General features: G+C 30.1%; 2 protein-coding genes, 1 long non-coding RNA gene and 1 pseudogene across 3 annotated transcripts; 3 read left to right on the plus strand and 1 right to left on the minus strand.

Moving 5' to 3' along the window:
* Positions 1–6,669: 6,669 nt before the first annotated feature.
* On the plus strand, positions 6,670–11,688 carry LOC130672911 (guanine nucleotide-binding protein G(i) subunit alpha-like; annotated as a pseudogene).
* Positions 11,689–20,253: 8,565 nt separating this feature from the next.
* On the plus strand, positions 20,254–34,892 carry LOC130673337 (aminopeptidase N-like). Its single transcript, XM_057478313.1, has 12 exons — positions 20,254–20,469; positions 26,556–27,007; positions 27,107–27,571; positions 27,652–27,835; positions 31,188–31,263; positions 31,344–31,425; positions 31,501–31,859; positions 33,118–33,401; positions 33,483–33,673; positions 34,056–34,409; positions 34,485–34,566; positions 34,652–34,892. Exons 2-12 carry the CDS (start codon positions 26,580–26,582, stop codon positions 34,784–34,786), a joined length of 2,640 nt encoding a protein of 879 aa, XP_057334296.1. The 5' UTR covers positions 20,254–20,469; positions 26,556–26,579; the 3' UTR covers positions 34,787–34,892.
* LOC130673338 (uncharacterized) lies at positions 34,810–37,223 on the minus strand. Its single transcript, XR_008990872.1, has 3 exons — positions 37,159–37,223; positions 36,847–36,997; positions 34,810–35,002 (listed from the first exon to the last, which is right to left on the minus strand). It is a non-coding gene; the product is annotated as an uncharacterized LOC130673338 (long non-coding RNA).
* Positions 37,224–52,443: 15,220 nt separating this feature from the next.
* Positions 52,444–53,670, plus strand: LOC130673931 (putative ankyrin repeat protein RF_0381). The gene has a single exon (XM_057479146.1). It carries the CDS (start codon positions 52,444–52,446, stop codon positions 53,668–53,670), a length of 1,227 nt encoding a protein of 408 aa, XP_057335129.1.
* The last annotated feature ends 4,846 nt before the right edge of the window (positions 53,671–58,516 follow it).

Here is a 58,516-nt window from a genome sequence, read left to right on the forward strand (position 1 = left end):
GAGAATTTCTGAATTCTCATTAGTTGACATGTTATCAAATTTTAAACAAGCAAAAACAAGTTTCTTGAGTTGTATAATACTTTAACGTTGGATATCTTATGAATATTTTAATTTATGCAAAAATCATATGAGACCTTTTTTGTAGATCAGTAAATTTGCTACAAAATCTTCCAAAAACAATTTTCTGTATCTTCTGCCTTTTCAGATAATAAAACTTCATAAATTCGAGGAAAGCTTCATAATTTGATTAAAAAAGATTTCTTTCAAATGAACAATAGAAGTACCCTGAGTTAGAAGCTACAATAATTTAATGCAATAACGAAAAACTAAAATTAAAAATTTTCGGGTGTGTTTTAAATGGGAAAGGGGACCCCCCTTTGTGATAGTTCAATTTTAAAGGTATCTGGCTGAAATTTTGTGAGGATTCTTTTTATAATATGATGTAACTTTTGAGCCCATAAGATGTTAAAAAAAAATTATTTTTAACTTCCCGCGAAGAATATTGTAAATTTTCAAAAATTCGGGAAGTTATTAGTTTCGGTCCGATTTACGAAAATCGAATTTTCATCAGATGTCGACGTTTTGAGGTCCTAGGAAGCTATTCTGACTAATTTCACAATGATGTCCGAGTGTATGTATGTAAATACCTGTATCTTTTGAACGGATGAATAGATTTTGAACTTTAAGATGTCATTCGACGCGGCTTGTCAATATCTTAAAGCTGTGAGGAAATTGAGCTTGATCGGTAGGGCTCGTTCAGAGATATTCTAAAAATAAAATTTTTTCAAAAGTGTTTTTTTCGGATAACTTTTATTGTGCTTGATGGATTGATACCAAAATGAACTGGGCTCTAGAGCTTTATAAGCCGCGTCGAATGCTACCTCAACCATCAAAATCGGCTCATTTGTTCAAGAGAAACCGCCCGGGTCGAAAAAAAATCTTAATTATGACTTAAAATTTAAGTCAAAATCCTTCAAATTTCACCTACGTTAATTTTTTTAGTCAGTGTAAAATTTCCATAACACTTGACTTAGATTTGACTTTTTCTGGCTTAGTTAGGATCGATTTAAGACAAAATAAGTCACGTTTAAGTCAAAACTGGTTCAGTTTGACTCTGTTTCTTTTAGATTTAAGACATAAAAAGTCACATTCAAGTCAGAATTGCGTCGATTTTAATACATTTTACTTAGATTTAAGTTAAAAAAAGTTACATTAAAGTCAGAATAAAACAAAATTAGACAGTTACAACGCAATTTTAAAAAATACTTACAATTAGTAACATATAATTAATGATAGTTATAATTATTTGAGGTGTTTATGGTTTAGAATATTTTCGATTATTATTAAATGGTATATTGTTTATATCAAAAAATTATAAAGAAACATTAAAAAATAATTCTTCTTATGTAGCATTTAAATACTTGAATGAAAAACATTTTGGTCTTCTTCATTCTTTTATAAAAATTATTGATAAAATATGGGATTGTCAAAAAATTAGTAATTGTAAGTGCCTTGGCCATCATTTTGCAACAATAACTCTTCTGCAAGCAAAATCTTTCAAAGAGCCTGTCAGACTTCTCCAACTATCACACTTATATGAATTCATTGTAACTGAAAATGTATTTACGATTCCTGTCGAAAATTTACTATCGGTATGTTTTTATATTAATACAGGTAATAAAACGTTTATTGCAGAATTGGTTAATCAATATGAAAATGAATGATATTGTAAACAAGAGAGCTTATACAAATTCTTCAGGAACAAAATAAAAAAAAATCATTGCAATGAAAATTTTTTTAATAGTAATTTTAATTTAATCAGAAATAATTTTTAAAAAATTTGCTATAATTAAAATTGAGTTTTAATTTTAGATTAGTTTAATTAATAAATAATTATAAAAACCACATTCGATTTGACTTAATTTTTAAGTTAAAATTAAGTCAAAAATAGAACTAGATTTCGAATCGATAACCAGTTGTTTTTTTAAGACAAAATAAGTCAAATTTAAGGCAATGAAACAATTTAAGTCAAAAAAAAGTCTAATCTAAGGCAAAAAAGTCAATATCAAGTCAAAAAAAGTTTGAAATGTGGAATACAGTTGTCGGCATATCGACCATTTCAAAGGAAATTAAGTTAAATCAAGTCAAATTTAAGATTTTTTTTTTTTTGATCCGGGTGTACATAAATGAATCATTTATAAATACTAATTCGGGTATATACTGTCATCGAATGGTTTTACTACTTGCCTTGTACTTAGAGATCCTAAGAAATTGTGTATCCCTGCACTTACTTAGGTAGTTGTCGTGAATCCATTATATTGAATGGGCATTATTCATGGTCATCTCGAAGACAACAATGAATTGATTACATTGCTCCGACATCCCAAATATTTTATTTCATTTGACGTCAGTAAATTCCGAAAAGTAATTAAGACAAAAGAACATTAGATCTATTGTTTAATGGATTACGCAGAGCAAAATATCTACAAGAAAATGTTAAGTTTAGTATACAAATAATAATTTCTGTTCACAATTTTGCTTACACTGTTAAAAATTTCTAGTGGAATTTTACCAAACAATTAGAGGAAGTTAAAACTCAGAACTGTATGATATTTTTGAAATACCAATATAGTAATTTTACAATATATTTTGTAGTCTACAAGTTGGAGATATTACAACGAATTTTTTGTAATTTTACTAAACTGTTTCCGGTGATCGACTTAGTACATTTACAATATGTGTAATGTAATTTCACTGAACATCTCTGGGATATTAGTTTAGTAAAATTACATAGAGCGTATTGTAACTTTACTAAACATTTGTTTTAAATAAGTTTGGGAATATTTCGTAATTATATTGTAATTTTACTAAGGATTTTTTTTATAATAGTTGAGTAATATTACAGTAATCGTATTGTAATTACACTGAACTTTTGTGAACTACAATATGCGTATTGTAATTTTACTACACTAGTTACCAATAAAAATTTGGTAAAATTACAATTTCTATCTTGTAAAATTGTCAAGATTATGTGTAAAAATTCTTTAGTACAGTTACATTAAATTCAACAGATATTAGTAAAATTGTATTGAGGGAAAGTTTAGTGAAATTACAATACGCATATAGTAATTTCACTAAGCTGAGAGCTGAGTAAAGTTTAGCAAAATTAGTAATTAATTGTAATTTCTTTATCAAATTTTTGTCTGAATACGTTTTATTTTTTTTTATATTTTCTAATTATATTTTTTATAAAAGGTTTTAATTTTTATTAATTATTTATATAATAATTTATTTCTGTTATAAATAAAGCTACTTTCGGATCAATGACAGTAATGAAGTTCTGAATCAGATTTGAGCGTCACTATATATAAAACGATTTGAAGTGGTTAATCCGTTCAAAGGATGTAGAATATTTGCATGCATACGTACTTAAGCTGATTCATAAAAATCAACAATTTTTTTTTTTTTTTTCAAAGCCCGCATTTGAACATCTTCGTCAAATTTTCCTCATGTTACAATATATATTAGGGTGTCTCAAAAAAAACAAATATTTTTTTTTTTAACGTCTTATGGGCTCAAAAGTTACTTTATATTATAAAGAAATCCTTACTGAATTTCAGCCGGATATCTTTAAAATTGAGCTATCAAAAAGAGGGGACCTCTTTCCCATTTACAATACACGTGAAAATTGTATCATTTTGGTTTTTCTTTATTAAGAGTATGAAAAAATTTTTTTAATTCCGCTTAATACAATTTTGTAGGAAATTAAATTCTCTACAAAAAAGTGCTGGTGCATTATGTACGTCAAATGAACTAGGAAAAAGTTACGGGGCTTAAAAGATCAACAAAAATTTAGTTTCCTCAGTATTAAATTTTTAACTTCCCGCTAAGAAAATTGTAAATTTTCGAAAAATTCGGAAAGTTATTGTTTTCCCGCCGATTTTCGAAAATCGAGTTTTTATCAGATGTCGACGTTTTGAGGTCATAGGAAGCTATTCTGACTATTTTCAGAATGATGTCCGAGTGGCTGTATGTATGTGTGTGTGTATGTGTGCGTGTGTGTGTGTAAACCTTTCATAACTTTTAAACTAATAAACTGATTCAAATGGTTTTTGTGGCAATTGACAGAGGTTGTTGGCCGTCAACTTTTCTGAAAATTTCAGATCATTTGGTCTAGTACGCCCAAAGATAATTGAGAATTACGAGAAAATAAAATTTTTCAACTTCCCGCTAAGAAAATTGTAAATTATAAAAAATTCAGGAAGTTATTGTTTTCACCCCAATATTCGAAAACTTAAAAGTAACTGCTTGCTCTCCAACACTTTCCTTTCAGTTAACTTTAGAATACCGCAGTAACTTGTAGTCAACTTACGGTTAACCCTAATTAGGGTGGCTATCAGGGAAGATGCACTTTTTTTACCATTCACAACAATAATTTACCGGTAACTGTTGGATAATATATCAACAAATTATGTCGTTAAAAGAGAGTCCGTAGTTATTGACTCTAAATATCAAATTTTTTTACCAGATATAGCTTAATTTTTTTTTGAAAGTTCTTTTTTTTGTACTAGATAGGTTTAATATTTTTTAGAAAATTCTCTCCAAAAATCAGCTCGATAAAAAGTTTTTGAAAGATTGATGAAGAATTTTGAATATCATAAGAATGATTGAAATGCGGATTTTTTTTTGTTTTTTCTTTCTCGTGGCAGAAATATTTTCTATTTGTGAAGTTGATACCTGGAAATTTTCGGTGAAAATACAAATTTTTAAACGTCGCTTAAGGGGGGGGGTATGGTTTTAAAGGCGAAAAAAAAGCATATTTTTGTGATTTTTTCCCGGCGAGATGAGTAATATAATTTCATTAAACTTAATCACATATTATTATTCAACTTTTAAAGAATATCAGAAAAAATTTTCAACAAAAAATATTGATTAATAAGCCGGTGACGTCGAATCTCCGGAGGCGCCTCGAAAAAAAGTCGTTTTGCGGTGAACATCATAACTCGTTACCGGATCATCGGAAAAAAAAAATTGATATACATTTTAAAGTTGATGTATTTCTCGAGGTAACCACGAAGAGTTTTTTTTTTTTTTTTTTTTTCGATTTTTTGCAGCACTTGGAAATGAAAAACGCGATTTTAGCTCAAAAAATCGCGGTTAATTTGTTATTAAAAAATAGAAAAAAATTAAAAACAAAAAAAACTCTTTGTAGATACCTGTTGATTTATGTGAAGAAGTAATGTTCAAATTTTCAAAAGGATCGGTTCAGTACATTTTGAGTTATGATGTTCACGGACTTTAAAAATAACGATTTCGGGAAAATCCATTTAAAGTTTTTTATTCGTGAAAATTTGAAATAAACTATCAATAAAATAATATTAACTTTTATACTTATATTGAGTTATCAGTTTACATCCTTTGGAAGACACACAGCCGGAGAAAGGGATTCGGAAGAACAAAGAAAATTGCAGCTGATGTCTACTAGGGGTATGTAGGTGCAGGTCGGGCAGGTGTAAAAATCAGGTATCACGGCCGGTTATTTGAAACGCTGTAACTCCGTTAGTTTTACTCGGATTGATTTAAAATTTGTACACAATATTCTCGACATATTGTTCATTCAGAAAAAAAATTTTAAAAAAATAATTTTAAAACCCTACCCCCCCCCCCCCTTAAACATTTCGAATATCAACTCATAATACATAATACAATGCTTTATTATTGTTGAAAAAAAATGTGACCGTAATGAAGAAGAAATAGTAATGTTTTGTCTGAAAATTTGAACATATTCTTTTATTAATTCTCTTCCAAATATTATTTTAAAATTATTTTAAACGAACATATTTGTTTGCCAGTCGGTTAAAAGTACTTCAAAAGCAATTAAAAGGGATAGTTAAAACCTGTTCAAGGTTGGAGTGCAGCCGACACGCTATGAGGCTGCATGCAACCGGGCCTTAACAAATAGTAATAGAAATTTGCACGACTCATGATGCGAAGCATCAGAGTGTGCTTTACGATCGAAAAATTTGTTTTATCTCACTTCGGCAACTATTTTAAGTATATTAAGCGTGAGTCACTCTTTGGCGATAGAAGTTTCTTTCGGAAAATAAAACCAAACCAGATATTTCCAACTTTTACTGAACGCCATATGAAAAATAAAATTTACTTACTATAATTTGGAATATTCAGTTCAAGTAACAAATACAAAAATTATAAAACTAAAATTTTAACATGACCATTTTAAATGTTAAAATAACAAATTTAAATGGCAAAAGAAACATAAAAAGTACAGAGTTTAAATCTGAACTTGCATATATATCCATTACTAGAATCATAATGATACCAAAATATTTAAATCAAATTTTAAACCAAGTATAACAGATTTGAACATGTAGGTAAAAATATTATTTTTGAGGATTGTTAAAATAGAATATATTGTAAGCAGTGACAATCCTCATATCCCAGGCTCGTAGTTTCAGGTACTTGGGACTCATACCTCTGACGTCAGAGTGACGTCAATCGCACCCCCATAGACCAGCTGGAATAGTGGGGCTAGAGGACAACGAAGATATATGTACGCAGTTACGGCACGACCCCCACTACTCTCATCAGGTAGAGTCACATCTTATACACCCGCAGACTTATACCTAAGTTAGATTATTGTTAGTATGTGGAAGATTCTCGAGTAAGTGGTCACAATTTTAAAATAAAGTTAAAACTTAGCGTAGGCTGTTAGCCACCTAATAATAATGTTTTAATCAGCTTCAAATTAGTGTAGGCTGGTAGCCACCTAATAATAATAAGTTAAAATGAGGTTCAAATTAGTGTAGGCTAGTAGCCACTTAATAATAATAATCATTCTAAATAAAATTAAAATTAGTGTAGGCTGTTAGCCAGCTCATAATAATAAATTAAAATCAGGTTCAAATTAGTGTAGGCTGGTAGCCACCTAATAATAATAAGTTAAAATCAGGTTCAAATTAGTGTAGGCTGGTAGCCACTTAATACGTGTAAAATAAAATAAAAAAAATTCATTTAAGTTGAAAAAATGCGGTAGTTAATGTACAAGTTGAATCTAAAGAAAAAAACAAAATAACATCGAGAAAGCAACAAAGCTCATGCAAGACACAAGTAAGTCAATCTCTCTCTATATATATAGGGTAACTAGTCCGGTCTGTGACCACCCACCAGTGAATGACCGGTATGCAGAAGAATTATCATAATAATTTTAAAATTAAATTAAAAGTTATTATTTACTTGTAAATGTAATCTAACGTGTCTTCATTATTATTAAATCACAACGAATTGAAGTGATCTATAAAATTATCATTAAAAATAACTAAAATTATATAGAGGATTGAAGAGTTATTAAAGAAATATTGAATTTGAACATAAACGTTTGAAAAAAAACATTTTTAAAAACGAAGTTTCAATAGTGGTGATTGATTTTTTTATAAAACAGTAAATTTATAATCATTTATATAAGTAAATTAATTAATAAAATTGACTTTGGATACGTGAAGTCAACGTAAATATTTTATTCTTATTAATTTTATGTTGGTCATTCACTGATGTACTTTATTATTGTACTAAGCCAGTAAATGACCGACAAGTCATTTATTGGTAAGTCCGAAATTTGTCAAGCCCAGTGAATGACCGTGTGTTTGCTTTTATTCGTTATTTGATTTTATGAAATAAAAGCGGCTTTTGAATTTAGGTCAACTTTTTGTATCGTATTTTTTGAGAATTTAAAAAAAAAATTTTCAAAATCGGTTCATATCCACCGAAAATATAATCTTACACCTTGTTTTCGTGCGCATCGACTAGACTATTCAGGATCAAAAAGTATTCAGAATGATTAAAAATTTTTAATACTAGCCAAATCATTTCACATCATAATCGGTGGCAGAAATTCAAGTATAATTTCAGTGTAAAAAATTATTCGGAATGAGCAAAAATTTTATATTCTGACGCTTTTACAGTAGTAAGAATAATTTGATATGATTAGTCGTGAAATTTCAAAAATGATTTACATGATTTCGAAGGATTAAAATTGATTAAAAAATAAATCCTTCTTAATCCTTTCAAATGATTTTTTTCAATCAAGGTACTGAGTGTCAAAAAAAAAAAATAATACTGTAAAAGAATAAGATTCAATTTATAAAATCAAAAATTTTTTTGTTAATTTTATCATTCTATTTATTAAACATTGTTTGTTCTTCGAATTTAAAAGATTGTATATCTTTAACCAATTCAAAGATTAGTAATAATGATTTAAAAGTGTTAAATAATTAAATTAATAATTTACGTTAATCGAAATTTGTTAACTATATAAATATGATAATTAAACAACGTACTTATTTTATGCAGTTGAAGTTGTTAATGTGATATTAACATAGCTTACGAGTTTTTTACCGCATTTAAAATGATTATTTTTATGGAAACACAACAGGCATTTTCATCCATTGGTACTGTGATTATAAGGATTCGTTAAATGAAATAATAAAATTTTAACAAAATACTAAAATCGGTGTTTTTTCCTACTTAAAATTGTTAATTTATCGGTCAGATAACATTAAAGTGTCTACGAAAATTAACTTCAAGTCAGAACTGAATTCGTTGGTCATTTACTGGATTATGCCCGGTCATTCAATGGACGAAAGCAGTCATTCACTGGGTCTTTACTTTTTACGTTGATTATATGTAATTTTATAATAACTATGATGGAATAAATAAAAAATTATGATTATTATCAAAAGATAGAGTATGTCGCAATGCAATTATAATAGCTTGACAGAGTTTCAAAGTTAATTATTGATTTTATTAGTCGAAATATCTGCCACTACAGCAAATCGGTCATTCATTGGGCAGTTTAACTTACTTGTAATTTTTGTACGGAGATACTTCTGTAATCAAAGAGACTTTACAAAAACACTTTCGTGTAAAATCTGTTGATAATGGTTTCTCTGTTGAAGGTGATTTAATTAACGATAAAAATGTATCGTTTATGAATTATAATTTTAATTTAAAATTTTATGATCCTGAAGTGAGCAGACAATTCAAATTTTTTTAATTTCTTTTTCAACAAATCAAATACAAAAAAAAAGAAAAAACTAAAAAATGCACATGTAGAAAATCGAAAAATCTATAGGTGCAATTTTGTTGAATATTTATTTTTTTATAATTTATCGGTTTGAAGAAAATCCGAAAATTATTAGACTTCGGCTAACTTCAGAGTCATTATACTTTTACGTAATTAATATATAAATTTATTGAGTAAATAAAATTAAAATTCCAGCGGTTCCGACAACTATAATTAACTTTGCCGCAAAATGTGGATATCGAGTCGAAGAGGCAACTGTAATCGAGCATTCTAATTTTTTTTAAACTCTCAAGTCACTATAATTGAATAATTAAATTAAGTATTAATTTCTTAAGAAAATTATATGCCGATAACGAGTCAATGACTGCAAGTGTAAGGACGAAAAATTTATTTAGATGTCCAATAACGGAAACAGCTGCAGTATCGATTTGATATGGATCTAAGGAAATATACGCGGGAGAACTTGTAATTTGTACGGAGATACTACGGGAATCAGAGAGACTTTATAAACACACTTTCGTGTAAAATCTGTTGATAATGGATTCTCTGTTGAAGGTGAATTTATTAACGATAAATATGTATCGTTTTAATTAGTATATAAATTATAATTTTTATTTATAATTAATTTTAAGCAACAAAATTTAGATTATTTAAGAAAATTTTCAGTTAATTGCAAGTAACTTAAGACTTGCGAGAAATATCGAAAATTTTCTATAAGATAAGTTATAGGATATAAAATGCTCTACAAAAAATGTCCCATAAAATTTTCCGATAAAGTTGATCGTTGCGTCAAAAAATTCACAAAATGTAAAAATTTATCGTCAATCTAACTTTAACTTCGAATCACTTTTGAAGAAATAAAAATATCGAAAAATAATAAGAGACCTTTTTTGTAGAACGTCAAATTTCCCACAAAAATAAGTTTTGAACATTTGAAAGTATTGGTCCCACCGTGAGCTATAAAATTCCATAATTAAAAATTAAATTTTCTTATGTTATTTAAACGGGAAATATAAAATTGCGATGCGGCAGTTGTTAATATTAATATTAAGAGCTTAAACTTTCACAGGATTTTTTTTTCGTCATTTCCAAAAATATTTTCGATATAATGAAGAAAAAAAAAATTAGTCGATTTTTTTGAATCAGTCTAATATATATATATATATATTTATAGATATGTCATAATGTCATAAAAAATGTTGTGCAACAGTTGTTAAAAAAAATGATACGAAGCTTGATGCAGTTTGATTATTTAATGTATGAATAATGGTATATGATGATATATATATTTTTTTTTATAGGTGCGGGAGAGTCAGGTAAATCGACGATAGTCAAGCAAATGAAAATAATCCATGAGACTGGACACAGTAGAGAAGAATGCAAGCAATACAAGCCAGTGGTCTACAGCAACACCATCCAAAGTTTGATGGCGATTATTCGGGCTATGGGATAGCTGAGAATAAATTTCGCTATCCCAAATAAAGCTGTAAGTTTTAGTAATTATGGGGACTAGATTAGATAAATTTATTATTATTATTGTTATATTGAATAATATTTATTAATGTATGTCATATTACAGGAAACAGCGCGGCAATTTTTTACCCAAGCTTCCGCGGCAGAGGGCGAACTCACTGGGGAACTTGTTCTATTAATGACGAAATTATAGCAAGATGCAGGAGTGCAGCTTTGTTTCACACGTAGCCGAGAGTATCAATTAAATGAATCGGCGGCGTACTATTTGAATGCTTTGGATCGTATATCCCAACCTGATTATGTACCAACCTAACTGAGGACGCGAGTGAAAACAACGGGAATTGTTGAAACTTACTTTTCATTTAAGGGATTACATCTCAAGTAAACACATTAATTTACTTTATATTGATTAAATTAATTTACCAATAATAATAATAATAATAATAATTAATAATTTTTATTTAGAATGTATGATGTTGGTGGTCAAAGATCGGAGAGGAACAAATGGATCCACTGTTTCGAAGGAGTGACGGCGATAATATTCTGCGTTACATTGAGTGGATACGACCTTGTTCTTGCCGAAGATGAAGAAATGAACCGTATGATAGAGTCGATGAATTTTTTTGATTCGATTTGTAACAGTAAGTGGTTCGTAGACACATCAATAATTCTATTTTAAAATAAGACAGATCTTTCTGAAGGAAAAATAGCGAAAAGTCCACTATCGATTTGTTTTTCGGAGTACAAAGGCGGCAATACGTTTGAAGAGTGCGCTGATTATATACGAATGAAGTTTGAAAATTTGAATAAACGTAAAGATCAGAAACAAATTTACACGCACTTTATCACATTTGTATATAACACTTGTTCGTATTTGACGCAGTAACTGATGTTATTATTAAAACTAATTTAAGTAACTGTGGATTGTTAAGTTGAACTTTTATTGAATCGGCTATCAATTGTCAGAGCTTAATAAATATAATTAATATTAATATTGATATTATTTTTGCACACCTCAAGCGCGAAATTTGATTGTACATCGTAATTGATAATTTGAAATTTTATAAAAGACAATATGTAGTATAATAACAATGAACACATTTTTAATGTAGATGACTGAGATTAAATGATTCTTACTGATTAAATTAACCCGCTTTATTTATTTATTATTTATTATTTAGAATAGATCAATATTGAATTTTTATTCATTCAAGTAATTCATAAGATACTATTAATTTACTATTAAGGCCATTCTCAAATAGTGCCCCCCACTTTTTTAAAATATTCAATGACTTCCAATTGTAATGACTGTATTAAAATTTTGATAATTAATTAAAAAAAAGTTAAAAAAAAACTATTAATTGAAAAAAAGTCAACGCAGTAACAATTTCGCCGAGATATAGATTTAAAAAAAAATTATTTATAATTGATGTCAATTAGGAATTAAACAAAACTAATTAAATAAATTTCAGTAAAATCTTCATGTCAATATTATAATTTGGAATGCCAAATTTTTCAGACTAAAAGGCCTTCGCCAGATAAGCCGGGGTAAAATGCCCCCATTGCAATTGGGCTAATTTTTAACTTCCCGCTAAGAAAATCGACGAATTTCGAAAAACTAGGAAGTTATTGTTTTCACCCCGATTTTCGAAAGTCGAGTTATCATCAGATGTCGACGTTTTGAGGTCCTAGGAAGCTATTCTGACTATTTTCAGAATGATGTCCGAGTGTATATATTAGGGTGGTCCGTTTGGAACGACAATTTTTTTTTTTTTCGCTCCCACTGAAAAATATTGTTGTAGACATTGAAAAAAAAATTCTCTGAAAGTTTTAGCTCTTAATTTTAATTCTAAGTACTTTACATTTGATTTTGAAGTTTTCCCATTTAAAATACATAGGAAAGTTGGGATTTATTTTTTAATTCTCTATAACTCCGCATTTTAAGTTATCGGGTCGCCGTTTGCGGCATTTTTTAGGTAATTTGATACTCTTCAAAAGTTTTTTTAATAGTTTTACTCGGACTCTAATTGTTTTTTCTGTATTGGTTCTGAAAATAATTTTTTTAATAATAATTTGGGTTTTTAGTTGATATTAACTAAATAACGAAATTTACAGAAAAAGTGCAGATAACGATTTTTTAGGAAATTTTATTCGCTACAAAAAAGGTCCTTTTAGTTAAGTTGCTCAAGTTCTTCGTTCACGTGATATAGGGATTTCAGTAATTTTGTAAATAAAATATTTTTCAAAAAATTCCACCAAATGCTATTTCATTTCAATTTTAAATCAGTAAATTATTTTCCTTTCATTAATTTAATCCAGTCATTAAAATCAAAAGGGGTCTAATTGATGAACTTCGGAAAAATTTTTGACAAATATTTTATTTACAAAATTACTAAAATCCCTATATCACGTCAACGAAGAACTTAAGCTACTTAACTAAAAGGACCTTTTTTGTAGCGAATCAAATTTCCTAAAAAATCGTTATCTGCACTTTTTCTGTAAATTTCGTTATTTAGTTAATATCAACTAAAAACCCAAATTATTATTGAAAAAATTATTTTCAGAACTGATACAGAAAAAACAATTAAAGTCAGAATAAAACTATTAAGGAAACTTTTGAAGAGTATCAAATTACCTAAAAAATGCCGCAAACGGCGACCCGATAACTTAAAATGCGGCTGAGTTATAGAGAATTAAAAAAAAAATCCCAACTTTCCCATGTATTTTAAATGGGAAAATTTCAAAATCAAATGTTAAGTACTTAGAATTAAAATTAAGAGCTAAAACTTTCAGAGAATTTTTTTTTCAATGTCTACAACAATATTTTTCAGTGGGAGCGAAAAAAAAAAAAAAAATAGTCGTTCCAAGCGGACCACCCTAGTATATATATATATATATATATATATATGTGTGTGTGTGTGTGTGTGTGTGTGTGTGTGTGTGTGTGTGTGTGTGTGTGTGTGTGTGTGTGTGTGTGTGTGTGTGTGTGTGTGTGTGTGTGTGTGTGTGTGTGTGTGTGTGTGTGTGTGTGTGTGTGTGTGTGTGTGTGTGTGTGTGTGTGTGTGTGTGTGTGTGTGTGTGTGTGTGTAAACTCTTTGTAACTTTTTAACTAATGAATCGATTTGGATGGTTGAGGTAGCAATCGAAAGAGCTTGTTGGCCCTCAACTTTCCTGAAAATTTCAGATCATTTGATAAAGTAGACTTGAAAATATTGGCGAATTACAAAAAAAAAAATTTTTCTATTCTTAACTTTTCAAACTCTAGCATAAAACGTAACTTGTTAGAGCTTGAAAAGCTCATAAAAAATATATTCACAGTAATGTTTTCAAGCTCCTTGAGCTCGAAAACAGCGGGAAGTTTTGGGGCTGGCCCGCAGGATCAACCGACGCCCAGATTTATTTTCCGTGTAGTCGCAACAAGGCATTTTTTATTACTTTGACATAAACATTCCTAGCTGTAGCAAAATATGTTCAATGTAGCAACAAGACTAGCCTTATCATTGTAGCCGGGTTAACCGTATAGCAATCATATGAATGTTTTATTGCAACAACAAGCTTACATAAGTAGACTGTTCTGTTTCAATACTCGTTGTTTCTGTATACGTGGCCCAAAGATAGTTATAATATTTACCTATAAAGCAGTTTGGATGACTATGCTTGGCTAACGCGGCATTCAAATCCCGATGGAATGATTCCATATGATTGTTTGTCCGGTTACCAAGCATGCCATTAACAGAAAATCCACTTGGTTTCCGCTATTGTACATCCTATAATTATAAGTAATGATTACCATAACGGTATGGGATGATATTTCATAAACATACTAGGAACAGTTACCATAAATTTCTCTTCGTGTACTTAGTTTTATTTTTTTTACCAAATAAAATATTTTAAGAAATCGGAACCTTTTACAATGAAATGGTGAAGAACTTTTTAATTACTAAGGTTAGTCTAATGTGGTTCTGGTAAGAAACTCATCAAGTTTGCTCTATCAAAACAAACCTTATGTTAACCTGAAAAATTTCTAATTGTATCTCAGGCAACCTAGTAACTAAATTCTAGTCGGGTATCTACTAAAAAATCTATCAAAACTTACTTGGGCGTAATGAAAATAACAATACCTAGCATCAATGCCAGGGTATGTTGACTCCAATGAATTATGCAAGCCTTTCTTATGATCTGACATGTATGACGTCGGTATAAACTGCGGAAAAGTATTTTTCATGAAGCTCCATACTTTATAATAGCAAATTTCTCCCTTATGATTCATTAATACAGTCATGCATGGGACAGGCTATGGAAAAAGTTATATTCATTTTGAGAGCTATTGAGTGAATATGCGAGTTAGATAAATAATTAGCAAATAAATTTATTAGTGAATGAGTGGCGAAACGAATGAGTGAGTAAATAAGTGAGGGTGTGAATGATTTCCTGAGCAAGTGAAAAGATTTACAGTTACGATAAAAAATAGTGTAGAGGTACAGTTTTCGACCAGTTTGGATCACTTTTGTAAACTTCAAATATTTCAACATAATTTGGAAAGAACGTAATGACATAATTAATTTTCAAAATGCGTTTAAAGATACTTTTATCTAACTATTACAATGAAAGTTTCTTTTTAATATTTATTAATAGATTAAAATAAACAATGAAATGTCAAAAAATAGAGCAGAGTGACTATAAATGGTACTTGTCATCTAATATACCTTTTCACATTTCGTGGTCATATTCTTAATTTTCACCATAAGTAATTGAACTGAACCATCCAAAAACTGTGGTGGGCATCGAAAAGTGGCATCAACATAAATATCAACGCCGTTATTAGCAACTGAATCCATGAATTCTGGATCATATATGAACAAATTGACAGCTGCTTCATTTTTTTTGTTTTGAAACTTTCAAAAGTGCAAGTCAACTCATGATCTAGCTCACTACCGTACGTCAGCTGTCCACTATTTTTTCCATCAATTAAAGCTTGCCAAAAACCCTCAACGGTATTTTCGGCAATCTTTAAATTGACACGCTCAGGTTGGTTTTTTGTACGAAGGAGTTTAATCAGCGGTTTTACTCTGGAGTACGGAAATAGTTCTCCACCTTTATTGTCACTGGTGGGTAATTAATATTGATTAGAATATTAAGATACTTGATTAACGTAAGTACAGAATAAGGGAAAGTTCACAATCAACTATGGAATAACTTTTTAACTTACACTTTTAAAGCGCTCTTATAAATTTGATTAGGCGTCAAATACGGAATGGCAGAATATTTTTCTAAGTTGTCACGGAAACCTTTAATCGCCATTAAATTTTCGTTTGGCCCCCCTATCCAAAAATCCCCATAGAATCCACTCAACTGCGACAAAAACCGCATAGAAACCAATACAGTCTATAGGATTCTAAGCGGTTTTTGTCGCAGTTGAGTGGATTCTATGGGAATTTTTGGATAGGGCCATGATTGTGGTTCGCCCCTTCGGACTGGTTGAAAACATTGCCAATAAAATATCTTCGAACGATGCAATTAATGTCATGTCGTATACATTTAACATAACTGAAAATTTAATCGTTATAATTTATAATACTAAACAAAAAGTAATAAAATATCTATATTAGTTTTACCGGATGAAAACGTAAAAAAAATTTTTTTACGTGTTATTTAAATGGGAAAATATAAATTTACTGAGTTTCTGGAAGAATTGAGATATCAAGCTGCGTTTGGGAGGAAATTTTTTTTATACTTAAGAAAAGCTTTTAAGACAATAGCACTTAAAATAAAAAGCGAAAATGTTTTTTGCCTTATACCTCGGCCGAAAGTACGTACGTTCGGCCTCGGATTCACGACAGAAAATCTAACATTCGTGCCGTGCTGGGATTACTCGCGCGCCATCTATAACAGCAGGCCGAAAGAAAGCAGTAGCGGGACGAAAGAGTTTTTTTGCGCGCACTGGCGCAACTGTTACCGGTTATACGTATACTACCGTCACTTTGACAAGATTTGCTGACACTCTTGCTCGTATTCATAACCTCAAAACTTTGTTACGTTCCCGTAATATTTTATTGATTAAATTAAATTAATTATTTTTATTCAACTCATGCGCGCTATTCACGTTTTATCATGCCTAAAATGCGAACCCTAAATGGCCGTTTACCGACTGGTGAAAAATTATTTGTCAAAACGCAATAAAGATGTCTACTATCCCGGCCATTGTGACGTAATGAAAATAAACGTAACTATCTTTCAAGCTCTTACCGAATATGGGGTAATTACAATTCCCTGTTGTTACCCATTGAGTAGCCAAGGTTGTGATGCCGAATGTTTTTTTTCACCATGTCACTAAACAGCTATTGAGACTTCGCTTTTTAGGCGATTAATAAAACGTGAATAGCGCATATGAGTTGAATAAAACTATGGGCGCAACATGTAGGGTAAGTCATAATACGTCACCCGCGATGTGTTTAGCACTCGTTTCCAGTGCGCAGTATGCACTCGCTTCGCTCGTGCCTGCGCACCTGCGACTCGTGCTAAACGCATCGCGCTGACACATTATGAATCACTTACCCTACTAGTTACGCCAATAACTATTAATAGATTAATTTTTTTGCATTGTAACGGAAATCGGCTACGATAAGGGAGTCGCCGTGGCTCGTGGGTAGTCAAAACAGATGACGATGCATGAGACTCGGGCCACGACGATTCTCTCACAGGGAACCTGAGATGCGGCGTCAACAATTTGTCAACTCTTTTGCTTTATTATATTTTTATAACGACTAAATAGTTAGTCTTACGAGGGAGCTCATAGAGCTCATACCTCTGCTCTTCATAAAATTAATAGACTCCACAATTAATTATAAATTAATTCAACCTTATTTTGGGGTGCCAATTGGCACCCCAATATTTTCACCTACACCATGACCTGCCGATTTTCCTATACCATTCACCTGCTACTATTATAAAAATAAATATTTTCGAATTGGAATCGGCAACGAAAATATTTTTAAATCGTGAAGATTAAATAAATAAATAAATAATTAAAATCAAATAATCGACGACCAGGGCCCACCGTGGGTCTATAGACACTCTAACGACGCCAAACCTGAATAAAATCATATAATTAAAAATTATTTTTATTTTTAATTAATTTGGGGTAATTCCCAAAACGTAACAAATTGTTTACAATTAATTCAAAATTTTATATGTCTGTGTTTTTGAAAAAGTAAAATTTACTAAAGATTAATAAAGACTATAAAATTATTTTTAATAAATTTAATAACTTTAAAAAAATTAGAAACTATTTATGATACTGAAGTTAGCCGACGTCTAGTAATTTTTTTCTTTTTTTTTTTAAACGATAAATTATAAAAATCAAAAATTATTTAAAAATTGCACTTACAGTTTTTTCAATTTTCTTCAAGTACATGTTTTTAGGTTTTATTTTTTTGTAATCGGTTTTAAAAAAAAAATCCGAAAATTGTTAATTGACTGTTAACTTTAGGATAATTATTTCTTTTAAAAATGTGTAATGATGATTTTTTGTATCGATGTATTTGATGCCTGCCCCCCCCCCCCGACCAGTAGCACTCGCTTCGCTCGTGCCGCAAATGTCGGGGCAGGCATCAATACCTGCTAAAACGACATTATGTAATTTATACATCTTTGATTTGTCAACGTACTTTCGTCCAGGCATAAAGAAAAATAGTATACACTACACGGACAGAAAGTTGGAGAGCCCTGAACTGCGCGTCTGACGCGCAGTGCAGGAATCTCCAACTTTCTGCCCTTGTAGTGTAATATACTATTTTTGACCACTCTAATATATATAGTGTTTTCAGACAGTAAGTTGAGATAGTTGGATATTATTCCCAAGAATTGGTGAAAAGTCCAGCTTTGCACCCGTTCTGGGCAAATGGGTGCGAGAAAAGTACGCAAGACTTTACTACACCGAAAAAAAAATCCAAAAATTATTTGAGCAGCCGTGCAGTTGTATGTATTTATTCATCAGCTGAGATAGAGGGATTTTTTTTCGATGGAGTATGTCAACAGTTTAGCGTCGCACCCGTTTCAGACAGACGGGTGAGAATAGTATACGCATCACGATTTCATCCAGTAGGACCTCCTTATACGTCTATTAATATCGCTTTGAAAGTATTGCGATACCTGGTTTACAAATAAGACAGGAACATAGTCTTATAACGAGGTCCGATTGTACCACACCAAAAAAAAAAAAAAATAATAAATAATAATCTCTTAGTAATTTCAAAGTTGTGCCCATTTATTTATTAGCCTAGATAGGTAACTTTTGTTCATAAGAAATTATTATAATTCAGAAATTTTATCCGTTTCGAACAAACGGACTAACGAGTTACGCAAACGTTCAGTACATCTTTGTTTTAATTTCAAATTTTTATTTCTACGCTTTTTCAATCTTCCCTTGTTTAATATCGTTTTTCGTTCTGTTCTGGCCATCTATTATTTTTTTTCTGAACTTGCAATTTGAATTTTTGATTATCATTTGTAATTTTACAGAAATTCTTATTATCTACTTTACCGTCATTTATGTAGCTCTGCCTTATCTGAGATTTTTCTTTCCGCCATCAGCTCTTTTTTACCATAGCTCTTAGCATCATTTTATTTTCCTAGGTTTTTCGGCAAAACTATCCCGACCCGTAAATATAACATTAAACAACTCTAACATGTATAAATTCACCGGTTGTGCTCACGTTAGTGTTGCCGAAATCGAAGCAACTATTCGATTGTTCACAATCGAATAGAATCGACTGAAGACAATCGATTATGGTAATTAATCGTTTCTGAACAATCGATTATTGACATAATCGATTTAAAAAAACCGATTTCTTTTTTTCCAACTTTATAGTTGCAGAATCGATAGCTTAACAATCGATTGTGTAAAATCGATTTTATAAATTTTTGTTCATAATCAAAAAACGAATATGGGTCCAAAATCACAAACTCAAAATTATTAATATCTACTTTATTTGTCAGTCGATTTGCTCACAACTTTAAAGTTGCGCAATCGACCATCTAACAATTTATTTTGGAAAATTGATTTCGAAATTTTATTTTAACGTTAAATATCACCGCGTATAAATATAAGTTTGTATTTCGAAATATGAAATTTTCATATGGTCATTTATATTTAAAATAATATCAAATAAAATACTTTGTTTATGATTAATAATTTTTTATTTAAACTTTTCAGTAAAAAACAGTTCAGAAAAAAAAATATTTTCTCAATAAGTGAAGTATTGTATTTAATTAATAATTTTTTATTGTTAAAAATCGATTATTTTATCGCAACTTTAGAGTTGTAGAATTGTTTGAATAAAAATCGATTGTTAAAATCGATTATTTTATAATTTTTCAAATAGCGTAAAATTTTGATCTATAAAATTATAAATAGGTATCTACCTTTAATCATTACGCTTAAGTTGTTTATCATTTGTTTGCCTGTATTAGTGAAACAATTTTTATAATGTTTGAGTAAATGACTTTGAAAAAAAAATTTTTTTTCTTAATTAATTTTACAAAAAATCGATGTTTAAAAATCGTTTTAAAAAAAAAGAATCGATTTTTTTCAATTAATCGAAAGGCCTACAATCGATTTAAAAAAATCGACAATCGAAACGAAAACATCGATTGTTCGATTAATCGATTTCGATTGCGCATCACTAGCTCACGTGCGCAGTTGTGCGTTCTCCTGTATATTAATTTTTAACCTGTTTCGAAAAATAAATTTAATTGTTGATATTTAATATTTATTATTAAATTATAAAACAATTTGCTGTTATAATTCAGATAGAAACCGGTGTTAGTTTATAAATTATTTAAGAAATTATAAATAAAACAAGACAAGTGGTAATTTTTATAGTAAAAACATTCCTGTAAGTACAAAAATTATCCATTTTTTTATTTACTAATTCACATACGAAAGAAAAAAATATGTTTGGAAAGTCCAAAAGTGCACGCCTCAAATGCTCATGTTGTAATATGGAAGCTGTCGTCTAAAAAAAAAAAAAATTTCCCGAGTGGCCAAATGTTAACTTTTTTGTATCGAAAAAGTTAACAAAAAAATGTTAGCATTTATTTTGCGATGTCAAAAGGCAGATTTTTTCCAATACATATCACCACTAACGTCTAGCAAAATGTTAACTTTTTTCTGTCTCAAAAAGATAACTTTTTGGTGACAAATTGTTAGCTATTTATTGACATTTTCATAACTTAGTGTTGACATTTTCTAACTTTTTGTTAACAAATCACAATGTGTTTTATGTTACCAAAAACATAACAAATTGTTAACTTTTCATTGGAAACAAATTGATGGAAAAAAGTTGACTTTAATTTGACAAATTAGTCTTATTTAAGTTGATTTAATGTTAACAATTTTAAGGATCATTAGAGGTTAGGGGTAGTATAAACCGCGGGAAATTTGAAAATTTACAAATAAACAAACATAAATTCTAAAAATATTCGATCATGAAATGAAATATTTATTTTTTCTTGTTTAATATATTGAATCAACTAAACAATAACAAACAAATATTTATTTTATGATCGAATATTTTTAAAATTGTCTTTATATTTATTTGTAAATTGTAATCACTCGCAGTTTATTGTGACAAATATACAATTTTTTATAATTGGAATAATGCTTAAATTTATTAAAAATTTTTTACAACACAAAGTGGCGTATTTTATGACAGGCACTATTTTTTTGTACTATAATTGTAAAATTATTAAATTATTTTTTACTTTAATTAGGTCTAGTTACAAACTCATAGGTTTTATAATAATAACGATAATAGTAATAATAATTGTGAGCTTAATATCAAGACTAGTTTTTTGTGACTAGCACTGGTGACACTAACTTATAGTTTTATTTTTATCTGATAAGCTTACTTTTATATTTTGAGTTCATTAATTTTGAGATTGAATAACCCAAAGCATGAAAAGAAACATGCTGAGATTTTAATCTCACTGTGTAATCCGGACCATGACACTTGTTTAGCTAACTCATCAGAAATGCATGATTCCAATGCGAAACGAATAGCTTTTTGTACATTACGACTACCAGCTTTCCGCTCGTTCGGCATCCATGTCAGAAAGGCATCATTATGTTCTCTGAAAAAAGATATCTTTTAGAGGTCAGACAAATGATATATTTTTGACAACTTTTTACGGATATCTGCTTATCGAGATCTAAAAGATAACTTTATGATAACTTCTGTAGATGTCCTTATACGGTTATATATGAGGTTAAAAATATATCTTTTTGTTAACATTTGATCATAACCTAAATTTATCAGCTGACGTTTGGTTTTCATATATTTTATGTTTAGTTCAGTCTAACCTACAAAATAGATATACGTGCAAAAAGTGTTTGATAAAAAATGTCCTACAGAAAAATATATAAAGAATTATCTATTAACCAAAAAAATATACGTTTACGAAAATTCTTAAATAATTTAATAAACAATTCTAATGTCTAGGAATCTAGATTATTGAGCCTCAATCATTACCCTGAATAAGAAAAGTGATTACTCCATGCTAAGTGTATCTATATATTAGTCGATAAAAATTGTTTTAAATTATTTCAAATCATTGTTCTAAATTAGAATATCAAAATTTGAAGTTAATGGTAAATGTCAATTGATTAATACTAAAAATGATAGTATGAATAATAACAGCGATAATATATAGTGGTGACAATAATGATGATCATGGTGATAAACAAGTTGAAGTGAATTTGAAGATTATTATTATTGTTATTATTATTATCGATATTATTATAATGAGTGTTATTATCAAAACTAAATTATTATTATGATTTATCATTAAATTATTATATAATTTTGAATGAATTACTTTCATATAAATAATAAACAGTAAAAACCAAAAAATTTTCAAATATTAATTATTATTAAGTAACCTCAAAATCATATCTAATTAGAGATAACTTTATTGTATCATTGATCCGCTATCTTTTAGACATCAGAAAAATGTTATCTTTCTGATACCTTTTCGAAGAGATCTAAAAGATGTCAGTAGGTGGCGCATTAGATATCTTTCTGATATCTTTATGTTATCTTTAAGATGAGTCTTAAAGTTATCAGATCCAAAAAATGTTATCTTTATGAGATCTTTATGATAACTTTTTGCCGACCGGGCGTATCATGTCTTTCTGTAATATTTTAATGATAGTCATTCAAAAATTATTAAATATCTATCAATAAAAAATATTAAATAAATAAATGTTGCGTACGGCGTCTCGGTTGTCGTGGTCCAAGCAAATCAAGCGGTATGCCGATCGTCGGCCGATGCTTCAAAATTGGCAGCCATTCACAACCCAGTAATGGGCCGATTCTTTTTTTTAACTTCCCGCTGAGAAAATTGTAAATTTTCAAAAATTCGAGAAGTTATTGTTTTCACCCCGATTTTCAAAATTGAGTTTTCATCAGATGTCGACGTTTTGAGGTCTTAGAAAGCTATTCTGACTATTTTCAGAATGATGTCCGAGTGTATGTATGTATGTATATATGTGTGTGTGTGTGTGTGTGTGTTTGTAAACTCTTTGTAACTTTTTAACTAATGAACCGATTTGGATGTTTAAGGTGGCAATCGAAAGAGCTTGTTGGCCGCCAACTTTCCTGAAAATTTCTGGTCATTTGATCAAGTAGACTCGAAAATGTTGGCGAATTACGAAAAAAAAAAAATTTTTTTAGTTTTTTAGTGATTTCTCAGAAACGACTTGAACGATCGACTTCAAAATCTAATCAGCTCTAGAATTAGATAAAACGCGTCGATCGCTGCCTTAAAAATCTCAATCGGTTAATTCGTTCAAGAGATACCGTTGGAGAAAGAAACAGTGAAAAACATAAAATGTTATTTTTTCCGGATAAATCAAAATAAAATGTACTAAATGTGTCTGAAATCATACCAACTCATTCTCTTTGTAGTCTCCCCGCGCAAATTTGAATCACGGTGGAAACACCGTAGAAGTGTAAACACCGTGGATTCACCGTGGTTACACGGTGGGTTTGTTCCATTTCACCACCGAGTATACACAGTGCATCCACTGTGATTACGCGGTGTATCCACCGTGATTCCACGGTGACTTGACCACTGTGTATACACGGTGTTTCCACTATGATTACGCGATGGATACACCGTGGAACCACGGTGGTGAAATAGCACAAAGCCACCGTGAAATCACGGTGTATCCATCGCGTAATCATAGTGGAAACACCGTGTATACACAGTGGTCAAGCCACCGTGGAATCACGGTGGATACACCGCGTAATCACAGCAGTAAAATGGAACAAAACCACCGTGTTTCCACCGTGATTCAAATCTGCGAGGATCTGTCGATCATCATATAATGACATCTAACTCGTTCTTTAGTTTAAATCATATTATCAGCAAGAAATTGAGAAAACCCAGTTTTTAATATTTTTCTCGGATATTTCATATATAATTGCTCTGACCTAAGTCAAAACTTACTTAAATCTTGATTTTGATCACTGACATTGATTTCTGCCTCGATTCGTTCATTTCATTGAACACAACTGAGAATACAAATTTTAAAACCGCTTCTTCATTAATAATTTTCGATTCTTAACTTGTCAAACTTTAGCAAAAAACGTAACTTGGTTGAGCTTGAAAAGCTCATAAAAAATCATCGCAGGTAATAGCATTATCGAGCTCGAAAATATATTCACTAGGGTGGTCCGTTTGGAACGACTATTTTTTTTTTTTTCGCTCCCACTGAAAAATATTGTTGTAGACATTGAAAAAAAAATTCTCTGAAAGTTTTAGCTCTTAATTTTAATTCTAAGTACTTTACATTTGATTTTGAAGTTTTCCCATTTAAAATACATGGGAAAGTTGGGATCTTTATTTTAATTCTCTATAACTCAGCCGCATTTTAAGTTATCGGGTCACCGTTTGCGGCATTTTTTAGGTAATTTGATACTCTTCAAAAGTCTCCGTAATAGTTTTACTCGGACTCTAATTGTTTTTTCTGTATTGGTTCTGAAAATAATTTTTTTAATAATAATTTGGGTTTTTAGTTGATATTAACTAAATAACGAAATTTGAAGAAAAAGTGCAGCTAACGATTTTTTAGGAAATTTTATTCGCTACAAAAAAGGTCCTTTTAGTTACGTGGCTCAAGTTCTTCGTTCACGTGATATAGGGATTTCAGTAATTTTGCAAATAAAATATTTGTCAAAAAATTCCACCAAATGCTATTTCATTTCAATTTTAAATCAGTAAATAATTTTCCTTTCATTAATTTAATCCAGTCGTTAAAATCGGAAGGGTTCAAATTGATGAACTTCGGAAAAATTTTTGACAAATATTTTATTTACAAAATTACTAAAATCCCTATATCACGTGAACGGAGATCTTAAGCTACTTAACTAAGAGGACCTTTTTGTAGCGAATAAAATTTCCTAAAAAATCGTTATCTGCACTTTTTCTTCAAATTTCGTTATTTAGTTAATATCAACTAAAAACCCAAATTATTATTAAAAAAATTATTTTCAGAACCAATACAGAAAAAACAATCAGAGTCCGAGTAAAACTATTAAGGAGACTTTTGAAGAGTATCAAATTACCTAAAAAATGCCGCAAACGGCGACCCGATAACTTAAAATGCGGCTGAGTTATAGAGAATTAAAAAAAAAATCCCAACTTTCCCATGTATTTTAAATGGGAAAACTTCAAAATCAAATGTAAAGTACTTAGAATTAAAATTAAGGTAGTACTACCGTTACCACAGGTGTCAAATTAGTGCTATGTGTAATTTGGCTAGAGTAGTATTTTCATTTGGCAACGCCGCATAAAAACTAAAGAGACAGAAATACATTCTGTTTCACTCAACATATGAGTTTATGCGCGGAAATCTATTGCGCATACATTTGTTTATTTTTACACTAATTATCAGTTGCGTACGTTTATTATCAAAAATGTCGGAGTTAAATTTAATAAACTGCACAAAAAAAGTATTTCGTTGGAAAGGTAAAAGAGTTACCGAAAAGGTATATAAAAAAAATCTGAAACAAGTCACACTCATATTCTCACATACCGCATTGGTGCATGTTTGAATTTCGCGCGCGTCCTAACCTTTTCTGCGGCGTTGCCACATTTAAGTCGACTAGTACTTTTTTCTCAATCATTTATTAATTGTTCTTATCACAGGCTCTGAGTTTATGGTTTTATTTGCACATAATATTCAATAAATTTTTCTCTTTCTATTGATACCAAAATTATAGAAATCTCAACGTCCAGTTTTGTGAAATAAAATAAAGTCTGTGATTTCACATAAGGATCAATGTTAAACGCAAAAATTTATAAATATTAATATCTTTTTTTCAGTGCTCTGTAAGCCTCCAAAAATTTAACTGCTTAATTATGATATTATAAAGTACCAATATGCCAAGTTTCATTAAATTCTGAACGTCAATTCTAAAACCGGTAGTACTACCTTAAGAGCTAAAACTTTCAGAGAATTTTTTTTTCAATGTCTACAACAATATTTTTCAGTGGGAGCGAAAAAAAAAAAATAGTCGTTCCAAACGGACCACCCTAATATTCACAGTACTGTTTTCAAGCTCCTTGCGCTCGAAAACAGCGGGATGTTGTGGGGCTGGCCCGCAGGGTTAACCGACACCCAGATTTTTTTTGTATGGGTAATAGAAATTGCGGCGCTGCGCTCATAGTGCAACGGACGAAGGGTTAACATAAAAATCACTCACCGCATTAATGAGACTTTAAGAATCCGAAAAATCATTAATCGGTACACAATCGATTAATCCTTTCAGTTATTGAAATTACTTTATGCGAGCATTTTGCAAAACGGTGGCTATTCGAGAGTAAAGCTCACCTTAATGCTTCGCATTTGAGGCGTGCAATATTTAGTTATTCTCGATTAATATTTTAAAAAAATGTCTATTTTTTCCATAATAAGTTTTTTGTGTTTACACAAACCATAATGATGGAAACGATGTCAAAACCAAATTATAAACTTCTGTTTAAATCGGAAAATTTTACCAGTAACTATCATGTAGAACCACATCATTACAAAATCAAATTTGTACCGCATATCCGAGAAAATGAGCTCACTTTTGATGGAGAAGTTTCCATAGATTTCAAAAATTTGAAAACAAGAAGTTCCTTTCAATTGAACGCTAAAAATTTGGCAACTGTTGAAAATGTTATTTTGAAAAAAGATAATAAAATTTACGAGTCATGTGATTTTACGGTCACTATTGATAAGACCGAAAATATATTGAGTATAAATTTCGATACAGTACTTGATCTTGGTATTTATAATTTATATATCCAGTATAAAGGTCAAGTTCTCGACAGTACTGAAGTTTTAAAACATGTTTATTATTTTGATAAATTTGGAAAATGGCAGTAAGTAACTGAAATTCATTTTTTCTATCTGACATCTGAATAAAACAAGTGATGATATTAAAACTGTTCATATATTTTTAAAATTTTATAATTTAAAAGATGGATACTACTGAGTGATTTTCAAACTGAAGGTGTTGAAGAATTGTTTCCATCCTGGAACAATGATTCGCGTCAGACAACTTTTGAATTTTCCGTCAAGCACAATAAAGAATATACAGTATTATTTAATGCGCCGCTAAAAGAAATAATAACTGCAGACGATCTAAATTCGGTCTGGTCAATTTTTGAAAAAACTCGAAATTTGTATCCACGAAATTTTGCTTTCATTGTTGGAAATTTAGAATATTTGACTGCGTATGATGACGATCTGTTCAAACTGTGGCTCCCTAAAAATACAATTGACTGTGAGAATAATGACATTAAAATTGTGAGAAAATTGTGGAAAGCACTGGAAGATGTAACCGGTGTAACTCATAACGAGCATCAGTACAATAAATTGGATGTTGTCGTTTTGCCGGAATTTATTCAAATTAAAAAACGCAACTGGGGACTTTGTATCGTTAAGTAAGTTTTCAATTTTTTCTATAGTATTTAACATATTTTATCTTAATGTAATTTTCAACATGGACAATTTTTTCCTTTAGTGATGTGAGTATTGGATTTAAAAAAAATATCGATAAAACTGAAAAAATTACCACAATTACGGAAATAGCAATTTCATTAATCGATCATTGGTTTGGTGACCTTATTGAAAGTGTTAGTTATGATTACGGAAAATCCTTAACCTATGGCCTTCGTTCTTATTTAGCTCAACTGATAGTTGATAAGGTGAGTTATATATAATTTAATTTATGTTTCACCAAAGCTGCACTGAAAGTTTAAATTCCTGCACGGAGAAAAATGGAGACAAAAATGTAGGAATTTTTTTATGCTGTCGACCACCCTAGCAGACCTGATTTACCGTAAATTTACGGTAATTTTACCGTAAATCTACCGTAGAATACCGTAAAATTCGAGTAGATTTACTGTAAATTACGGTAAACCCACCGTAAATTACGGTAAAACCACCGTAAATTACGGTAAACCCACCGTAAATTACGGTAAACCCACCGTAAATTACGGTAAATCCACCGTAAATTACGGTAAATCCACCGTAATATACGGTAAATCGGTACTTTACGGTGGATTACCGTAAATTACGGCGGGTATACCGTAAATTTACCGTCGAATACGATAAATCTACCGTAAAAAATTCGGGTGGATTACCGAATTACCGTAATTTACGGTGGATTACCGTAAATTACGGTAAAACCACTGTAAATTACGGTAAATCCACCGTAATTTACGGTAAATCGGCATTTTACGGTGGATTACCGTAATTTACGGTGGGTTTACCGTAATTTACCGTAATTTGGGTCCGTTAGGGCAAACTTGAAACAGAAAGTTGGAGTCACCAAAAAAGTTATTATGCTTTACTATAATTATTATTGTGAGCCTCTAAAAATTTTTAATTCTCCACTATAATTTCTAGTTTAGACAAATAATGGCCATTACAATTTATCAATAAGTTTCAAGTGTATGATATTTTTTGTAGTGCAGCATAATAATTTTTTTGCAGCACAACTTTCTGTTTTCAGTTTGGTCGACAGCATAATAAAAATTTGTAGAAGGGAAAGTCAAATATCCTTGTTTTTTTTTTTCGTGCAGCCCTGGTGGAGCAAAATCACGGTAAATTACAGCAATTGCCGTAATTTACGGCATTCGAAAGAATCATGGTAAAATCCGGTATTTTACAGCAAATTACGATGTTTCGCGGTAAATTGCGGTATTTTTCGGTACAAGTGCGGTATCCTACCGTAAATATGCGCTGTCGTTGCGGTATTTCATCGCAAACGTGCAGATTTACTGCACAATTACGGCATTTCACCGTAAAGTGACATATTTCGCTGTCCCATACGAAGTCGCCGATGCTCGAAAAAAATCTACGATCGACCGAGGCTCGACTACCAATGCTCGGTCGAGCGACAGTGCTCTATCATCAGCCTATGGCTGTCACACCATCGGTAACCCAACTATATTCATAACAATGAATTCCGATCATCAGCCGTTTCTCGGTCAATGATATGATAAATTTTCTTTTGCGCATGCGCACTAAATATCACATCAGCTATTTTTAAGCATTATTTACCTGTATATACTTTTCAGTAGACAGAAGCAATTCCTACTGAATATAACAGAAAATAAATTTGTGATGAGAACAGTTTTAGTGATTGTTTAGATGATAGTAATCAGTTTCTGTACGCGGCAGAAAGTGAGGTTATTTCTTGGTCAACAGTCGGTCAATATCCTTTGCCGAGACTAAATTACCATGATGAGCCGATCCTAGGCAGCTAAATAGGATAATCCTCGTATACTATACTATCCTCAGCCGATGATCCATCGGCAGTCTTGCGTTGATGTTAACATCCGACGCCCAGCGAGTCGTGCTCCTATACATTTTCCGATCCTCAGCCGATGCTCGAGGATCGAACAGCGATCATAGCCCGATGATCGACCGATCACCATTCTTTGTATGGGGTGTTACGATAAAAATGCCACAAATTGCTGCAAATTACCGTAATTCACCGTATTCCGCCATAAATTTTTTTGCCGAAAATTACCGTAACATGCGACACGTTTGCGTTAAAATACGATAATTTACCGTGATTCGGATCCTCTAGGAAGGAATTTAAGCTCTCGGTGCAGGTATAGTGAAAAATAGTGACCACACCACGAAGGTAAGTAGGGGAGAGGTGCTGCAATTGTAACAAAAAATTTCATTTTTCTATTTGATTTTTTTTTTTTTAAGATAGTAAACTTAAAAACTGTCAGAAAGTTAGTTGATAGTATCTTTTATGTGACTAACTTAGTTAATTAGTAAAAAGTCAATGTTAACTTATCAAAAAATCAATTTATTCAACTAAAGTCAGGGACCAAAATGGCGGCGCGCATGGGTTGTAATTGTAATACAGTGCAGGGCATTTGTAACACGGAACGAAATAGATATTTTTCATCAAATTGCTTTTATTATTCAGTCTTAATACATACTATTATACTTTATTAACTCTTAAAATCAAGTATTTAAACTTACAGTATCACATATATTGGGATCTTTAATATAAATTATTAAACACCCGATGAAAAAAGATTTTATACAATTGTATAAAATTATATACAAAAAATGGCCCGATCCAATTGTATACAACTGTATAGAAATTGTATACAATTCTATACAAATTGTATACAAGTCTATATAATTATATACAATTTTATACAAATTATATACAATTCTATATAATTATATACAATTCTATATAATTGCAATGATAGAATTGTATAGAATTGTATACAATTTGTATAGAATTGTATACAATTGCTATACAAATTGTATACAATTGGATCGGGCCATTTTTTCTATCTAATTATATATAGCCTATATATAATTATATATAGTCTATATATAATTATGTATAGTCTATATATAATTGTATAAAATCTTTTTTCATCGGGCATTTATAAATATTGAAACAATCAAAAAATTACACTATCCCAGAGTAAATTTGTGGCGCACCCAGTTTGCGCAGATCCCATACACGACTCTGGGTGTTACAATTGCTACTCGTTCAAGTGTTACAATTGACGCTCACGCTGAATTGTTAATAAAATTTAATTACAGTCACAAAAATCAGTAAATTGATATGCAATTCGATTATACAATACTCTTGATATATCCCTTAAAGTATTAATACAAGTCTCGCATCATAACATAAGAAAACGAATTTGTTATTAAAAAAAATTGTGAAGGGTACAAAAAAAAAGTTTTCACGCGTATTTTCAACAATTCTCAATATTTTGATATCAGAACAAAATTAATAACCGAAACTTTGATCTAATCAATAACTTACTATTTTGAATAAGTTAAAAAAAGAATAATAATAATTTTTAGTTTTATTAATAGTTTTTTATTGAGTGTTACAATTGCAGCGCCTCTCCCCCATAGCGTCCTGATCCGGGTAGGTAATTGTTCAGGCGAGTTGGAATGTCCTACTGTCCTTTCGTGGTGTGTAATATACTAAGTATTAATCTTTAAAATCTTAATTAGCTTATTTTACTGTAATTAATGATGTTCAATTAACTTCAGGTTGATAACACGGCTCATTCTATTGATCGATTGATTAATGCTCACGGACAAGTAGGAAATTGGAATTATGATCATTGTATGCTTATACTATTATTATCGTTATCTTTAATTATTTATATAATGTTAAGATTATTTATTAATTATTACTTATTACAGCTAACTATATCTCACGTACAATTGAAAATGTTTTGGGTAAATATAACTTCCAAACGGCTATGAGAAATTATATATTAAATAAGTATGTAATTCAATATCTAGCAAAATAATTTTATTAGTTTGGTAATTATTTAACAGTTATATTTTGTTTTATAAGTGAATCTAAAGATCAAATAGTCAGTGAGCTTTCCGATGAAATTATAAAAGCGTCTAGAGATATGAAAGAAACTATGAAAAAAGTTTTGAAAAATTGGTTTACTGTTTCGTTGTCTCCCACAATCACGGTCACTCGTAACTATGAAAAAAACACAATGATTGTTACACAAGCACTATCTTTATCTGATCTGGAGTCAGATTGGAGATATTGGGTTCCATTGAATTGGACAACTAATTTTGACGACCCTTATTTTGAAGATACATCGGTAACTCTGTGGTATGATGGTTATTGTATGAAAATTCAAATTTCGATTACAGTACCTGATGATCGCTGGATAATTATAAACATACAACATTTCGGTATTAATTAATTAATAATGTTCATATAACGCATTCTCATAATGAACGCCGTTAAATGGCTAACATTGGCTTCATAAACTTTTCATTAATACGCTGATTATTTCTGATTGGTCGGATGCAGTGTTTAATTTTTTTTTTAAATCATTAATGCATTCCCTTCACCTCGAAATTTTACAAGAATGGGTGTGATATGGTCTGTATACAATTTTTCGCGGTTTTACCACCGTTTAGGTCACCCCACCGATTGGTCTATAAAAGCCACAAATTTTGACTCATAACTCGCATAACTCAAGACAATACATGAAATTCACCGGCGAGACCGTTTAGACAATAATTAGTCATAATACGTGCACACAAATGGCGCTCGTTACGATCGTGTATTCGTTGATTTATCATCTATCAATAACTTAGTTAAAATTAAATGTAGCTAATAATTAATGTTATTTAAAACCGTACGATGGACGGTGGCGTGTAGGTCCAACCCATTTATAATTTTATGGTAACTTCAGTGTTAGGTATGAGGCAGGGTGTGATGGAGGTGCCTCACTGACGATTCCACGATCACATCCGGGATAATACCTAATATTGTTCGGTGTCTAATGAACTTAGTTCATTAAAGATTGTTATTTGGTAGATTAACGGTACTGTCATACTCAAATTCGCGCGTTTATCTGTTGATTGACTAACCAATCAATTAATGTGTAAATATCAAGTGTGTACACGTGATGGGTTTTTCATCGATTTAACATAAAAAATGGCGGCTTATACGGCTTCTCCGGTGAAAATCATTATTAAACATCTTATTTACACACAAAAATAAAATTTCTTTGAAATTTTTGAGAGATTATGAGGGGTGACCTATTCGGAAGTCAAGCCGTTTTCGCCATACCTGGACCGAAAGTCTAAATTCCTGCTCCGTTTAGATGGAAGATAGTCGCTCTTTTCTTATACGAGAAAATAAATGATAAAAATTAGCGCATGTGCCATCCTTCCATTGTTTGCCACCCTCGTTTTTGGCTCGGGAAGTAAATTACACACCTGGCTTGAAATGTCCTCCCTTGGTGTGTAATATACTATATGAGGCTGACTTTAGCCAGTTAGCGGCGTGTTCTTTGGATATGAGTTATATATATAATATCGTAGACAACTAGTGTCATCTAGTACAATACTCGATGGCACTACTCACATAAGATACTATTTATAATTAAATGAAAGTCATAATTTGAATTTAAATTTATGTATTTTGAAAATTTTGTAGGTACCTATCACATAAATTATGATGAAAAAAATTGGAAATTAATTATAAATTATCTGAAAACGGATAATTACTCAAAGATTCATCTCTTCAATCGTATTCAGCTGATTAACGATGCATTTACCTTTGCCAGTCAGGGATTTCTTGATTACAGTATACCCTTTGAATTAGCGAAGTATCTTACTCGTGAAACAGAATTTGCTCCATGGGCAGCATTTTTGCATCACATTGAACAATTATATTATGAATCATCAATACGTCATTCCAAATACTTCGATAATTTCAAGGTTTTCTTTAATAATTATACAACTCGTTGTTTATCTTCATTATTATTTTAATAGTATACATATTTATATTTTATCATCTAGAAATATGCTTTGAAGCTGACTAATAAATTAAAAAAACGGGTTCTACTAGTGGATGAAGCCGATGATGATTTTACTACGCGACTTTTAAGAATTTCTTTGGTGAATGTGTGTTCCATTCTTGAGTCAAGTGATTGGGGAAATTATGCCCTTACCAAACTTAAAAAGTGGCTCGACGATCCTGATAAATATCCGTAATAGAGTATACAGAAAAAAGAGAATTTCTTGGCGCAAAAAATTTTTTTCGGCCCCAGAAAATTTTTGTTTTCAATTCATAATATCCTAATTTTCTTGAAATGAGTAAAAATTACTTGCGCCAAGAAATCATTTTTTTCTCTGTATTATTTCGTAAACAAAAAAAAACTTGCATCAAGAAAATATTTTGGAAGACAAATATTTTCGAGAACTAAGACAAAATTTTCTGAAGCCAAGAGAATTTCTCTTGGTCAGCAGAGATTTCTACTTTTTCCGAGAAAATAGAGGTTTTCAAAAACATTTTTTTGAATCAAGAATTTACCTTAAGCCGATAATTTTTTTTTCTGTGTAGTCATAAATAAAATTTACTTTTCATTTCAGAATTTCTGCAGACATGAAAGTTGCGATTCTTAACAGCGGAATGAGATTTGCAGATGAAGATACTTGGAATAAATTATGGGAAAAGTTTAAACTAAATTTGGAAAATCCTAAGAATGAAATATTCTCATACTGTCAAGCAAGAGAATATGGAACCTTTAAAGATCAAGAGTTTCTTCATGCTCTGTGTTGTGTTCAAAACATTGAATTGTTAAAAAAGTTTATAATAATGATCTGGTCAAATGTTATAGAGGATGTAACTCAAACGCTATTTTTGGAAAATCTTTACCGGCTGAATGGAAAAGCCGTTGACGTCGTTTTAGACCTTGATTACAACTCCACTCAGGCTGACGGAAGGTAATTTTTATTTTTTCTATTCCCAACTGCGGTTACTGTAATAAATTATTTTTTTAACTGCTGCTGTTTTTTTAGTCCTGTGTTTTCTCGGAAAGTTACGTTCGATGCTACTCAAAATTTTATTAAATTTATAAGAACTAATGATCATCTGCAAAAAGTATTTATTAAATTTATAAACAAATGATATTTAAAAGTCAAAAAAAATTTTAATTAATATATTTTTTTACCCTTAATTTTATCAGTTCAATCGAATGAGCCAGGCAACTCAGGGTGAATGTGTGGGTAGCTCTATCAGTAGATTGTGTGCTGCAAAATCCGTCTCCCAATCCAACGAAAAATTAAATAAAATGAAAAAGTTTTTTGATAAAAAGAAATGATAAATCGATCTAATTTTTATTACTGCCAATCAATTTTTATTGTAATTATGAATGTATTTACTGATTGATAAAAAAAAGTAACACTCAATACATGTGTATTTTTTTTAAAATGCCATCTGGCAGCCAGAATGGAAGATAGATTTTTCCGAAAATTTTCAGCACTGCCCCAATTTTTCGCTAGCTCGCGTCCATGTCAGAAAGGCATAATTATGTTATCTGAAAAAAAAAATCTTCTAAAGGCCAGACAAATGTTGTCTTAAGACAAAAATTTCTTACAACTTTTTACGGATATCAGTTTATCGAGATCTAAAAGATAACTTTATGATAACTTGTAGATGCCTTTATGAGGTCAAAAAGATATCTTTTTGTTAACATTTGATCATAACCTAAATTTATCAGCTGACGTTTGGTATTCATATATTTTATGTTTAGTTTAGTCTAACCTACAAAATAGATATACGTGCCAAAAGTGTTTGATAAAAAATGTCCTTGAGAACAAACAGACGTTTACGAAAATTCTTTAATAATTCAATAAACAATTTTAATCTCTAGAAACCTTAGAGTATTGAGCCTCAATCATTACCCTGAATAAGAAAAGTGATTTAATCCATGCTAAGTGTATATCTATATATTAGTCGCTTAAAATTGTTTTAAATTATGTCAAATTGTTTTGAATCATTTCAAATAATTTTTCTTAATTAGGGTACTAAACTTTGAAGTTAATGGTAAATGTCAATTGGATTATACTAAAAATGATAGTATAAACAATAACAGCGATAATAGTGGTGACAATAATGATCTTGGTGATAAACAAGTTGAAGTGAATTTGAACATTATTATTATTATGATTATTATTATCAAAACTAAATTATTATTATTAATTATATTTAAATTTCAGCGGCTGAGGCAGCCGTTCGGCACACGCGTGGCTCGGGCGATCACCGAAGTTAAGTAGCATTGAGCATGGCCACTACTTGGCTTGGTGACCGTTTAGCCACGCGTTGGGTTCGAACGAAGGTCTCTGACCGTTAGGCGTGGGATGAAGAACCAGTGATCAGTAAAATGGGAATTTTATCGACCACTGGAGCTTCATCCAAACCGAACTGTACTGGCAATGGTTTTCTCTGTGGTTTCCCTTGCCCCTATACCCCCACAGCCAAGGTGGAGGATAGGGTATCACCGTAATGGTACAGTACAGTATAAGCACAAGTCGGGCCACAGCCGCACAATGAAAAGCAGATAAAGAAAGGAAGCAGTTGCGATGTAAAGGCAAAAAGTGTAAAAGGTCGTACATTCGGCTATACACTGGAACAATTAAAAAAAAAAAAAAAATATATTTAAATTTCATTATATAATTTTGAATGAATTACTTTCTTATAAATAATAAACAGTAAAAACCAAAAAATTTTTAAATATTAATTATTATTAAGTAACCTCAAAATCATATCTAATTAGAGATAACTTTATTATATCATTGCAATCATAATCCACTATCTTTTGGACATCTGAAAAATGTTATCTTTCTGATACCTTTTCGAAGAGATCTAAAAGATGTCAGTAGGTGGCGCATTAGATATCTTTCTAATATCTTTATGTTATCTTTAAGATGAGTCTTGAAGTTATCAGATCCAAAAAAAGTTATCTTTATGTGATCTTTATGATAACTTTTTGCCGACCGGACAATGATAAAAAAAATCTCAAAATTTAGGAGGATGAGTTTTCTGATGAGTACTAAAAAATATCAAAAAATGACGAAAATGAAAAATTAAAATTCTTAAAACCGTCCGATTTGGCGTGGAATGCCCCATCTATAGACCGAGTTATTGATATTACATTTAAAGTCTGATTAATATTTGTTCATACTCATATGTTAAAAAACGAAAATATACTTACATAATAAAATTACACACAATTCATCAAAAATTCAAGATTTATAAATTTTTGAAGGTATATCAATTTTGAAAGGGAAAAATAAATTTTTTTTAAAAAGATAATTTTTACGTAACTTCTAAACTGATTGAAATATTCATTTCATCTTCAAAATCGATCAAGATAATTACCCATAGAATAAGTGTGAAACACTTCATCAGGATGCGTTAACCCTTTAGAGTCTGACCTTGAAACCCCTCTCTTCGGTCTGGCGGAGCCCGATAGAATTGGAAAGAGCGAAGCAAATGTGGCAGGGCCGTATTATAAGAAAAAAATTTTCACCTGGGCGGGAAGTAAAAAATAATTTTATTTTTAATTTATTAAATAAAAAATATCAAAGGACTTAAATTCAGAGTAAGAACAACATTTTGTTTTATTATAAGTATAGTTAAGTAATATTGCAATTACATAGCAATGTATGAAATTTTTAAAATTTGTCTAACCTTACTTTCGGAGACTATGTCCTCACGTCAACAATACTAACTACAGCACTGTCGATGGACGCAGTGCGAGATTCAAACGAGTGGAAGGTTACTCACAGGCACACTACTACTCCCACATGTCACTCATACATGCTCACGGGACTCTACGATTCGCACTCTCCTCACTAGTCTCACACGTAAACGTTTCAAGATCTTCTGACTCTTAAGGGTTAAGAATTGAAGGCGATATCGTTATGACAAGACTGGTTATATTCGTACGGCGCTCGCTTAAAACATAATAAATAATAAAAGGGATACTTTTATGATATGAAATAATTATGAAATTTAAAGATTATTTTGTTTACTATTAAATAAAACTGACGAAAAGGATTATAGTGTGAAATGCATGAATTATCAGGAATAAAAACCATAACTAGTAATTTTCTTGATTCTGTCTGAACTTTCAAAGCTATCAAATTATTGGAAGAAATCGTCGAAACGTTAAGTGTGAAAGCAAAAACTTTAGCTTATAAAACCAGCTTTAAGATACTTTCTACGGAAATTGTCTATAAGATTTAGTTTTAAAGTTATACGAACTTTAACAGTAAATAAAAACTGATTTTTTCGAAAAATCATGAAAATTTCAAACAGCCATATAAATGGGACAAGAGAAATTGTTCAAATTTTTGCTGGACAAATTTAAGTCCTTAATGGAATTATACCTGGGGCACCCGAGTAATTACAATTTTTACTCATGCTATATATTTCCTTTAGACATGATTTCATTGTTTAGAGGGTTGGAGTAAAGAAAATGTATAGCATGGGTAAAAGTTGTAACTATAGATGTGCCTCAATTGTATGATGCCATTAAGGACTTAAATTTAGTCAACAAACAGTTTATCTTGTCTCGTCGGTTGAGAGCGCATCTACTTTAACACGTGTTTTGAAACTTGAATTTAAATTGTAAATTTATAAAGTCAATATATTAGACAATAATTAATTGTTACACATCTGAGGTACGTAATTTTTTGTATTAAGTATTGTTTCATTAATTAAAAATTTTATAACTTTTGTATGCACTGGTCACAAAAATTAAAAGATATTCGATTAAAAATGTAATATATATTTTTAACTTCCCGCTAAGAAAATCGATGATTTTCAAAAATTTCGGGAAGTTATTGGTTTCGGTCCGATTTACGAAAATCGAATTTTCATCAGATGTCGACGTTTTGAGGTCCTAGAAAGCTATTCTGACTATTTTCAAATTGATGTCCGAGTGTCTGTATGTATGTGTGTGTGTGTGTGTGTGTGTGTGTGTGTGTGTGTGTGTGTGTGTGTGTGTGTGTGTGTGTGTGTGTGTGTGTGTGTGTGTGTGTGTCTTGGAAAACGAAAAATTGAGCCTTGGCCAAAGCTTGGGAAACAAAAAATCAAGCCTTGGCCAAACCTCGGGGAGCAAAAAATCTAAGGCTCACCCAACACTGTTAAAAATAATTTGAATATTACAATACAAAAGGAATTAAATTTTCATAACTAGATATTTGAATTATAATTCCAATAAAAAAAGCTTCAAATTTAATATACGTAATTTAATAATCAAGCTGGTATTTAAAATTAAGACAAAAAATATGAATTTTAATAAACGTACTTAAAATTTATACTTGTTTTTTAAATTTTCAAACTAAGTATTGAAAATTCTAAGACATATTGAATTTTAATAATTCCATTTGAAATTTCATAATACTTATATGAAAATTCAAATGCTTGTATATGCAATTTCTGCGCGTGACGTGCTGCGCGTTCAGTAATCAAGGATTGTCTAGTGAAATATATAATATCTGTGTGAGTAATGTGAGCGGTGTATATCAGAGTTTATTATTGTTAAGTTTTTATTTCCTCAATAATATAAAGTAAATAAAACTTGTGACTGAACTAAACATCATTGACAGTATGATAAATGATAAAATGATACAGTATTAAATGTGATATACACTGTTAAAATAATTGTTTGAATTTTCAAAACATTGTATATAACGCAATAAACGCATACAATTGTGTTTGAAATTTCATTGTAACGATTGTATAAAATTTAAAATACACGCTTTTGAATTTTCAAATAAACGCTTCAGATTTTCAAATACATTTATTTAAAAATTAAAAAGAAAGTATTTGAAAATCCAAAATGTTAAATTGAAAATTCAAAAACATGTATTTTAAATTCTATGTGAAATTATTAATGAAATTTCAAGCACAAATGTATGTGTTTATTGCGTTATATACAATGTTTTGAAAATTCTAACAATTTTTTTAACAGTGAATGCTTGATCTAAAATATTATTATTTAAATTATCAAATATAATTAAAAAAAAGAGTTTGATCACACTTTTATCGATATTACATTGGAGTGTAATTAACTATTTACTGAATTAATGGGAAATAACGAATAGAATTATTTGGGAGCTACCGGGGTTCGAACTGAGATCCTTCTGGTTACTAGGCCGGGACGCTATCTACTGAGCTAAATCTAATGTTCAAATAATCATGATTTTTTTGCCCGTTAATTATATAAATACAAATTAATTCAGAAATATTAGATCGAAAAGATAGGGTGAAATGAAGTTTTATTTAATGAACTTAAAATTGTCTGATAAGTAATGACATATATTTATTAATTTGTAATTTTATGATTTGATATAAACGAATAAATTAAGAGTAAGATCAAGTAGCACAACTATATTGTTTATTGAACTTTTACATTTGTGTTAACTAAAGTTTTGTACCTAGCAATAACTAATTAAATGAAAATTATTGTAAATCAAATAATTTTACTTTTTAGAAAGTTTCGACTCTTCTTATTAATTGTACACTCGGTGGACTTATGCCCTGGTCTTCTCTATATACATATATAAAGATTAGACTGTGTCAAAATAAGTTTTTATGTTTTTTTTTTTTCGATTAAACGTATCTTAAAAGTTTCTTCAATATAAAAAAAAAAGTTCTCCTAAAGTTTGAGCTCAATATCTCAAAAATTGAGCTGGCGCAAAGGGGGGTCTCCTTTCCTATTTAAATAACATTGTAAAAATTTTTTTTTTTAATTTTTAAAATAACTACAAAAAAAAATTTTTTTTTTTTTTCAATTTTACTTTCGTCTATCTGATAGGATAGTTAATTCTCTACAAAATTGTCCATGTCCATTTTTTTCCTAAACTCAACAGAAACGAAGTTACAGAGGGCCGAATAGGAGGAAAAAAATAATTAATGAATTAATAACAGAAAAAAAATTATTAGTTTAACTTATCAATTAATTAACTCAAAATACTTCATTATTCATTAAAAATTTTTGAATTCAACATTATTTCGAATTAGTAACAAAACAAAATTTACAATAAAACAGAAATTAATTACAATTATAATTAATTTCAGTTTTATTTATAATTAATAATTAAAATTCACTGATTTGATAAGTGAATATGAGAATCCACTAAATTGAAAAGTGAATATGGGAATCCACTGATTTCATCGGTGAAAAAAAATATAAGACACTTGTAATTAGATCCGAAATGTGATCAATGTATTAGAATCATTACTTAGAGGAAGTATGCATGATTTTGATTGATGGAAAAATCCCGGTGACTGCTGGGCTCGAACCTGCATCCTTCCGATTCAAAGTCTTTGACGCTATCCACTGCGCTGATCTACGCATGTGATCGCGTGAGTGTAAATAGTATATTCGTTATGATACCAAACAATAACTGATGAAGAAATAAACAATCCGTGATGTTATGATTGACGTACTCTTCATACAAATATATTATTGTTCTGTACTTCTATTTTTTTTTATTTTGAAAGTTTTTTAATAAAATTTTTAAAAATAGCACCATAATTTTCAATTATATTTATATGTTATAAAATATTTAATTATTTGCTAGTTAAAGTTACTAGTGAATTAGTGAAATTCACAAATTAAGAAGTGCATAACAGTTTCACTTGTGGAAATAATGAAAATATCGCTAGATCATTAGTGAAAATCATTAATTTTCTAGTGAAAATTAGAAATCTAAATTCATTAGTGAAAATTCACTAATTTGTTGTTGAAATACACTGATTGTCAAGTGAATACTGCTTCACTAACGCAATTAATGAAATTGTCACTAATTCATGTTTAGAGAGTAAATACATACATACACACATACACACATACATATAGATACTCGGACATCAATCTGAAAATAGTCAGAATAGCTTCCTGGGACCTCAAAACGCCGACATCTGATGAAAAATTGATTTTCAAAAATCGGATTGAAAACAATAACTTCCCGAATTTTTCGACAATCATCGATTTTTTTAGCGGGAAGTTAAAAAGAAATCCTACCAAAAACAGATTCTTTATATAAAGTCGCGCCAAGTACAAGTTTAAAATTTATTACAAGTAAAAAAATGTTTTTTTTACAAAAGAAAAAAGTCAAATCGGAAAAATACCAAGTACCTAATATGATTCAAAATGATGGTAAACATTTTCATCAAATTTAAAAAAAAATTGAATAACAAAATTTCAATGTACTTGGTGCACATGTGCTTACAAAATAAGGTACCCGCGGGTAATAAGGCCTGTCGGGTAATAAGGCCTAAGGGACAGAAATGATATTTAAAATAACCGCCCCCGCTAAAGGCCACTCTAGTAGAAGGGTCTTGCATAGAGATGTTACGACAAGTTTATAGAGTTCCGATACCACGTTCCCTGTCTTCAATATATTTCATTATCCGTCATATGATGTCATAGCGCAGAAGAAATCATAAAAAACAATCTAGTCTTCTGAATCTTAAAAAGGATACTGATAGTTTTAAGTGCTGCTGAGCAAATCAATCTAGTCTTTTGTCTTTAAAGAAGTATTGTTGCTAAATTTAAGTGATGATTCATCTCTAATACCAATTTTATTAAGTATAATTAAACTATTTCAGTTTATTTAAACCGGAGGCCTTATTACCCTACCGTAGTAAAATAAGGCCTATTCGTATGGTTTTTGTAAAAGTTTAATTTTTTGTTTGTTTGTGGTATAAATTACCATTACGTCATCACATTTTATGGATAATGTATTGAAATAAAGATTTATGATACATTTTGATAATTAAATGCAATAATTTCGATTCTATTCAAAATCTCCCTTAGCTAGGCCTTATTACCCGCCGGTACCTTATTTAAAAAAAAGAGCATGTTTTGATTTTATTAGAAATTAATTTTGCTTGAGTATACATGGAGTAATGCACACCAAGTACATTGAAATTTTGTTATTCAATTTTTTTTTAAATTTTATAAAAATGTTTACCATGATTTTGAATCATATTAGGTACTTGGTATTTTTTCGATTTGACTTTTCTTTTTTTGAAAAATAATTCTTTTTTACTTTTAAAAAATTTTAAACGTGTACTTGGCGCGACTTCATACAGAGAATCTGTTTTTGGTAGGATTGAACTTCTTGCCGCGAAATTGATGCCGGAAATACGTACTTTTGACCGAGGTATGAAGACAAATTAATTTTTTTTGTATATTTAAATTTTTTGACCAATAGGGTAAGAGCACCAGTACCCAGCCCTAAACCAGTAGCCAGCCACCTCATGTTAAATTATATCTATATATATTTTGAGCCAATGTTAAAGTATATGACTGGCTGGCTACTGGTTAGGGGCTGGGTACTAGTGCTCTTACCCTATATCGTTCTAAACAAATAAAAATAAAAATTATTAAACTTAATTAGTAAAGTTGTTGATTTGAAATAAAATTAAGCTTTCATCTATTTCTTTCTGATGCTTTAGAACTCATCAGGTTCAGGATTACGAAAATCGAAAATGAGGAAATCAAGAATGCAACAATTAAAAATGTGCAAAAAAAGACTACGACAGAATCTTGCCGGAATATTCTGTCATCTCAGGACCGCTATATTATCTCAAAATTATATAGATAATTTTAACGCTGAAATTATCAATGTTAATAGCACTTATAATTACGTATGCGAGGTACCTTTTCTACACCCGGCTGCAATGTTTGGGAATTACAAAATATTTAAAAAATTGATAGAAATTGGTGCTGATGTACACAAACGGTTACGTGAAAATCAAATTACGGTCTTACATGCCGCCGTCGCGTCCTCCAATTACGATATCGTCAAGTATTTGATAGAAAATGGGGTAAATGTTAATGCTGAGATTAAAAATTTCAATTGGAGGACTGGAGAAACTGCATTGCACATTGCCGCCGCGAGAGGAACAAAGGAAATTATAACATTATTATTAGATAATAACGCTAATATTAATGCTAGATCTGAAATAGGATTCACTCCTATTATCAGAGCCGTTCAAACTAGAAACTACAATGCCATGGATGTATTAATAAAATATGCGCCAGATCTTTTTAGTACATTTGAATATGATGGTTACAAACAAACAATTTTTCATGCAGCTATTTCAGTATGTAACTGGGAAGTGTTTTTTGATTGGCCATTAATATTCGCTGACACGATTGATGTTAGTAACAAAAATAATAATTTATTGTCATTCTACGAATCCCAATTGTTACTTCATCACGCTCTCATCACCTCTATCAGGACCCATGAAGATATAACTATTTTATATTTGCTTGAGGCCGGTGTTGATGTTAATGCTCTGGATTCTAATGGTAAATTAGCAATCGAGTGTGACTCCGAAATAGAACTTCGACCGAATATTATTTCAATGATTAAGGAACATATTGTACAATTGATAGCAGCGGGTTTTTATGTTTGTGATCGGAATATTCAAGCTGTTAGTACAGAGGAATTGAATCATTACTTAACTAAGTGTCATTTAGAAGTTGAAAAAATGACAAAAAATCAGTTAGAAGGCAGTAATATTACATTTATTAATATTTTGCATAAAAATGTGCAATACTTGGCACCTTATTTGAAGTATGTTGATTTAAACAATATACTCAAACGTAACCCTGCATTTCCAGAATACCCAATATATGAGCTTAAGATTTTTTTTAAACTGCGAAAAGCTCTGAAAAGAGTTAATTACATAAAAGATTCTGAGGAGATAATTTATAATATTTTTTATGAATTACATCTTCCACATACTTTTATCAGAGAATTATATTTCTACTTGTCAAATAATGATTTAGAAAATATCATTCCACCTTCTACACGGAAAAATTGCGAGCGAATGATAGTAGAATCGTGTTAGAATCATAGTATCGTAGAATAAAATTTATATGTAAGCAATAACCACAGCATTAAATGCCCGATAGAAAATAATTTTGTATAATAATATATGATTCTATATATATAATCAGGTCTAAATATTTGCAAGGTCTAACCATATATAATTATATGTAATCGTGCATGAATAAATATTGTAACTCATAAAATATCTGTAAATTAACATTAAATTAATTACATTAAGATTTATTGTCTTTAGTATTATAAATATCCTTGATTTTTAAATTAAAAAAATTAACACACTATCCAACGGTTAACTGCTATTTTACTATCACGGAAAGATTGGAACCCGACTCAGTCGGGTGCAGGTCAGTAACCAGTCGGTAAAGGTAAAGGTAAATGTGAAGGTTCGACCATCTAATTGATGTCCCACGTTGATGCTGCTCAACTTTGGTTATCGCTGGATTGAGATCTGCTCTATGAGTATGTGCTATACACCCGATAAAAAAATATTTGTTTAGTTATATATGATTATATATAATCCTACACGGAAAAAAGGTATAGTTCCTCGAAAGATCAAGTATAGCAATTCGTAGATCGTTACCACAACAATACGTATACTTATGATAACAATACCGTATCGTTCCTGTAACTAGCTATTAGATAGCTTTCAATAGCTTACAAAAAGGTGTGAGAAATAATTGTGATGTTGAAATATGGACCCACGAATAATTAATTAATTAACAGAGTAGAATCTCCATAACTATGTTGATACATGGATTAATAAGTGTTTTTTTATGTTTTCTATAATCAAATATACTTTCATAACGCAACATCCAAATATTATATATACTCGATGTTTTATAATTTCAATGTGATATGTAAATAAAAAAAAAATAATTAATGAAAAAAAAAGGACTAAATTGTTATTTAATAGAAATTAAATTACTAGGAAATAAACTCAAGAAATTGAAAGATATATTGATATTTATATTTATAATTTATTTAGGCTGTAACAAACTATTAAATCTGTTTTACAAATTATTTTATTTAATTAAAGTTATTCGTTCATCATTTATTTATGAATAATTAAGGCTTTTAAATATCTTCTATAATCGGATTGAGAAATCTAATTTGGAATCATTTGAGATTACGTAACTCTTAATCATTTTGAATAATTCCAAATTGTCTGAATTATTTTGCTTTCGAGTATAAATTTTAGAATGAAACATTTTAAATCATATTGAATTAAAAAATAATGTTTTATGATTAAAATTTATTGAAAATGATTGAAACTATCGAATCATTTCGAATTAAATTGACTAAGAAAGAAATATCGCAATTTCTGGTTCCTCGGACAATTCAAAATAATTTGAAATAATATGAACACTCAAATCATTTAAAATTAAATTGAATGAGAAAATAACACCCATACAAAGTCGCCGTTAATGGAAAAAATGCCGTAAGTTGGCCGATGTCTGACTGCCGTCGCTCGACCAAACATTGGCAATTACTCGAGTCGAAATTTTAAACCTTTCTAGAACCGAGAAATTCTAAAATTAAGAACGAAAAGGACTTACTGGGTACTTATTTTCTATAGAAAATTAAATCCTATATAAAACCTCTAAATGTCGGTTATGGGGAAAAATGACATGTTCAGTCGTTAAATAGGCGTAAAAATTTTATATAGTAACTACTTTTTAGAGCCTAAGCATAATCCAGAATCTAAACAAGTCCTATTTATTCTACAGTGGTCAAAGTATTTTTAGAGAACCTATTGATACTCCATATCTTAATTAAGACCTAGGAATTCTACATTATCCATTAGGACCTACTAGATCTATGGTTCTACCATATTTGGTTAATCCTATCAATCACATTTGAATTACACTCTAGAAATTCTAAATTATATCCAGAAAAAAATTAGTAGGCTCGTGCAGTTTTTATATTTACTTGAATTACTTATAATTAAAATAAGTTCAACGAGTAAGACAATTTACGAATTTTTTTAAAAATTTTAAATAACTGATGAAAAATTTTGAGCAAAAATAATACAAGGAGACTTTAAGATATTGAAATTTTATTCACGAGTTGCTTTCAAAAGTGAATTTTCATCATAAACATTTTTCAGCTTAAAAATAGCATAAGTCTACAGAAAACTGTTATATGTCTTTCTAATAATGTAAAATTAAAAAATGAAATATTTCATAGAGATTTATTGGATATTGAAATTTTTACGTATTAGTTAGTTTGTTTTTTCTTTAGGTCCTACCCAGAGATCAAAGAATTTATAGGACTTAATAATATACACGCAAAAAAATAAATGATAAATTTTATTCGGATTTTCAATTGATTTTTATTGTTTGAACAATAAACCCGCATCAAAGAAGGTAATTCATAAATAATATAATATTAAAAGCGAAAAAGTATAAGAATGATTCTCTAAAATATATTGATAAAAAAAACATAGTCACTCTTGGTCTTTAAATTTTATTGTTTATCAATAATACTTTAGGTTAATTCTTTCACATACATTAAAAGCTTACAAACACAAGTAAAATTTTGTTGTTTCAAACTATAAAAACTGAGGCGCTTAATATACTTTTTGACAATTTGAAGAAAGTAATAATTATATACCGTTGTAGCCTTCCTGACTTGTTGAAAAAGAGAGAGATGTCAGTAAGTGTACGAAAAATGATGATAAATTTTGTCACAAGATGGCTCGTTAGTTCGATAATTTTTGGTCGTTTGCTATCGCACATGTAACCAAAAAATATTTTTTTCATCTGTTGATGACGTCACTATTAGGACGATTAGGTATCTTTTTTACCAGCTGTATCTTATCTAATATTTTTAGCTGCCGGCCATAGGCGCTAATTGTTGTACATTTCAAGTGTCTGTCACAAAAATAGTTTTATTTACTCGATTACTATACGATAAAACTGTATTTTTATTAATTAATTATATAATCAGCGATTGGAATAGTGGGCGTAGGATTGTGTAATTCTTAAATAAATTACGTATAACATAAATAATTATTTAAATATTATTTAACACCCGAAAATTAAACCATCTACATCGGTGTTATTTTATTTTAACACCGCGCGGTGTTAAATTCAGTTTATTTTTAGCACCGCTCTTTTTACAGTGTACGATGGAGGACGAAGACAATAATGAATTAGTAAATTCCGGAACGACTTCAAATCCAGATCAACTAGTATGCCGCACCAAAAGACCAAATGGTAATCGAATACAGCCAGCCGATCCACACCGAAAATTCGTAGCAGAGGGTAAAAATCCTTCTATGTTTCAAAACCCGCACGAGATTAGACAAGAATAGGACAAAAAAAATCTGTCTATCGGTTGACCCTGCGGGCCAGCCCTAAAACTTTCCGCTGTTTTCGAGCTCCTTGAGCTCAAAGACTTTGTCGTGAATACATTCTGAGCTCTTCGAGCTCGAAAATACTTTTATGTGCCGTTCTTTTCGAAAAAAATAGTTTTTTACCATTTTTTCTCCAACGATATCTCTCAAACGAATAAACCGATTGACACGGTTGAGGTGGCAATCGACGCGTTTTATCAAGATCTAAAGCTGATCGAATTTTGAATTCGATTTATCGAGTCGTTTTTGAGATATTTCAAAGGAAATTATTTTTTTAATTCTTTCGACAACGGTTTCTCTTGAACGAATGAACCGATTTTGATGGTTGAGGTGGCATTCGACGCGGCTCATAAAGCTCTAGAGCCCAGTCGATTTTGGAATCAATCCATGAAACATTAAAAGTTATCCAAAAAAAACATTTTTGAAAAAATTTTATTTTTGGAATATCTCTGAACGAGCCCTACCGATCAAGTTCAATTTCTCACAGCTTTAAGATATTGACAAGCCGCGTCGAATGACACCTTAAAGTTCAAAATCGGTTCATCCGTTCAAAAGATACAGGTATTTACATACGTACGTACGTACGTACGTACATACAGACACTCGGACATCATCTTGAAATTAATCAGAATAGTTTCCTAGAACCTCAAAATGTCGACATCTGATGAAAATTCGACTTTCGAAAATCGGAGTGAAAACAATAACAAAAGGCCTGATTATTTCCGAACTAACAACCGCGTTTAAAGATGAAAATTAAAAAAAAATTCTGGATGTCGGTTGACCCTGCGGGCCAGCCCCAAAACTTCCCGCTGTTTTCGAGCTCACGGAGCTTGAAAACATTACTCTGAATATATTTTCGAGCTCTTCTAGATCGAAAATGCTATTACCTGCGATTATTTTTTATGAGCTTTTCAAGCTCTACCAAGTTGCGTTTTTTGCTTAAGTTTGACAAGTTAAGAATCGAAAATTATTAATGAAGAAGCGGTTTTTAAATTTTTATTCTCGATTATGTTCAATGAAATAAATGTATTGAGGCAGAAATCAATGTCAGTGATCAAAATCAAGATTTGAGTGAGTTTTGACTTAGGTCAGAGCAATAATATATGAAATATCCGAGAAAAATATTAAAAACTGGGTTTTCTCAATATTTTGCTGATGATATGTTTTAAACTAAAGAACAAGTTAGATAACATTGAATGATGATCGAAAGAGACTATAAACAGAAAGAGTTGGTATGATTTCAAAAACATTTAGTACATTATATTTTGATTTATCCGGAAAAAATAACATTTTATGTTATTTTTTTAACTTTTCAGCGCCGATATCTTTTGAACTAATCAACCGATTGTGACGTTCGAGGTGGCATTCGGCGCGTTTTATTGAGTTCTAGAGCTGATTAGATTTTAAAGTCGATCGTTTGAGTCGTTTCTGAGAAATCACTAAAAAACTAAAAAAAAAAATTTTTTTTTTTTCGTAAATCGCCAATATTTTCGAGTCTGCTTGATCAAATGATCTGAAAATTCCAGGAAAGTTGAGGGCCCACAAGCTCTTTCCATTGCCACCTTAACCATCCGAATCGGTTTATTAGTTAAAAAGTTACAAAGAGTTTACACACACACACACACACACACACACACACACACACACACACACACACACACATACATACATACACTCGGACATCATTCTGAAAATAGTCAGAATAGCTTCCTAGGACCTCAAAACGTCGACATCTGATGAAAACGACTTTCAAAAATCGGGGTGAAAACAATAACTTACCAATTTTTCGAAAATCCTCGATTTTCTTAGCGGGAAGTTAAAAAAAAGTCTGAATTAGTCCATTTTGAAGAAGTTATAGCTATAAACAATAGAATTAGTTTAGTTTCTTAGTACTAAAATTTTTAATAAATACTACCAAAAAAATCATACAATAAATTATTATAATCAAAAATCAAATTGTTTTCTTAGCAATAAGAAATTAGAACATCCTCGATTTTTAAATAAATTTATATTATTATTGTCTTTAAAAAAGTAAACACTAATGAGATACGTGAGTGACGTCAATAATGCTTCGGGCAAAATTTTCGTATCTACAATAGAGCTGAGTCAGGTTAAAATATATCTAACGTCACTCATTGGAGCTCAGGTAGAAATTTAACAGTAGAATTGTTTGCAGAAAACATTCATGCTTTCAACATGAATCAACGTAATGACAATCATATACAATTGTACAGTAGTAGAATATATATATTTTTAAGACGCGCATTTTCATGTCATGAATATACTAAGCTTTGTTTGAATTCTTCTATAACATAGAATCGTCAGTAATGATCTGAACCGATTTAAATTTTAAGATTAGAAAGAATATTCAGATAATTTGAGAAAATTTTAAGAGAAAAACTGGATAATTATTCAGTCTAGACAATAGACCTATTAAAAATACATTATAGTTAAATGGACGATTTTAATTTTAGTAGAAAAAAAAAACAATTTTAAAAATAAGTTAAGAACTTTAAATGTCCTATGTGGGTTTACTTTTAAATAATTTTATCTTTGTTACAGGAGAGTGAAAGGCGAAATCGTATAGGGGGCACAATGGGGTACCCATAATTGAATCATATATCTTATCATATAACTTTAAGTATAGTATAAAATATTATAAGACATATTTATAAGTTCCCTCGCAGATTTGAATCACGGTGGAAACACGGTGGGTTTGTTCCATTTTACCACCGTGACTACGCGATGGATACACTGTGGAACCACGGTGGTGAAATAGCACAAAGCCACCGTGAAATCACGGTGGATACACCGCGTAATCACAGTGGAAACACCGTGTATACACAGACGTCAAGCCACCGTGGAATCACGGTGGATACACCGCGTAATCGGACTGGATACACTGTGTATACCCGGTGGTGAAATGGAACAAACCCACCGTGTAACCACGGTGGATCCACGGTGTTTACACTTTCACGGTGTTTCTACCGTGATTCAAATCTGCGAGGGTTAGCATGTAAAAAAAATATATTACCGATATTTATGTTGCAAATTATAAAATTATATAATATTTCGGCAGAATTTTGTATAATTTGGCTCTATATATGACTTCTTATAATTCTATATAATTTATCATATATTTTGAATTATACTGAAGCTCATATATTGCTTTTTCATACGGGAAACTATTAAAATAATATATTGTACAACTAGTACGGTTAGTTGTCGATTGCCCACGAGAGAAAAGTTGATCGCACGAACGAAGTGAGACTTGCAATTGCCATTATCTTTAGAGATAATATTAATTTAGACTTCGAGTTTCAATTATTTTTAGAGACATTTTGAATTTGAATTATGAAATAAAATTATCACGAACAGTAATTTTGGTGCAATGGAGACATAAATATAATTCACAATTGTAATTAAAGTTATGGTATGGTGATAATTAACATTCGTAGTCTGAATTATTGTTTTCTTTGATGATGATTGTAATTCTTGAATTATAATTATCTCCAATGATAATTTCATTAAAAAATTTTAAATAACTTTTAAAGCGTTATTTAAATAGCCGTTATAACAATTGTTTGAAACTCTTTATGTGCAATTATCAATAATATTGTAAAAATGTGTATACTAAAGATCGTACGTAAATAGTAATTTCATGAATTTGAGTTAGTTTTGCAGGAAAAATATTTTTTGCGATGAAAATAATTAGAATAAATTACTGTTAATTCTTCTTATAGTAAATATTCATTATAATTAGTGCATTTAAATTCTATAAGACATAAGTAGCGAGACGACTTATTCTTTTTATACTCAAAGCATTAAACAATAAATATGATGATTGTAAATTTATTTGATTAGATTTTAAAATTTATATTAATAAATCAAATGATGTCCAGGAAATATCGAATCTGTATATGATGAATTTCAGTTTTTGAGTACCATATAATTTTATTTATTTATATTTTAAATATATTTCAAATATATTTTATTTAAGTAATTACTATTTTTTTGACTTATATTTTGATTTTTAAAAAATTTTTTTAATGAAGTTATTATTGGCATAATCAATTTAGGAAATACAAAAAGTAATACCGCGTGTCATGTGTATTTGTACAGAAAACATTAAAATAATTAAGCACGAAAACCCAATACTAAAAAAAATTAATTAATTAGTGTTTCAGATGAAAAAAAATAATAACCGAAATTTAGTAGATTTCTTAGAGGGCCCACTTTGCCCCAAATTAAAGTTTATATTTTTAGAGCCTAACAAGTAAGAACCACTTAAGGGGCCTACCCCCCCCCCTCCATTCCCTTATTTGTATCCCTAAGAACTTAGTATTTCCTTAAGTACTCCATTTTGTCCCTTCCCCAAATTATGACGATAAATATTTAAGAATGGGGGTACGATAGAAGGTACCATAGACATCATCATTTAAAATAGTTTTTGATCTTGAGACGATCAGTCGCATAGTTACTCCTGTATTAAAATTACAAACTCAAAATCAGCGGTTGTTAATAATTTAACTTTAAATTATTACAAAGTGAACAGTGACTCTAACAGTAAAGTGCTGAAGTTTGTTAACTCAAAAGTTCATTGGTTAAAAATCGACAATTATTAACAAAAGTAAGTTCTTTAGAATGAAATTAAGCTGTTTCATTTTTACCTACGAATACGTTTACAACTTGATTGAAAAAGGAGTTTTTAAAGATATTAATAAAGTGTTTCCAGTCATGGGTGGTTTAACGCTGCTTCATATAGCAACTTTCAATAATGATAAAAAATTGGTGGATTATCTGCTCCGCAAGAAAGCTGATGTACATTCAAAAAGTCAATACTGGGGTACAGTTCTTCATACTGCTGTTATGATGGAGTACCTGGCTATAACTGAAAGTCTAATAAACTATGGAGCAGACGTTAATGCTCGACTATTTGTGCCTTCTTATGTGACCTGTTTCCCGTACGCAGTTAGTCGAAATGATGAAGAAATTCCTGAGTTTTTATTGAAACGAGATGACATTGTAAGTACAATCTTGAATCGGTATGAATGGTGTCCTGCCAGAACAGCATTACAAATCGCTGTTGATCGAAATAACGAAAAAATGGTGGAGCTACTTTTAAAAAGTAATGCTGATCCGAATCTTGGTCCTCATCTTGATGGAAGACTACTGATAATCCATGCCATTATTCAAGGAAACTTACTAATTACAGAGCTTCTTCTGGCATACGGTGCAGATGTTAACAGTGAAGGTGGTTATCTTTCACCAGAAGAAAGTGCTCTACACTTTGCTGCCAAAGTCCGAAGCTCGGAAGCAGTAGAATTAATATTAAATGATAGCATGGTTGATATAAATAGAGTGGAAGTGTGTAAAAATTCAGCGCTTCATTACGCAGTCATCGAGAAAGACGATAATATCATAAGACAACTTCTTAATGCTGGTGTTGATATTAATTTAAAAAACGTTGATGGTGAAACAGCATTTACTTTAAAAATAATTCATTCACAAAAAGTTAATGACACATTTACCGAACATATTGCAAAATTAAGTGCGGCGAACTTTTATGTCAGTAAAGAAAATTTAGCAGTCGTAAATAGTGAAAAATTCGGTGAATTACGCGATCAGTGTTTAAGCGAAATTAAAAAAATGAAGATAACATATGTTGGTACGAGTAATGTTACAATTTATAATATTTTGTGTAATAAATGTGAGCACAAATTAGCTGTAAGTTTAAGCTATGTTAGTGATAGTACTATTTCAGATTTGGACATTCAATCTCTTTTTCCACTGTACGGTGGAATGATAAGTTATCGATTAAAAAAAGCATTAGGACGAAAAAAATTGTTAGTCAATGCTATTAGTTTAACTAATGATATTTTCGATGAAATCCAACTCCCAAGTACTATTACGAGGGATATTTTTAAATTACTAACTAACAAAGATCTGAAAAAATTACAATGAAATATTTATAGGAATAGTTCTTATTAATATTATTAAGTTTGTATCAAATCAGTAGTTATCATGAGTTGAATTACTAAGTCATTAAAATGAAACATATTTATAGGTGTAGTGTTGTTCAATATAATTAAGCAGTGTGTAATTAAATCGATTAAGTGGTATTTTTACTTTCTTATGATTTTTCAACTATAATATTTTACTATTTGTATTTTTTTTTTAAGTTGTTTCACATCCCAATGAAAAAAGATTTTATACAATTGTATAAAATAATATACAAAAAATGGCCCGATCCAATTGTATACAACTGTATAGAAATTGTAGGCAATTCTATACAAATTGTATACAAGTCTATATAATGATATACAATTTTATACAAATTATATACAATTCTATATAACTATATACAATTCTATATAATTGTAATATATAGAATTGTATCGAATTGTATACAATTTGTATAGAATTGTATACAATTTCTATACAAATTGTATACAATTGGATCGGGCCATTTTTTCTATCCAATTATATATGATGGAAATTTTTGTGCAAAAATAATACAAGGAGATTTAAGATATGGAAATTTTATTTGCAAGTTATACTCTGAAAAGTGAATTTTCTTCATAAAAATTTTTCGGCTTAAAAATAGCATAAATCTACAAAAAAAACGTTACATGTATTTTTAATAATGTAAAATTAAAAAATGAAATTTATCATAGAGATTTATTAGATATTGAAATGAATTTTTATTTATTAGTTAGTTAGTTTTTTTTTTTTTTCTTATCACAGTAGATTTATATTTTATGATTTTGCATTATATGATTAATATAATTTAAATTATTATTATTAATTATTTTCTTCATTTGAATTAAGATCAGGTAAATCTTGAATTGTTACCTCACTGTCTGATGATGTAAGTCTTTTTGTTTTTTTTTATTTTGGAGAATCAGGGTCATAAGTGTATTTTTTATTATTTTCTTTATTATTAATAAGCAAATAAATTATTTAATAAAAATTTGTTATTAAGAATGTGAAAACTAAATGTTATTATTTTAATTTAATTTTTCTCTTTTACAGAATCTTTAGCACTTAATAAGTATAACTTGTTCCTTTAGATTTGAAAAACAAGATGATTTTTTTCTGTTATAAAATCTTCAAGAGCTATTTAGCGCATAGAGTACTCATAGGGTTTAGTTAGGTTCACTGAAAGATGTTAAATAAGAAAAAAAAATCGGTCTGTCAGTTGACCCTGCGGGCCAGCCCCAAAACTTCCCGCTGTTTTCGAGCTCGTTGAGCTCGAAAACATTATTGTGAATACATTTTCGAGCTCTTCGAGCTCGCAAATACTTTTGTATGCCATTGTTTTGTAAAAAACCATTTTTTAGCATTTCCTTCTCCCACGATATCTCGCGAACGAATTAACCGATTTTGATGGTTGAGGTGGCAATCGACGCGTTTTATCATGTTTTGAAGCTGATCAAATTTTGAAATTGATTTATTTAGCCGTTTTTGAGAAATTTCAAAAAAACCAAGGAAAAAATTTTTTTTTAATTCTTTCGTCAACGGTTTCTCTTGAACGAATGAACCGATTTTGATGGTTGAGGTGGCATTCGACGCGGCTTATAGAGTTTTAGAGCTGATTAGATTTTGGAATCAATCCATCGAGCAAATTAAAAGTTATCCAAATAAAACATTTTCGAAAAAAATTTATTTTTGAAATATCTCTGAACGCACCCTACCGATTAAGTTCAAATTTTTACGGCTTCAAGACATTAACAAGCCGCGTCGAATGACACCTCGTACGTACACACATACATACACTCGGACATCATCGTGAAATTAGTCAGGATAGCTTCCTAGAACCTCGAAACGTCGACATCTGATGGAAATTCGATTTTCGTAAATCGGACCGAAACCAATAACTTCCCGAATTTTGAAAAATTTACAATTTTCTTAGCGGGAAGTTAAAAAGTAACATAGAATTAAAAGAACTTATTTAGGAGTTGACGATTATTTATATTTAGAATACTTTGGTCTTAATTAGAAAGTTTAGAATTTATCCTACCTAATGATAATGAATAGTTTGTATAGGTTCTTTAAAGACGTTAAATTTCGATTTTTTAGAGTCCATAGGACCTAATATGAGTATAAAGTATGAAAAATACTTATTTAGGTCCACTTAAGAATCTCAAGTACTAAAATAGGAGCATTTAAGTATATTGAGTACTTAAAGAGAAGTTAAATTTCGACTCGGGATAAGACTCCGATTACATCACCATAGTAATCAACATTTCGTAATTTTCATCGTGTATTAATTTAAAAAATAATTAAATCTTATTTAAGAACGAAAATTCATAGTATAGGATAAACAAGTATATTTAGTATGAGTTTTACATGTTATAAAAACGAAAGTCAATTGCTCATTTCCTTAGATCAAGTTGTTACCCCAGAACGATTCCAGATGTTGTTGCTAGTTACCGTTTGAAATCGACTGTAACATTTTCTTAGAAGATTTCTCACTCGTCCCTGACCTCGTATGGTGACGGAGGCTTAAAAGAAAAGTTTTTGTTAACCAAAAATAATTGAATCCTTAATTACTTTATTTGATATAAGTGTGATATTATATATGTATATATTAGGGTGAGTCAAAAAAAAAAAGATTTTTTATTCTTTAGGTCTCATAGTCTCAAAAGTTTCTTTGGGACCTAAAAAAAATCCTCCTAAAAAATCAGCTCAATATCTCGAAAATTGAGCTGGCGGTTTACAAATTTATTTTCCCATTTAAAATACACCTAAAAAAATTATTTATCAGTTTTTCGAGGAAAAATCAATGAAAAAAATTTTTTTTCCGATTTTTACTCTCATACCCTTACAGGAAATCTAATTCCCTACATAAATGTCCTTAATAGTCATGCTCGTAACTATAATACAAAAAAAGTTACAAGCCTCCAAAGTTCGCAAAAAAAAAAGATTTTTTTTTACTTATAATTGTTGTTTTTACGTTATCGTTATTTAATTGGTGGTATTTTTTTCGAATTTTAATTTGCAATCGTTTACAGAAAATCTATTTTTTCGCAAGAAATTATTATTTTAGCATGCTCATAAAGTGAAAGAAAAAGAAAATTATTCTTTCAAGGTATAAAATAATTTAAAACCGTGACGATTATTTTTTTTTTTTACCTGTGTCAATCAATCAATAATATAGATTTTCTGTAAAAGATTGCAAATTAAATTCAGAAAACAAAATATACCACCCATTAAATAACAATAAAGTAAAAACAATAATTATACATCAAAAAAAATTTTTTTTTCGAACTTTGGAGGCTTGTAACTTTTTTTGTATTGTAGTTACGAGCATGACTATTGGGGACATTTTTGTAGGGAATTAGATTTCCTATAAAAGCATGAGAATCAAAATCGGAAAAAAAATTTTTTTCATTCATTTTTCCTCGAAAAACTAAAAAATAATTTTTTTACGTGTATTTTAAATGGGAAAATGAACTTGTCAACCGCCAGCTCAATTTTCGAGATATTGAGCTGATTTTTTAGGAGGATTTTTTTTAGGTCCCAAAGAAACTTTTGAGACTATGAGACCTAAAGAAAAAAAAATTCATTTTTTTTTGACACACCCTAATATATATATATTAGGGTGTGTCATTTGAAGGCTATATTTTTTTTTTTACTGCTATACCCGAAAATCTGGTAGTATATAGATAATAAAAAATTATGCCTCTGGGTGAAAGGGTTTAAGTCCAATAGCGGCTTAGCTCATCAAATAATTCGATTTCCCATTTAAATAACACGGGAAATTTTTTTCTTTAACTTTGAGTATTTTTAACTCGTGAACAAATTAATAGATCGAACTGACTAATACACACTTTTGTAGGAAATTGAACGCTCTACAAAAAAGGTCTCTTATCATTTTTCGATCAATCCATCTGTTCTAAAGTTATTGAAGCTGGAAGTCAAGTTATAGTAAATTTTGAGATCTTTTTACTTTTTCGGCAAAACTATCAGACTTATCATAAAATGTTGTAGGGTCTTTTTTATTGGAAATTTTATTCTCTACAAATTATTATCAGTAAAGTTTTTTCAAATTCCACATTGATTTCTAGTTATTTTCATTTCAATGTCGAGCTCTTGAAATCGATCAGAACACTACTTTTTTAAGAGCTTAAAATTAAAATGAAAATAACTAGAAAACAATGCGAAATTTAAAAAAACTTTACTGATAATAATTTGTAGGAAATAAAATTGTCTACAAAAAAGACACTATGATATTTTGTGATAAGTCTGATAGTTTTTCCGGAAAAGTGGAAAGATATCGAAATTTACTATAACTTGACTTCGAGCTCCAATAACTTCAGAACAGATGGATTGATCGAAAAATGATAAGAGACCTTTTTTGTAGAGCGTTCAATTTCCTACAAAAGTGTGTATTAGTCAATTCGATCTATTAATTTGTTCACGAGTTAAAAATACTCAAAGTTAAAAAAAAAAATTTCTCGTGTTATTTAAATGGGAAATCGAATTATTTGATGAGCTAAGCCGCTATTGGACTTAAACCCTTTCACCCAGCGGCATAATTTTTTATTTTCTATATACTACCAGATTTTCTGGTATAACAGTAAAAAAAAAAATATAGCCTTGAAATGACACACCCTAATATATATATATGTATACACGGGTTTTACTGTATATAGATAGACCTTTTTGATTAGGGTAAATAAAAAACTTTTTTTTTTTGCTTCTATCTTCTGAAATGTTGGTGGTGCCGAAAAAAAAATCTTCCTAACAGATGAGCTCTCTAGCTCAACTCTAAGAGGCCGCAATTTTAATCGTAATTTTTACT

Source organism: Microplitis mediator, chromosome 8 (genome assembly GCF_029852145.1).
Source record: "Microplitis mediator isolate UGA2020A chromosome 8, iyMicMedi2.1, whole genome shotgun sequence".
NCBI classification, from domain to species: domain Eukaryota; kingdom Metazoa; phylum Arthropoda; class Insecta; order Hymenoptera; family Braconidae; genus Microplitis; species Microplitis mediator.

Bases quoted from the DNA above. Each gene is read 5' to 3' on its own strand.
- LOC130673337 (XM_057478313.1), top strand. From the start codon at position 26,580: ATGATGGAAACGATGTCAAAACCAAATTATAAACTTCTGTTTAAATCG. The intron at 31,860-33,117 runs GTATTAATTAAT...AAAATTTTGTAG, and splicing joins TATAAACATACAACATTTCG to GTACCTATCACATAAATTAT. The intron at 34,410-34,484 runs GTAATTTTTATT...CTGTTTTTTTAG, and splicing joins TCCACTCAGGCTGACGGAAG to TCCTGTGTTTTCTCGGAAAG.
- LOC130673931 (XM_057479146.1), top strand. From the start codon at position 52,444: ATGGGTGGTTTAACGCTGCTTCATATAGCAACTTTCAATAATGATAAA.